This window comes from Megalobrama amblycephala, unplaced genomic scaffold (assembly GCF_018812025.1).
Source record: "Megalobrama amblycephala isolate DHTTF-2021 unplaced genomic scaffold, ASM1881202v1 scaffold479, whole genome shotgun sequence".
Classification (NCBI taxonomy): domain Eukaryota; kingdom Metazoa; phylum Chordata; class Actinopteri; order Cypriniformes; family Xenocyprididae; genus Megalobrama; species Megalobrama amblycephala.
In genome coordinates, this window is record NW_025953401.1 from 1 (window position 1) to 72,089 (window position 72,089).

The window sequence follows — 72,089 nt, forward strand, 5'->3', positions numbered from 1 at the left end:
ACGTAGGTCCACTGGAGGCAAGTTGAAGTGATGAACCCATGTGCAGTTTATTTCCAAACGTGAACAGATACAACATAAACGATGACTTGACTAGAACAGACTTGACCTGAAGCATGAACCGACCTGAAGCAGGAACCATGAACAGACGTGACTTGGAACAGACTTGTCAGAGAACTCACCAGCAGCGGTTACAGTAAACAATCACAATACTCGACAAGAGACTATGGAAACATGAGGAGTATTTATACATTCTAGTTCTATCTATTCATCTTCCTTTTCATTGATATGATTCTGTTGTGAATGTAGTATTTGATTGCAACCCAGTCTCTGTCTTTCAAAGCCACTGGTTCTGCAGAGCCACTGGTTATGAAATGAATCATGTGCCGCTCCACAGCCTTCACTTCATTACCTGTCCAATTGGTCCTCACCTTCCCAGCTGTCGAATGTAAACAAAACTCACACATACACGCCTATATTACTAACAGGGGACTATCACTCTGCTCTGGCCAAGAGGGGACCATTTTGAAGAAACAAAAATGACATACAAAATTTTCGTTTAAGGTCTTTTTTCATAATATAACTTCAAATAAGCATTTTTTTTATTTTTAAAAAAAACATGCCAAGAGAGGACCTGCAACTCTGATGATGTCTACCTATCCAACAGGGGACCTCCATAGCCTCCAATGGAGCTGTGTGTGAATCTAGACATGACGTAATAAAAGCATGCACCGCCATCTCCAGAGTCTTATCAGTGAGGAAATGTTTAATTTTTACAAGTATACAAAGCTGAGGAAAACTGGACCCGATCACGGTGGAAATTTGTTTATCAACTTTTAGTGAGTCATCTAAAACAACACCCAGATTACGTACCTGTGAAGACCTAAAATCCGATAGGGATCCAAGGTCAAAATTAAGTGCTTTAGTATTTTCTGAAGGGCCAAAAACAATTACTTCTGTTTTCTCCTCATTTAAGGATAAAGAAATTTTGAGATAGCCAGGATTTAACCTCCTCTAGACAGGATAAAAGAGCAGTCATGGCCAGCGGATCATTTTTGGATCCACTGCCTTTTGCTGCCTCAAGCAGCTCCTTCTTTTTTTGTTTTTTTTTTATCCTTTCTTTGCGAGGCATCTTTGCACTGCAGAACACACACACAAACACAAAAGGACATTTCATACCTTTTCCTGAAATCTACTAGGGTCACATCTCCTTCACACTGCACTTTGATGTCAGGTCAGGTATTAATCATTTTATATTGACATTGATATTTTTACATTTATTTCCAAAGAGATATTATTGAGTTTACAGGCTAAAGTGGTCTTGCTGTTGTAAACACTGTTGCTATTGTAGGAAAAAAAAAAAAGTGTCACATTTAAAATATAATTATATTTTAATTCATTTCTGAATTGTTTTTATTTTTGTAATGATAATTCAGAGAATGAGAAAATCTGAATAAGCCTTCCCAGTGTTGTGATAATTATTTTTAAGGCACCCTACGTTTTAAAAAAATAAATAAATACTGTAATATAATAATAGTTTAGTCAAATAACATAAAAAAGACCAGACCCCTCGATGCCTGTGAAACTTTTCTCCCTCAAACAGCACGCTAACATTACTTCTACACACAGCAATATAAACAACATATCTGCATGTTCTCACATCACATCGTTCTTGTAAAATAATAATAAGTAAGTAAACATCAAAAGCACTTCGCTGAGAATGAACCAGCTGCCGCGGTGTTGAAAATATCCCCTGGCAATTAAAAAATGCGCGTGCGGCGTGAGGAATCCCCCCGGTCGGATGAGGTTGTCGTCGACAGGTGAATGGTCATCATGTAAATTTTATTTACGACTAAATTATTATTCATAAATTTTACTAATATTTAGATTGGGCATGGGCAGGCATTCACAAAAGGTCATGTTATTACAAAAAAAATTAGAGGAAATTTTGCTTTGACAAAAGGGCACTTTGGCCACCAAGGGGCAAAGGGGCAGGTGCTCATTAAGGCCTCTTTTTCTGAAATCGGTACTTCCATTCAGTCAATGATTAACTTGTTTCTAAGTGCTGGGGTAGTCCCGAAATGTTTCAAGCATGCTGTAGTTCAACCTTTGCTTAAGAAACAGGGTTTAGAGGAAACTTGCCTTGATAATTATCAGCCTGTCTCTAAGCTTTCATTTTTATCAAAACATTTAGAAAAAGTCGTATATTCACAATTGATTTCCTTTTTGAATACAGCTAAATTAACAGAAACTCTCCAATCTGGTTTCTCTGCTCATCATAGCACTGAGTCTACTTTGCTTAAAGTATTCAATGACATTTTGCTTGCAGTTGATAGTGGTAAAAATTCAGTCCTGCTGCTTCTTGATCTTACAACTGCTTTTGATACAGTTGATCATGATATTCTCCTTTGCCGGTTAGAAAATCTGTTTGGTATTGGAGGTATTGCTTTGCAGTGGTTCAACTCATATCTTAGAGACAGGTCTTTTTCTGTTGAGTTAGGTAAGTTTTCTTCATCTGTTGCTCCTATTACCTGTGGAGTGCCTCAAGGATCCATTTTGGGGCCACTTCTTTGTAATTTATATATGCGACCTTTGAGGGACATTATTAGGAGACATAATGATTCATTTCATTTATATGCTGATGATACCCAGTTGTACATACCATTGAAAGCTGGCGATACCATTCAACCCTTATTGGCCTGCCTTGAGGACATCAAGAAATGGCTGTCCAATAGCTTTCTTCGACTAAATGAAAATAAAACTGAAGTAATCGTCTTTGGCCCCCCTAAGTTGAGAAATGGTCTCATAAATGAGCTTGGCAAGCATTTCCCCTCAGTCTCCTCCCAGGTTAGGAATCTTGGGGTCATTCTGGACTCTGAACTTTGCTTAGCTAAATTAATCAAATTAAAATCAAATTAATACAGTTGTCAAGAACAGTTTTTATCAGTTACGGATCATTGAAATGATCTGAAATCATTTTTAACTTTTAATGACCTGGAGAAAGTCATTCATGCTTTTATCACCTCCCGCCTTGACTATTGTAATTCATTATATTTGGGTCTTCCTCAGTCATCCATTGCACGCTTACAGATGGTACACAATGCAGCTGCAAGACCGTTGACCGGGGCAAAGAAAACAGATCACATTACACCAATTTTAGCCTCTCTTCATTGGCTTCCTGTCTATTTTAGAATTCAATTTAAAATGTTGTTGTTTGTTTTTAAAGCTCTTAATGGTCAAGTCCCATCTTATCTCTCAGTTCATCTTATTCCTTCTTCATCCTCCAGATCTCTAAGATCTTCTGATAGAGCTCTCTTGGTTGTCCCTCGTTCACACTTAAAAATGAAGGGTGATAGGGCTTTTTCTATTGCTGCCCCCCGTCTCTGGAACCAACTTCCACTGGACATTCGCCTTGCACCTTCCAATACAACTTTTAAAATGAAAAAGTTGAAAACATATCTTTATTTCCAGGCATTTTAATTGGATTTTGTCTATGTTCTATTGTTTTATTGTATCATCTGTTTTGTTTATTTTTTGTTTATCTTTTGACTTTGTTCAGCACTTTGGTCAGCTCTGCTGTGATAAATGTGCTTTATAAATAAACTTACTTACTTACTTACTTAAACTGTGCCCTAAGAACACAATCAATCCTATAAAAAACACTGAACCACCCCTTTAAAACATCTTAAAAATGCACATATGTACACCAGGGAAATCTAGATTTTCTAGGGGAGCATGCCCCTGTACCCCCCAAACAAACGTCATTTTCTGACCAGGGTAATCATGAAACCCTGCGTACGGCCCGGCTTATATTCTATGTAATGAAATCTGAAATGTGTATTTCTACAAATGTGCGCACTTTTGGACTAAAAGTTTGTATGTGTATGCGCTGTGATCATAAATAAATGGGCCAAACACGATTGAATGTAAAGGTTTGTGTTTTGTTATTCTATTAATAACTACTGAATGATTTTTACTGATTATTAGTGTAATAGTGTTGCATTTTGTTTTAAATATCTCGATTTCTATGCACGACTTTTATTTTGGAGTGACGACATGACGTCATAAGACTGCGCCGCGCTCCTGCATCTGCTGTGATTCTTGTGATTCTGCTGAAGAAAGGTTTGTTTTAAGAATTTAAGCTGTTTTAATCGATAGAAACAGTCTTGTATTTTTAATAGTTTTACCAGCGATGTGAAATGAGTTTATTTACTATTTAATGTAACATTGTGATTCTTTATCTAACTGTAATGAAGGATATTTGTGTGAGTAAAACTCATATCCACTGATGAGAAACAGTAAACCTGCGTCTCATTTCTCTCTATAAATCATAAATCAGTTTATCATGAACACGAGTTCAGTCTCTGGAGAGTAGTGATGGAGAAACTGAACTTTTCAACTCCGAGTCAATTGAATCAAACACTTTGAGAAATGATTCAGTGAATCACGACACGTGCTGCTCAAACAGTGAACATGAACGAGAACAACAAACACTAACTAACTAACTAATCATGTTTTCATCAGTGTAATCATTTAAATATAATCTATAATTCATTAAATACTAAAATGTATATCATAAATATCTATAAATGAAGTTTATTCATTTGCAGCGTTAGTTTTGAGTGTTTTTTTGTCCAACAGGTCATTGAAGACTTTTAATTATTCTCTTCTTAAAGATGGAGTTTATTAAAGATGAGACTGAAGACATGAAGATTGATTTTATTAAAGATGAGTCTGAAGACATGAAGATTGAGTTTAATAAAGAGGAGTTTGAAGAAATAAAGACTGAAGAAACATTCAGTGTGAAACATGAAGAAACTGAGGAACAAACAGGTTGGTTTTATTCTCACAGCTGAACTCAGTCATTTGATCATTATTAAAATGTCCAGCTCTACAGAAATAGAGAATATACAGAAGTATAATCTTACAGATGATATTACAGAATCCATTCATTCCAGCGTAATCATTCAGGTATAAATTCCTTTTTAATTGATCATGAAATTGTTTAATTAAGGTTTGCACATGCTGAATGAATTTCATCATGCAACGCAGTTCAAATTTCCCCTTTGGAAATTGATGCAAAAACTTGGGAAAAGAGATCCAGGCTGATGATAAGACCTTCCACCAGAGCCTCAGTTAGTGGGGATTGTGTGCTCCCGAAGTTTAGAACATCTTTTGGACAGTCTAGCTTCGTCTATAGAGGGGCTAAATTACAGAACAATATTAACATCTTCACCAGAGAGCTCAAAAAGTGGCTTAAATCGGGCCAAAGTTGTTCCCATGTGTAAATTGTGCTGGGTTTTGTTTAATAATGTGTTTTTTTTGTTTTTTCTTTCTGTTATAAAAGTCCCTATGGACTGGTGTTGAAAATTAGCACATGTGCTATAACACTTTAAACAATGCATCTGGTTTGTCCAATGTTATTGCTATGTCCATATTAAATAAATAAATAAATAACGTTGATGGAAAAATTATTTTTTCATTACAATTAAATTTAGCTTCACACGCAAACTTCAATCAATAATGGAAATATTTAATAAAACCAAAAGGTAAAATAACATTCTAAAATCTGAGTATTGTATCTAATAGATGAAGTTCAGAATATACAAAAAGGAAGAATAATAATTAAGACATTTGCAGATAAGAGAGAAGAAGCAGAAGCCCAGGAGAGCAAAGGAGAGAAAAAGCTCAATTATCAACAACTCAGTCCATATTATACTATAAGCATACAGGGAAGTTCCCAACCCACTCAAACTGATGTTTTTGTTAAAATAAAAGGTTATTTCACCCATTACGTCATCCACTAGTCCAGTGTCAAAAATAGTTGTTTTAACCCTTAGGGAATTTTGCAAATATTACAATTGTCAGCAGACATATTTTGATCAGATTCAAATGAGCACTAATATTGAAAAACATTACTTCCTGTTTTAGATACAGTATTGTCTGGAACATAAGAAAACATTGGAACACTGGGGCCATTACTTTAATTTAATAATTTGTACATGCTTCCACTTGGCAACATAATCAAAAAATACAAAATTTCTTTTCATTTCTATGCTGGTGATTCTCAGTTGTACCTTCCAGTGAAAACTAGAGATTCTCTGCAGCCTCTCATGGACTGTCTTGAGGATATTAAATGCTGGATGGCAAATAATTTCCTCCAGCTAACAATGAGAAAACTGAGGTGATTATTTTTGGACCCTCCAAAAACAGAAATTCGATAGCAAATTACTTAGACAGTCTTACTCCATATATTACGTCACATGCAAAAAATGTAGACGTTGTCTTTGATTCTGAGCTTTGTCTTGAAAAACTAATTAGCTCAGTTGTTAAAAACAGCTTCTATCAACTGAGAATCATTTCCAGACTTAAATCAACACTTTTTCTTTCAAGATTTGGAGAAAGTTATTAATGCATTTGTCACATCACGGCTGGACTGTTGTAATTCGCTGTACCTTGGCCTTCCTCAATCTTCATTGGCACGTTTGCAGATGGTCCAGAATGCAGCAGATAGACCGTTAACTAGTGCAAAAAACAAGATCATATCACTTGAATTTTATCACTTCACTGGCTTCCTGTCTTTTTCAGAATTCAATTTAAAGATGTTGCTGATTGTTTTTAAAGCTCTTAATGGACAAGTACCATCCTATATCTCTGAACTCAGCTCCTATAGGTCCCTCAGATCTGCCAATAACTAACTTACTATGTGCAAATCAGCTCCATTGCATATTCCAAGCAATCAAGAGCCTAGAGAGGTACATTTAAAGTAGCTAGACAGATTCTGCCAGTGTTGGTTCAGTGTAAACAATGATGTACTTCTGAGTCCTTAAGTTAGCAAGGGAAGGGCATAAAAATCTGAACTTGAGCGCAGCCCTGGAGTACCTCAACAGGACACTTTGTAGATTTATTTTAGAAATTAATTTCCGATCATGAGTCTCTAATAATGAGCTGATGAACCTAGAGCAGGTATGCCCAATCCTGTTCCTGGAGATCTTATTTTACTTCTTTAGGTGTGTTTGATCAGGGTTGGATCTGAACTCTGCATGTATGTAGATCTCCAGTAACAGGACATCTAGTGTTTTATTTCTATTCAACTGTGCTCCATCTGTTTGATGCACATGTTTGTACTGGTATTCATTCACTGAAGTCTGTGAAGTTAACCATAGTTACAGTATAACCAGTTTTGTGCTGAGAAAACACATCTCATAAGCACTCATTCTTTCCGTCTAATGTCACTAGTGTGATGGCTCTGTACCGGGCCCTGGCCCGGATCGCTAACCGTGCCGGAGTACAGAATGGCTACTACTATTGTGTGTGCTATGTCTGACATCATTACAACAACAAATATCTTCTATTAATTATTGAATAGTAAACACTTTTCAATTAATTTAAATAATTTGAGTATATTTAGGTTTATATCAGGTCCGGTGATGAACAGAAATTGTAGTTTGTAAATTCCTCCATCAATGTCAGCTCTCCTCTAACAAGCTGATGATCTTCACCAGATGTGAAAAATAAAGGATACATACAAAATGTGCAGTGGTGGGTCCCTTTGGACCAGGTTTGAAAACCACTGGTGTATAAGATCTATAGATGGGCAACTCTGGTCCTGAAGGGACACTATTATGCAGAGTCCATCCCTGATCAAAGACACCTGTAAAAAATTAACCCAACCCCAAAATGTAACAGTAAAGGCTGATTTTTATTTCTGTGTCGCACCTTCACCCGAGACGCTGCGCAGTAGTCTATGCTAGGGGTGTGCACAAATAGTCCAATATTTGAATATCCGATCTGTAATTTATATTCGAAAAAATAAAGACTATATGAATTTTACTATGTTGATTTGCTGGCCGTAATGCAGTGAATCCATGATAAATCCTAAGAACTAAAAATACAAAGTTCTGGCATGAAACTCTAGATGGCGCAGACTAATAGGTCCTTTAACACAACCTGCTAATTATCACATCATTATCTATAATGATGGTTCCTGCTGTATTAGTAGCCAATGAGCATGCGTGCTTAATCTTTAAATACATGAGTTAGTGTTGCTTAGTAATGCAACGTGCTTCAGAAATCATCTAAGATAAGTACATGGGTTCTTATACTATCACTGTGCATTTGTGTAGTCTGCTTTATCAATTCATGTCATATCAACAGTGTTTAATGCTTAGAGAGAATTACTAAGCATTTTAGCAGCTAGCGCATATGCATGTTTTATAATGATACAGAGACAAGCTTGCTGAACTTTAAATGGAAACGCGTTTCGCTTGTATCACATTCTAACGAAGCTACAGCAAGTATTTTGTACAGCAGCAGCAGTATGGATAACAAATTCAGATAGCCATGGAGCATGTACCAACAATATAGAACGCAGCAGACGTTGCGTGCGTGCCGCGTGCAGGGCTAAAGTAACCTGTTTGCTATTGAGTGAGATGAGTTTGTGACGGCTAATGAGTGATCATGCAATCTGAATATATCGTGATTAAAATCCAAACAATGTTTTCATCTTATTTACATACTAAGTACGTGAGCAGCTGTATTCGGATTTTATTGTGCATTTACTTTTCATACTACAGGACGAACAGCGATTTTGCAAGGTCGGTAAGTCATTTAATTAATGGATTTCACGTAGAATGATATTTATCATTTCTGCTTACCTTAGAGTGTGCAAAGGCAGTTCCATGTGTTCTTCAAATGAAGCAAGAGTGCCTCAGTTGATGCTTAATGTGTAATTTTGTGTTATAATCTGTATAGTATAATTCCTGTTGCGCTCTGGATAACTTTAGGTGTTTTCTATATGCGGTGTGTCGCAACGGCAGGCAGTGTGGCCGAATTATGGACAAGCTTTGTTGATCTGAGCGGTAGCTGCAGTGTGGTCATCAGCCATTGACGTAGCGAAACTTTGAGTTCGCTACTGAGATAAGTAAATGCGGCCGTACGTTTGATTTGTGTTTATCTGTGAGGACCGACAGTCAGTTGCACGCTGAGAAATTATGTTATGGGATTCACTGTCAAATTGCATCCACTGCCATAACCATTGCATATGGGACAAAGATGTAATAGAAATGCATTAGCATGCAACTCAGACAAGATAGTGAGTTCTGTTAATCTCATTGATATTATGATGTGTAAATATAAATGTGTCATAGTATTGCTCAACTTCAACAACTCTTCAGGGCTGATGTTTTATGTACCTACATGTTTCGGGCTGGGTCAGCTGATGCATGTTGAAGTCATGCTCATTAATTTTCCGTTCATCTGAATGAGATTACTTTTAGGAGTATATAGGGTTACAATGACATTATCAAATGATGCTACATCATTATACTATTATTTGCTCAGGTGGTCGTGGAGGGTTTCTTATCTCTATTAGCCTGCAATGTTTTACCATTTGTTAAAGCCACACATAATGTGTGTTCTAATTGGTATGTTTGAGCCTTTTGGCTCAGACACACATTTACATAGGCCACTAGAGCTAAGCCATTCGACGTGATAGCCCAGGCACATATAGTCTAATAGGCCACTAGAGCCAAGCCTTACAGCCCAGAATATTTGTTGTGGCAAAAATGAACCAGGCACACATAGATAGCATACACACGGTTCCTATGGCTCTTCGAAGCAGCAGCAGTACATTTGTTTTGGCGGTAGATCTGCTGGGGGGTGAGGGTGAATCATCATCTTGCCTTCTGCATTGATGGGGGATCTCTGACATAATAATAATAATATTGTTATAATAATGCTTGTATTGTCCAATATCATGTAACCTGCTCTGTTGGGGGGTTATTCATGTACGCTATATTGTACAGCAGCAGCATGTCTTACTTGCTCACAGCAGCGGGTCATGTATGTATTGGCAGTAGCAAGTCCCATACTTGCTCTGCAGCAGCAGTAATCAACAGCAGCAGCAGCAATAAAGCAGCAGCAGCGTAGCAGAAATATTCCACCAAGACCAAATATATCTACATTGTCATATCCATTACCATACCAAACACTCCGAGAGTTTTCATGACTTGCAGTTATAACTAAATGCACCGGGTGGTGCTGTGGAGCATGTTTAATAGGTTTATTTTATTTGATCGTCGCAAAATGTTGTTGCCTGCCTCGCGAAGTTTGGAATTACTTAGATGAAAATGATCTTACACAATCGAATTACTTTTGATCAAATGAATTACTGAAACTGAGTTATAATATCACCACCATAATGAGAAAACACATGAAATCTAAACACCCATCAAATGAGGAAAGAAAGCTGTTCATCACTGCATTCACAACAGGTAAGCGCAGCTGTAACCTGAGTGAGCCGATAAGATAACTTATCTAATAGCAAAATGATTTTGAGACATATGCTTCCTTTAAGTTTCATCGAGGGAGATATATTAACGAACAGAAAATACAAAGTGCTGCTGTTAGAAACTTAGCTTAGCACAGCGTTATGTATTATTGTTATCTTTGTGTCTCTGCAACGTCTGTCAGTGCAGCTTGTTTTCTCACCCGAGCATGTGGATATTATAGTTTTTTCTCAACATGTACATGTGAAACAATATAAACACGATAATCATATGCTGACTCGAGTGTATTATGTACATTACGTTTTGTACGATAACTGCCGCTGTCTGCTTTATTAGTGTTTTTCCCGTTGTGTTTTCTTTTGTTCCTTGTATGTGTAATGTATGGGACGCGACAACAGAGTTGGAGATCCACATGCAGACTTTATTAATAGGATGAGCGTAGTCATATAGGCAGAGGGTCAAACACCAGCAAACAGAAACGAGAAAAATAATCCAATCACAGGCAAAGGTCTAGGCAGGCAGCAAACAATCATAAACACGGAAACAGTCCAGGGTCAAAAACACGGAGACAAGGCCGGATACAAGGCTAAACAATAGCTGTGTCTCATTTCGAAGGCTGCATCCTCCAGAGGTTGCAGAGATGAACATTGTAGTCAATCACAGACATGTTGAGCGAATGAAAGCTGTGATCTCATCATTGCAACTAAATTTCTCTACACTAACAAATGCTTTCATCTTCACTAACTGCAAACGCGATATAAGAGATTCACTTAATAAAACGGGAGTTTTGCACGTCAGTCACTGATAAACTCACGCTGTTTGATTGACAGCTTCAGCGTGCTGCTCCAACGATTGCAAAGGGGACTTTCTTTGAGCTTTCTTTATATAATTCAGTCACCGTTAAATAACTGATTATTTTCATCCTACTAAGAGAAACAACGCAAGGTGAAGTTTAGTCACTGGTTTGATTTACTGACACATAGACAAAGATCATCTGACTGTACATGAATCATTAATATCAGATCAAGCATTAGATTTAACACAGTTAAATACTTAGGCTACCTATTCTATTGCATGTCATGCGTGATTCGGTGGGCGGGGCTAAACAGGCAGGGATGAAGTAGGCGTTGATCTTCTGCAGAGGCGGTGCTTGCTGCCCTTTGACCTCATAGATCCCCACTTTGTAAATCCTGTCTTTTTCTGGGTCTGGTGTCAATTAAAGCTTTTATTGGACTAATAAGGAAGTTTTCAACTCTAAAACTTACAGAATATTCTTTTAGTATGATGACCTCTTATGTGTCAAAAGGAAAATTTGATTTCTCAGTTCATCACCCATTTAAATATAAGTAGTTTCAAGCTTGTTTTTGTTTTAAACTTTGTTCTGCCTAATATCCTCCTCCTTTGTCTCTGTAACAGATATCTGTTGTACATTAGCCAGCTCAAGCATAACCCAAAATAAAACAAATACATTTTCTTGTCAAATTACATACAAATTTATTATTAATTTTCATTCATTGTCTGAGAGCGCAACAAGGCTGCCGTGAACATGTTGGCATAGCAACGATATACTTCCTGTTTTCTTTCCTGCCTGTGTGTCCTACAAAAGACGTCTCATTTAATTCTGGCTAAGGACACTCCATATACTGCATCCTTCACAGAATTCGTCATCTTGACGCAAAAGTAAAAATCAGCCTAAAGTCTTCAGGAATGCTTGAAAATTACTGGCAGGTGTATTTGATTAGGGATGAAACTTAACTCTGCAAAAGAGTGGTCCTCCAGTACCAAAGCTGCCCTTCCCTGTTCCATAGGATACAAACATGTTGTTGGTTTTGAAGCTTTTAAATGTCTAAATTGTTTTATGTCTATTTTTGCCCTAGACCTAATGGCACTGAAAGAGGCGAGTCATGAACTTAATGAAAGGCAAGAAGAGGAAGAACATTATTATAAACATCATTTCATGACTGGGGAAAGAGCAACACAGGGTTCCTCACAAAAAAGAGCTCAAAAGACTGGAACTAAGAGTTCTGGAGAGAAGCCTTTCACCTGCCAACACTGTAGAAAGAGTTTCAGACATAAAAGAAACCTTAAAGTCCACATGATAATTCACACCAGAGAGAAGCCTTATTGCCAACAGTGTGGAAAGAGTTTCACAAGTGAAGAAAACCTTAAAGACCACATAAGAATTCACACTGGAGAAAAGCCGTATACCTGCCGACAATGTGGAAAGAGTTTCAGTCAAAAGGGAAACCTTAAAGACCATATGAGAATTCACACTGGAGAAAAGCCGTATACCTGCCGACAATGTGGAAAGAGTTTCAGTCAAAAGGGAAACCTTAAAGACCATATGAGAATTCACACTGGAGAAAAGCCTTATACCTGCCAACAATGTGGACAGAGTTTCCGTCAAAAGGGAAGCCTTACAGCCCACATGACAATTCACACTGGAGAAAAGCCTCACACCTGCCAACAGTGTGGAAAGAGTTTTAATAGAAAAGGAAAACTTGAAAACCACATGAGAGTTCACACTGGAGAGAAACCTTTCACCTGCCAACAATGTGGACAGAGTTTCAGACATAAAGAAACCTTTAAATACCACATGAGAATTCACACTGGAGAGAAGCCCTTCACCTGCCAACAGTGTGGAAAGCGTTTCACACGTGAAAACCACCTTAAAGACCACATGAGAATTCACACTGGAGAGAAACCTTTCGCCTGCTACCAATGTGGACAGAATTTCAGTCATAAAAAAAGCCTTATAGACCATATGAGAATTCACACTGGAGAAAAGCCTTACACCTGCCAACAATGTGGAAAGAGTTTCAGTCAAAAAATAAGCCTTATAGGCCATATGAGAATTCACACTGGAGAGAAACCTTTCACCTGCCAACAATGTGGACAGAGTTTCAGTCATAAAATAAGCCTTATAGTCCACTTGAGAATTCACACTGGAGAGAAACCTTACACCTGCCAACAATGTGGAAAGAGTTTCACACGTGAAGAAAGCCTTAAAGTCCACATGAGAATTCATACTGGAGAAAAGCCTTTCACCTGCCAACAATGTGGAAAGAGTTTCAGTCATAAAAGAAGCCTTACAGTCCACATGAGAATTCACACTGGAGAAAAGCCATAAGGCAGGAACACACTAAGCCGACAGTAAGTTGTCGGGTAGTTTTTGTTCGGCCGACTAAGGCTACGTCCACATGAAGCCGGAGCTTACCCTATCCAATCTTTTTTTTTTTCTTCCTTGTTTCAAGAAATATCTGCGTCCACACGAAACCTCTGAAAAGAATCAAAACAATGTAGTATACATGCCAGACCAATATGTGGCTCTGTAATTCTGTCACAGAGATACACTTAAAGCAGCGAATAAGACTTGGAGCATGTGCATAAACCTTGCGCACTGTATAAAAACTATAGTAAAGATTAGAAATAATGCTTTATTTTGGCTCAGTAGCCTCTGCAGCATGAACACAAGCATATAGAGTCTGGTATTGATGTTGTTGTTCAGTCAGGACCACTTAATTCAAAAATTACAAGAGACAAAATTTAGTAAATTTTTTATTGGCATATTTTGCTAAAGTTAGAATTTTGCGGTATGGCTCAGTTCTAAATTCCCAGTCCTTTTCATGAGCTCCATGAAAAGCCAAGACCGGGAACAGCAGCAGCTTCTGGGGACAACCTCCCATTTTTTAACTGGGAGAGCAACAGAAAATCCCCCTATTGAGAACAGAGCCTGCATCAGTGACAACAGAATGACACTGATTAAGTTCAACACAAGTTTAAGGAGGAGGGTTACAAGCAGCGTGCAGTGGAAGCAGCCAAGCAAGCAGAGAGACGGAAGCTGCGTTTAAGTAATGCGCCTTATTTTAGAGTTGCCAATGGAGTCCATAGAAACCGGATCAGCTGATATGGGTGTGGCTGGAATTTGTGAATCAGCTGATAGCGGAGCTTGACTACGAGGCCTTCCTAAACTAACGCTGACGCTCAATTTTTGTGCTGTTAGCAGTGTCTGACTAGGGTTGACAAATGGGGTGATGACACCATAAATTCTCTAAATTTACGGATAGGCTGTACACACAAAAACGCAAAGACGCCGTTTTCAGATTTATCCACTCTGGGGGCCGGTTTCAAAAATAGCGGTTTTACCTTCCAAAATCGCCAGATCTGTGTGGACAAAACGCCTATCCAATACAAAATGTGTGTGTATTTACAAAAACGTGTCTCCATGTGGACGGGCCTAAGTTTTCTCAGTGTGTTCCGCAGCATCGGCTGAAGTTGGTCCTCATTGACTTTTTTTTTTTCTGCCCGATTCGACATGTTGAATCAGTATCGGAGCTCCTCGGTCCATCTGATCATTCTTATTGGCTGTTCAGATACTGCCACCTGCTGGCTTGGAAAGGCATTTCATCTTACCCAGGCGCAGAAGGGGCGTGCTGCTTGTCCATCAGCTGTCAAGCATCGGTTTGGTGTGTCAGGGCAACTCTGGACACAGACGCTGCCAACGTGAGCCCAACCCGCAGTCTGCTTTCAGCGCCACTAGTTCGTCGGTGTCGGCTTGGTGTGTTCTTGCCTTTACACCTGCACTCTGTGCAGGAATGGCGTCACATAGGAATGAAGCCTTAGGGAATACATGAATATTCACACTGAAGAGAAAGAGTTTCACTCGAAAGAGAGCTGTTTTAGAAGTCACTGTGGAAACTGCCTGAAAACAATTCTTGAATAAAAGTACACATACTTTACAATGAAAATGACTCTGTTACAAGTTAAAAGTGACCAATTCTAAAGCCCCAGGTATACTTCGGCCATCCGCGTTCGTGCACCGTCCGCATGACGTAATTTTTTTATCATGAGGAGGGCTCGCGGCCGGCCGCACACCCTGGCCGCGTGCAGGCCAAATTTCGAGACCGCGCGGACAGTCCGCGTGCAACAGCGCATGCGCAAGCAGTATAGAGGAGTCCACTAGGTGGCAATACGCACAGTATTGAGCACAGTGTTCAGCTGTCAAAAAAGAGTGTGAAAAGACTGGTTTAAAAAAAAGAGAAAAACACGACAATGGACAGCGAACTTGACCAGCGTTTGTGCGAAGAGATTAGAAAGTAACCACATTTGTACAATTCATGTTTGAAAGAGTACAAAGATGTCTTTAGGGTGACAAATTCATGGAGGGGGATAAGTAAAATATGGGAAAGGATGCACTTCTTTTCTTCTCCGATCATGCCCAGTGAATGTCACGTTGATGACACGACTCAGTGCTGCTCTCCGATGTCTGGTAGAGCATAGAAAAAAGGATGTAGTGCGCATGTGACAAACGCGGTCATCCGCGCGCATCCGTGGTGTAGTATACTTTGAAAGACGCGCGGACGGGACTGCGCGCGTGACGCGTCCGGGCGCGGAAAGTGAAGTATACCCGAGGCTTAAGACAACTTGAGTAAAAGTCTCGGAGTATCTGATTTTAACTGTACTTTATTTTACTCATGCTGAATTTAGGCTTGAAGATGCACTAGTCCTCGACACTAGTCCAGAAATGCCAGGGAAAATAAGAAAAAGTTGGCAAAGTGCATGATATTCTGGGGTAGTCCCTCCATGTAAGCATTAGGTACCTGGAAGACTTTAATAAGATTGTGTAGACATTAACACTATCCTGCAGACTATAGTTAACATGAACTAACAATACTTTAAAAGGCTTTTCAAATTTTGGCTTATGTAATTTTCAACAAATGCCAATTTTTATGCTATTAAAATAAAGTAATGTGGTATCATTAAGAACTAACATTAAAGGGTCTTGAAACCCCAGAACACATTTTTTGAGCTGTGAACAGATATATATATAGGCTGCACATCATTGAAAACACTAAAGGTACTCAGTAATTTTATTTAAAAGTTGAAATTAATTATTTTGCCGTTTTTTAGAGCGATTTCTGTCTTCCGGTTTGAAAAGCAAAGTCGGAGCAACGTCACAAAATCTGACGTCATCGGTATTCAGTGGTATTCAATATTCAGCATGAAGAAGCATCACTTCTCTTGCCTCGGTCTCTTGTCATTCAGAGACATATCATTGGTGTTTGTTTCCTCAGTGCTACAATACAAAAATATGTTTTCCTACGATGCAACCAGAGCAAAAGCTTGAGTGCATGTGGATTGTTTTGCTGTAATCTACCAGCACAATTTGTTTGCATGAGATCGCATTACAGCGGAAAATTCAAATGTCACTAAAGTGCTGTTCATTCACCTCTGCGTTCGGACACATGAGCCGTATGTATGTTTCCCTCAGCACAGCAGAACATGAGTGTAGGGTCTGCACAGTCTCAAGGATGAGCAGGTCCCACCATAAACTGTGTTTAAGCCTCAATTCACGGAACTTTGGTTTGTAAATCTTACATCGATTCCGGCCCGGCAGACACTAATGGATCACGAGACTCTTTTTATGACTGTTTCGATAAGTCCCCTAACCTCTCCTCCGCGACTTCAAAGGGGGTGCAACACCACGGATCGGGTTTCTAGGGACCAGGTCCAAATTCCAAACGGTCATAAAAGGAAAATACACGCACACACCCACAGACACACACACACACACGGCTCCCCTACATAGAGACTGTATGCACAAACATTATACCTACAAATATGAATGTATCTGCCATTGTAGTGCTCGCTGCATGTATGTGTTACTAGTGTAGAATTGTAGAATTGACTGTAGTAGGTTAGTTTTCATGTGAAACTGTAGTAATAGAGTGTAAAGGGTATCTTCTTTATATGACGAGGGACACCTGTCGAGTTTGATTTCTCCGTAAAGCTGTGAATCCGAGCTATTCACTGATGTACGTTACATGTCTGTCAAATGCATCGTTCAATGTTTAATAACACTATGAAGAAAATGCATTGATTCAACATACCATAAATTTATTCGGGAGACAGGACAAAGGAATGTGGAAACCCGCCAAATTGCAACGCTAGCATTGGAGGACGTTATCAAGAAGGCGTTCTGGTCTGTTGTCTTTAAAACACCATGACACGCGTCTTTTGGTGGCACAAGTTTTCTGCACGAGTTCCTGCCGTCAAGACGGACTCTCTTCTTTATTTTCCGGTCATATTACAACAGTTAAACCTTCGTTTGAAACTTCGCCGAAACAACCTCCGGACGAAGAAGCAACTATCAAACCGAGCGCTCCGAAACTCCAAGCACCCTGACTAACCTATGCAAGTATAACGTTTTTACGATTTTAAATACTGAGTTTCCTTGCTGGCTCTTACAGGTGAACGGTTGCAATTTGACCTGCTTTGATCATCTCTTTCGTTTCTGCCTTTCCTTCTACTTTGTATGTATTTGTATTTACTTGTGTCCATTTAGCCGTATAACCTGTGTATTACCCGTTTCGTATATTAAACTCATTATATCCATGCTTTTTGTTCACTTGCTCATTTTAGCAACAACCGAGTCACTTTAACGTTCTGATTCTAATATCCTTGCTCTATATTTGGAGTCTATGATAGAAAGTTAGTCTCCCGGCCCGAGAATAACATTTCTGTCGTGATAATCTGTGGATAATTTTCCGTTTCGGTGGACGAACTGATAGTTTTCCACATAATTATTAAACCAGAACTAATCATATATGTGATTGATTATAATTCGTTGTAGTTAATTCACCATATATGTTTAATTCCCCGTTGGGTCGATATATGAACGTCATAAAGCTTTCTGAATTATGATATTCATATTTCATCCATAAATTGATTAATAACTGTACATCGCTACATGAGTGTTGTTTATACTTTGCCTGTGATGCGGTCAGAACTGGAGTTTGAATACGAACACATCAAAATTACAATTGTTGTTATGATATACAGGCGGAGCGTGCATTTGATCGGTTTCAGCGCAGAGCTCCGCTTTGTGTTTAACAACACTATCATGTGAATCCTAGCTCATACAGAATAAAGTATCTGTGTTTAAAGTTTTATAGACATATTTCACATATTCTCCTGCACCAAACATGAACCAGCAAAGTGTATGCACACATATTTCATCAAGTCTTCTTCAAATAAATTATATGTGCAAACTGGATACAGTGGTGTAGCCTATCAAGATGACATGATTATTCTAATAGACAAAAGACTGGTTTAGATAGAAAATTCAAATAAAAATGGACAAAATGAATTGTCTTTATTTTTTCTGTGTTAAACTAAGTGTCGTTTATCAAGAGACTGCAGTGCTCGTAAACATAATCAAAGTAGCCTATTATTAGCCCTTTTAAATATTCTTTTGCCCTTGTGCTTGGGAGTTTGTTGTCATTTTCTCAGTGCTCATATTTTAATATTCATTATTCTGTATAATGGGTTTGTTGTATGTCTGTGCTCCATTGGTTGCATCTCCCCTCTTCCCCCCTCTACACTCCCACTTTTCCAGAGCTTTACACACCCATTTTCACAGAGATTTTGAGCTTTGAGGTGTGAACGACCAGGGGAAAATGGGGGTTTCATGAACCTTTAACAATGGACTATATATATATACATAATATATATTTTGCCCCCACTCTCTGACCTCCTGAAGACTTTGTAATTTGCACCCTGACTAAGACACATTGGGGGAAGCATTTCAATAACCCTATGAATGCATATAAAAATGCAGAATCGAATCTAATGAATTGAATCACATCGAATTATAATGTAAATCTTCTTGAATAGAATTTGTAACAATGTTTTTTGTAAAGGAGGGAAGACGGCAGGGTTGGCTTTGACTACTGGCTGCTTTTATTGGAAACTCAAAACAAGAGGTGTGCAGACAGGCACAAAAACAGTCAAAAATCAACATAAATTCACTCTAACAAAAATAACAACCAAAGTCCATGAGTGTGGCAGCCAGCAGTCCTTCTCTCTCTCACTCGCTCCTGTTTCTCCTGCCGTTTTATACTCACTCCACGCCAATTACTGCAACAAGAGACAGGTGTTTGTTATTTGCGGTTAACCCACTCACTCACCGCACATCTCCTGACGCTCTCCCCCGCTGCAGGGTTCGCTAAACCACGCCCCCCTTGCCACAGAATTGTTCTGAATTTGCAAAAATCGTTCATGAAACAAATTGAACACCTATGAATTGTGAATTGAATCGATTCGCTGTCTACCCCAAGATTCACAGCTCTAATATTCACCCTAAGACATTTTTAATAATATTTGAATAAAGATTTTGTGAGCATATTGCGTAGTTTATTTGCGTTTATTTGTGTGACATAATTTTAGGCCAGGCTCTCATTCAAAGAAATTATGAGCACATGCCAAAACGAGAGAGGACCAAAGAAATATTAATAACTGATTAACTGTTGCAATTCAATGTATTCTTGCCCCCCCCTCCCCCCCTCTTTCAGACAAACACAATCTGAGATATATTTAAAAATATCCTTAGTCCTCCAAGGTTTATAATGGTTGTGAATAGCTGCCCAAATTCTGAAGACAAAAAAATGAAACCATCCATAAAAAAATGAATCCATATGACTCCAGGCCATCTGAAGCATTTAAGACAAATATCCTTATTTAAAACATTCTAAAGTAAAATAACAAGCTTCTGGCAGGACAGCCATAGGCATTCAACGTATGTCCAAAAAACTGGACGTAAACATGACCTTTAAATGTGGCCCATATCAGATGCTCATCTTCCACAAGACTCCATCCTGGATTGTTCATCACAAGTGATTAGTCCATTCTCACTTGCTTTCTTTACCTATCTATTTTTCAGGCTTTTCATTTTCTTATTGTGTACATCCACACTTTCTCTTCTCACATTCCTCCTGTATTTTGTTTCTCAGCAGTCTCAGTAGTGTCTTGTTTAGTTCCTTGTTCATCCCTTTATATTTATGATATATGATGGCTCCAGCATGTTTGTTGGGATGTAAGTCAGGATTTGGAGTTTCCTTGTTTTATGGCAGTTTGTACCTGTTCAGCTCTGGACCTGCTCTTGGCGCTTTTCTTCCAAATGCTAACTCCATGTTGCGTTAGGATCATCAAACTCTTATTAGCACTGGATGTCTTTATTGATGTTGGGTCATCATGGTTTCACTTATCCTGCGTTTCTACTTTAGGTTCCTATGGAGCTACTTCGGCAAGGTTTTTTCCAGCAAGGAAAGAAAGATTGTTAGAAATGTGGAAAACGAGTGTTTTTATTAAATCTAAGGCCCTGTTTACACCTGGTATTAAGATGTATTCTGGTTAATCGGATCATTAGTAGACGAGGGAGACAGATAACTGTTTACACCTCTGGGGCCTGATGCATAGGCGCCGATCCTGTGAAATGGTCGAGCACCCACGGAAAATTACGAGATATTCTCCATGGATTTTAACAAGAAAAAAAATCGACTGCAGCTATCAAAAATGATCCTTTAATATATATATATATATATATATATATATATATATATATATATATAGTTTATTTAAGGCCGTTTCTGTGACGTTATTTTAATGGCAAAAGTCGAGAGCTCATCCAGTGTTGAGCGAGCACAAATCTCTTAACTCTCAGTCAGGATTTCCTTCACTCTCGCGCTCGCTCAGATTCAGAATCAGAACTCAAAACTGTCCTTGCCCTGTACCTTCTTTCCTGGATTTAAAGTTGCCAGAAGCTTTTAACCACCTGACTTTCATGACTGACTGACGAAATAACACAGTGTAGGCTACTGTTAGGTAACGTTACTGTCTGATCATCAGATTTCAGCGAGAGCACGACAACACTCATGAAAAGAATGTGCTTGTTTTGGGTCGAATTCAAATTAAACATCCAGCTGACGTTCATTTGAGTTAAATAATAAGCGATCTGACGTTGTTTTTGAAATGCTGTGTTGCCGCTGTTATAAGTGGAGGAACGGTCTCTAGTGACTCGTGTAGGCCTACAGTCAGTAAGCACATGCTTAGTAAGATGTTCACACACTTAAGCCAGAGAACAGAACTTCATTTCCTTTGTACATTCTGTCAGTCATATCTTGCAAGTCATAAAAAATATAATCAGAGGAAAAACTATGTGTGTTCATATTGTAACAAGACAAACAGTACCCAAGATCTGAAAAGCCAGAGTTACTTTGTAACTTTACCAGTGGATTTGCAGGTTAAGTCACTCCTTGAAAACAACAACTTAAGAAATTCACTAAATTTTAGATTTACAAGAGAAACATCAGAGAATGTACTTGGGGACATTTATGATGGTGATATGTACAAAGAGTTCTCGCACCCAGGGGGAATTCTGCACAATAAGGATAACCTTTCATATGTGTTTAATTCAAACGGAAGTCCATTGTACAAAGCCTCAGGTACATCAATCTGGCCAATACAGCTGGCTATAAATGAAATTCCACCTGCTGAACGTAGAAAAAACATGATACTTGCTGGTTTGTGGCATGGGAAAGGGGAACCAAGGATGGATATATTTCTTCACAAATTTGTAGAGCAAGCGAAAAAACTGATTGTTGATGGAGTAATGTGGTGGAACAAAATCACAAATTCATGGATAAAAAGTAAACTGGTAGGGTGGGTTATGCTGTTGTGTGGATTCTGTTGCTAGACCCATTATGCAAAACCTCACCCAGTTTAATGGCTACTATGGTTGTGGGTTTTGTTACCATCCAGGAGAATATATCTGTGGAGCTGTCACCCTGTTAGTGAAGAGGAACATGCTGACAGAAATGCATCAGAAATGATCCATGACATGGAGGAGGCAGTTAGCGGTGGGCAACCTATCAGAGGGGTTAAGGGCCTATCACCATTGGTCAATTTACCGTATTTTGATGTGGTTTATGGATTTGTGCCAGATTATATGCATTGTGTTTTACTTGGCGTGACTAAACAATTGTTAAAGTTGTGGCTGGAGGAATTTGGTAGAGATTTCTACGTTGGCTCTCCAGACAATCAACGTGTTGTCAGTGCACGCTTGTCTAAAATAAAACCCCCTCAGTATATTCGCAGACTTCCCAGGGATCTCAGTGAAAGAAAGCACTGGAAGGCTGCTGAGTGGAGAGATTGGCTTCTTTTTATGCGCTGCCCTGCCTGAAAGATATTCTCCCTTCAAAATATCTTTGCCATTTTGCGCTATTAGTGCAAGCTGTTTACCTACTTTTGAGTGACAGCATTTCAAAAGATGATGTAAACACAGCAGACCAACTACTCCTTGAGTTTGTTTTTCGCTTTCAGATGCTGTATGGAGGAAAGTGTATGACATTTAATGTCCATTTACTACAGCATTTGTCAGCGAGTGTGAAAAATTGGGGACCTCTTTGGGCGCATTCAGCATTTAATTTTGAAAATGGCAATGGAAAGCTTGTAAGACTTGTTAAAAATGCCAGGGGAGCACCACTTCAAATTGTTAACAAGTTCATTATGAGTAGAACTCTTCCATTGTTAGCAAGCACAGACACAATCAGTGAGAGGACACTGAAACAAACAGACTAAAGCATATTGACTCACTTGGTGAAGACTGTTTTCTTGGCTCAGCTGAAATGTTGTCACTCAGTTTTGAGGAGGAAGTTGCTGTGAGGCAAATTGTTCAAAACATGCCTAGAGGTACAGAGTTTAACATCTACTGCCGACTGATGGTGAACTCTGAGGTCATTCACTCCACTGATTACCAAAAACCGGTCAGGTCAAATGACACTGTTGTTGTTTTGAAGGATGGAACATTTGGCATTGTCAGTAAGATCGTAACTTTGAGAATTGAACAGTCAGAGAGATGCCTTGTGCTGATAAAAGAAATCTGTCCAGTTGATGCACCCCTTTTGGAGAATGGAAGATCAAGGGTTTTTCTTTCTCATATTTTACTATGCGCTTGTAATTTTGGTCAGTTAAGGGCAGTTCCACCAACGAAATATAAAAAAATGCTTGCACATTACCTTCACGAATGAAAAATACATTTGCATCTTTCCAAACACAATTGAAAATTGAAAAGTTAGGTTACATATGATATTGTGTCACGTGTTATGATATTCCACTTTATTACATGTAGCTAGGTGCAAAAACAATTATTTTGAATAATTATAGTATGTTTTATTATTTTGTATGTATTATTTTACCTATATGATATTTAAACCATTTAAAATGTGAATATGTACCTATTTGTATTTGTACACTGTATTTTTTTTCCAAAATATAAATTATATATTTTTTATAAATATCTTAAAAAAAATTATTTTGTATTATAAATTGCATGTGTATATAAGTGTGTATATTATATAAATATCTTTTAAAAAATTATATTTTAGAAATATTTGTTTAGCTTACATTTACATTAATATTTAAAATGGAATATTGTGCTGTATTCTGTGTTCTGTATTTTTATCTTGTGTATGAATTATAATCATTTTTAAATTTCTGCTTCATTATTTAATATCCATTTGCCTAACTTTATTTTTGTATTTAATTAGTGCAAATGTACCATAATTAGCACAAACCTCAACGCACTGCAACTGAAGAAAACATGCATATAGAAAAAAAACACCAGCAAATTAAGAAAACACCTTCATTTTACTGTGTTGCAAATACGCACATCACCGCATGCGTCAGACTTCAATTAACGAACTTTAAAGCAGCAACAAGGATGAAAACAGTTACTTATTTGCCATTTAGCTGTTGATGTTTTAGTCTTCTGTCTGACTGACTTTTTATCTGATTACCTATATGTAGGCTGTATACCTATTTATGAAAATGTAACATGGATCTTATTGGCTGAGAGTAAACTGCACCAGAAATTATTTCGACAATCGGATCTTTAATTTCAAATCAAATGTATCTTAGAAATGGCTTGAATGGGGCACTTGGATTTTTATATAAATAAGCTAGTCTTAACAGCTTCATGAAAAACCTGGGAATATGAGGTGATTTCAGAATTGTGATTTCCAAGTTTGGAAAAAGTCATGCAAAAATCATGGGATGTTTTTAATAGTCAATATAGCATATGCATACTATATCCATTTTAAAAGGGCCGTACAAATGTCATCTAAGTACAGTGACTGGTATGCAACACTAGGTGCAGCTGGTCCACCAGCTCAACCAGGTCTCGACCAGCTTGGACCAGCTAATGACCAGCTTGTACCAGCTAATGACCAGCTTGGACCAGCTACCAGCTTGAGCTGGTTTTAGCTGGATTTTCCACTAGGGAGAGCATTTCATATATTGAAGAATTGACCAATCACGAGTGAGAATGCAGCATAGTGCATTTTTTTCTGTAATTCGCACGCCATTAGTGCGTGCTTTTCTCTCTCTCTTGCTTCGGTGGAACAGAAGTGAGCGGAGGCGTTTCAGGTCTCTTCTATTAAAATCCCAGCAAACACAGTACGTTGTGACGACGTCGTCAGTTAGTCGTCATTTGGTCAGCGTGACATTACTTTATGACAACGTTGTGAGGACGTCGTGGTAATGTTCCATTTTTTAGAATCTTGGCTAACGTTCCAGAAACGTCGCGGGCACGTCCTCAAAAGACGTCGCTGGTTAATCCCACGGAGAATGTTGTAGCAACGTGGTCCATTGGTCTCCTGATAACTTTCCAGATGTTGCATTAAGCCAACATTATGTTTGTTAATATGGCATTTGGATATTATGAGTAAATTTAATTGATTCAAACTTTTTAAATGAATCGACAGTTTTATTTATATGTGAGATATACCTAATAGCCTACTACATATTCATATTTTTGCCAGCAAAACTACCTAACATTTTACTTAATAAATTGTGATTATTCATATATTTGTGAACAAAAGAGGTTTACTGAATGACAACGTTGTGAGGACGTCATGGTAAAGTTCCATTTTTTTTTTTTTTTTTAAGAATCTTGGCTAACGTTCCAGAAACGTCACGGGAACGTCCTCAAAAGACGTCGCTGGTTAATCCCACGGAGAACGTTGTAGCGACGTGGTCCATTCGAGGGCTTGGAACCAGAGGGGCGTAAGTGGCATTTGACAAACTTTACAGGAGAGCCAAAACAAAATTTTGACCACACTTCAATCAACTGTATTTATTAACCTTCAACCACAACATTGCAACCACATACATACTTATACGAGTAAGTTCTTAAGTGAACATATTATGGCATATTAACACAATTAACATATTATAAAACCTTGCAAAATCTTGAAAATATGGCAAGAACATCAAATACGCCTTTTTGGCACCAAACATTTCCAATTCTTCTAAAGAAAAATAGGGCGTATCTGCTGATCAATGCAGAAATGATTGGTAAAAACATTGGTTAAAAACACTCTAACTTCATAACTTTTCATTTTATTTAAAATACTGTATACATAGTCATTTAATTTCATCATTTCAAACTGTTTTACATTTCATTTCTAACCGTTTAATTTCAGTTCTCATTTATGAGTTCACATTCATGTCAAAGAGTTTAACATTTAATTTCAAACAGTTTAATTTCTCTTGTTTATTACACATTTCACTTTTTAGTTCACTTTAGTTGAACTAAAAAGTTCACTCACTGCCCACTGTCAGAGTGTTATAGAACTCTGCATAACAGTGGGGAATACTCCCATTGGTGCACAGGGTGAGTAGGTCTTTTTTCTTTAAGGCACTGATCCCTGGAGGACTTTCATACAATGAGCTGGGGTGTGTGGTTCTGGTGCCTCTGGTGCCTCTTGTTGCCTGTCGTGCCACCGTCAGTTTTCGGAAGTTTGGGGCGGTGAAATCATACTTGAAGAAGATTGTGTTTGGTTCATCTTTCATGTAGCGGAACCATTTAATCTTCTGCCAATGAACTGATTGTCCCTTCTCATCTTTTGTTCTGTTTTTGAGTATGTGGTTGGAGAGGGACTTGAAGTCCAGAAAGTCCTTGTGTTCAAGTTCATGTACACTGTATGGGTCGTTCCTTCTTGCCATTCTCACAAGTGTGTAGTAGCCATCAGGGGAGTAAATAGAAACTTTTCTTCTTGCAGTTTCCACTGCAGCATGCACACTATCACACTCCATCTGGCTGTGACCAGACTCCATGTATTTATGGTCAATAGTGGAGAGGGGCAGTGAGCTGACAGCACGCAGGCACATCGTGCTAAAGGCAGCATTCCTGTTCTGTCCACCACAAGTATCTGAATAAAGAACTGCATGTTTTACATGTGGACTAAGTTCTTTAAGGTACTTGTAAACACATGTGCTAATCTCTGAAGATCCACGGCCGCCTTCCCCCTCATGCCACATGTAACACTTGACATATTTACTGTCTAATTCATACACAGTGAGGTTGTACGTACTTAGCTTGCGTGAGTAGAACAGGCAACTTGCGTTGCTCCAGGGAGTGGTCAACACTTGTTCTAGGTCAAAAGTGACAGCCTTGTATGACTCATTCTCTTTTGCTTTCTTTTTATCATTTTTTTTTTTTGTTCTCTGGCCTGGGTCTTTCTTAACTGGTGAGCATCATACTCATTCTTGTGATTTGTCTTCTCACTGTCTTCTAAACGTTGGTACCACTCACAGTATTTACATGCATCTTTCTTCGGAGTGTGAAAGGCAAGATTGAACTCATTGTCAAACACTGTTCTATAAAGACTTTGTTTTTCTGGTATAATCTTCCACTCCTGTTCGCATTTCTCTTTATACAGTGCATACATTTTTGGCAGATTCAGAGATCCTTCCAAGTAGAGCTTGTTTGTATCTTTCCTGGAGTAGTGGGATTCAAGTTTTGGGAAAGAATCGATATGCTCTCGTATTTTATCTTTGCTACTCTCAGGGACTTTGTTTTGAGGTGCATGCCGCCCTTTCTTGCTTGAAGGGGTAATTCCCAATTCACTAGAGGTATGGCCGCCTGCAGACCGTGCAAATTTCTCTGACACATCAAGGGTCTTCAAAAAAAAGTCCTTGCATACCCTAATCTGTCTTCTCTCTGAGGTTAAATAATACTCAAATGTATGATTTCTTCTTGAGATTGTTTCCCTGTTTATTTTCTCTCTTTTGACAACATGATTGACAATGAAGTCTTTCTGCCTCACTGCATCTCCCATCTCCCAATAATATTCAAATACTTTTTCCCTCACTTCCTAGAGGGTAACCAAATGTCCTTTTTTCCCCAGGACATGTCCTGTTTTCATGTCCTATCCTGGCTGTCCTGGTTGTTTTTTATAAAGTGATGAAAATGTCCTGGTTTTCATTATTTTTCATTGGGCCATTAAATTGACCGGTGTTACGAGATTTTCGGTTTATAATGTTTTCATTAGTATGCACGATTTGTGCAGTTGATTGTAACTGAATAACAGATACTTTGTGTAACAGCAGAGCAACCTTCAGCTGTCATCTACAATGAGTTCAGCTTGTGCTCTTCCTTTGTACCTTGTGATGTAACAGCTGATAGGCCTATATACATTTCTTTGTAACTTTCATGCCTCTTTAATAAGAAACAAAAAAATGCAGGGAAAGATCAGCTCTACAGCAAAATATAGAAGGGCAAGCAAGAAGGATGAGAAAGAAAAACGGGATGAAGAGGAAAACGAGGATGAAGAAAACCAAAGATATAGACACTTTTTGTTAGTTAGTTTTTGTAAGTTTGTGAGAGCTATTTTTGTTAAATTTGGATCGCTAATATAGCAGAGGTATTTTTTAGTTATTTATTTTTCTAATACAGAAGAGACATTAACTTGTCATGATACAATATGTTGAGAAACCTCTGAGAAGCCTATCTGAATTTGTGTATTTGGTTATAGTGTTTTGTAATATAACAATTTTATATCCATACAGAGGAGGCATTTTTTAAATGTATTGAAATTATAAGGCATCTTTGAGTAAACTTTGAGGTATCGTTTGAGTATTGCCGGGCAGAGTGTCCTGGTTTTTGGTAATCAAAATATGGTCACCCTAACTTACACGATTTACACCTGACATTTCAACGTTTCTTTAGACATAAGTCTATTTTTTTGTGATTAGTATTCACTAAGTTACAGTTAATTTTCTGAGAACTATCAGATTGGACTTCGTTCAGAGGGAGACGAGAGATCACGCATCATGTTAGTTTTCTTTATTTTACAAAAAGCACAAAGCATTTTGTTTTTACTCTGAGTGTACACAAATAAAAGAAGATATTCAACAGATTAAAATGGTGTATAACTCTTAATTGTATGTGCAACATTAACGGAGTATTTTGAGTCTCTTTCACAGTGGTAAGAAAAAAACTGCGGTGATATCGCCGGCGATACCTCAGAGTGTTAAATAAAATTAATGAGTACCTTTAGTGTTTTCAATGATGTGCAGTCTATGTATATCTGTTCACAGCTCAAAAAAATGTGTTCTGGGGTTTCATGACCCTTTAAGTACTTATTAAAATCAGATACTCTAAGACCTTTACTTAGGTTGTATTAGAATTGGTGACTTGAAACTTGTAAGAGAGTCATTTTCGAGTGAATCTTCATGTGACCCTTAAGGTCACCTTTAAATCTGAAACTCTTTCCACACTGACCACATGTAAAAGGCTTCTCTCCAGTATGAATTCTCATGTGGGCTGTAAGATTTCCTTTTACAGTGAAACTCTGTCCACATTGTTGGCAGGTGTAAGGCTTTTCTCCAGTGTGAATTCTCATGTGGATTTCAAATGTTCCTTTTTGACTGAAACTCTTTCCACACTGTTGGCAGATGTAAGGCTTTTCTCCAGTGTGAATTCTCATGTGGATTTCAAGTTTTCCTTTTTGACTGAAACTCTTTCCACACTGTTGGCAGATGTAAGGCTTTTCTCCAGTGTGAGTTCTCATGTGTCCCTTAAGGTTACCTTTAAATCTGAAACTCTCTCCACATTGCTGGCAGGTGAAAGGTTTCTCTCCAGTGTGAATTCTTATGTGTTCATTAAGGTTTCCCTTTTGACTGAAACTCTGTCCACACTGGTTACAGGTAAATGAGCTCTCTCCAGTGTGAATTCTCATGTGGGCTGTAAGGCTTCCCTTTTGACTGAAACTCTTTCCACATTGTTGGCAGGTGAAAGGCTTTTCTCCAGTGTGAATTCTCATGTGGACTATAAGGCTTCTTTTATGTGTGAAACACTTTCCACATTGCTGGCAGGTGTAAGGCTTTTCTCCAGTGTGAATTCTCATGTGGGCTATAAGGTTTCCTTTTACAGTGAAACTCTGTCCACATTGCTGGCAGGTAAAAGGTTTCTCTCCAGTGTGAATTCTCATGTGTACTTGAAGGTTTACTTTCACAGCGAAACTCTTTCCACACTGTTGGCATGTGAAAGGCTTTTCTCCAGTATGAATTCTCAAGTGGACTAGAAGGTTTTCTTTAAGTGTGAAACTCTTTCCACACTGTTGGCAAGTGATGGGGCTCTCTCTAGTATGATCTTTCAAGTGAACCTGAAGGTTTCTGTGTTGATCAAAACTCTTTCCACACTGTTGGCAAATGAAATAACTGTTATTTCCAGTCTTTTGAGCTCTTTTTTGTAAGGAGGTCTTTTTAGCCTGTATCGATCTTTTCCCAGTCATGAAATCATGTTTATCATGTTTTTTCTCTTCTTCCATTTCATTAAGTTCATGACTCGCCTCTTTCAGTGTCATTAGGTCTAGGGCAAAAACAGACATAAAACAATTTAGACATTTAATACATCAAAACCAACAACATGTATGATCTATACCCTATCCTATCCTATGTATCAGGGATGGGCAACTTTGGTCCTGGAGGACCACTGTTTTGCAGAGTAAAGTTTCATCCCAAATCAACCTACCTATCTGTAATTTTCAAGCAGTCCTGAAGACTGAAGACAATTTTGCTGGTGTGTTTGATCAGGGATGGAGCTAAACTCTGCAGAATAGTGTCCCTCCAGGACCAGAGTTGCCCATCCTGTCTATAGATCATATACTCAATACACCAGTGGTTTTCAAAACTGGTCCAAAGGGACTCACCACTGCACATTTTATATGTCTCCTTTATTTATCACATATGGTTAAGAACATCATCTTGTTAGAAGAGAGCTGACACTGAATTTGCAGCTTTAACCGCAAACTAATGTTCATCTATTGGGATAGAACTGGATCCATTATAGACCTAAATGTACTGAAATTAATTCACTCAAAAGCTCTTCTGTACTCCGGTGTGGTTACCGATCTCAGTACTTCCATACCGCACCCAAGCATAATCCAACCGTGCCTCTTCACGTGTGCCAGGGCATGGTACGGAGCAATTACACTAGTAAAATGAACCAGACTTAAGGCCTGTACACATCGGGACGAATGTCGTGTGTGCGATTATCGCCAACTTTATTTCCTCGTGACTAAACAAAGGGCGCCAATGTGAGTGTGCACACCGACACGAAAAACGGCAGGTGTAAAAGCATCATTTTTTAAAAAACACCTCGTTTTTGTTTTTTGGGGGGGGGTTTGACACGTCACGTTAAACTGGCAACCAATGAGAGTGGTGCTTTTGTTCATGTGCCTGGAGATGCTGAAATTACAGTAAAACACGACTTGGTGGCTCTCAAGCACAAAACAGTCTTGCTGAGCTCACATTGATACCAAGACGACAAAGAGAAAGTAAGTAGACGAAGAAGACCCCTACAAACCATTCCTGGGTCTAAAACAGCTCCTTAGCTTCCTAGGTCGTGTATCAGTATATCGTGTAAATGAATGTGGCCGACTCCCTGATCAGTGCCCTGACTACTGAACAAGGGAGCTGATTGAGACACACGCTATGGGTGCTGTTTGTTTTGTTTTATCTTTTACATTCGAGAAATATAGTTCATAAATATGTTTATTTGCACTACCGTTCACCTGCACTACTGTCATTGTGACTTATTTGCACTACCGTTTCTGACTACCATCTCTCATGTTACATATAAGCCATTTTATATCTGCATTTTTATCTTCTTTAACTTTATTAAATCATACATATGTTTATTTGCACTACCGTTAAGCACCAGCGCCACATACTGTCAGGGAGTGAATTTGCACATTCACTCTGCAAATCACCAGTGAAAATCACTTGGGTATGAACACAAAAAAACGCCTCGTAAAAGGTGCGATATTCGTCCTGGTGTGTACAGGCCTTTAGGGGGTTCAAAAGTGCTCGGCACAGTTCGGATCGCCTAGTATGAATACACCCTTAATTTCTGTTTTATGACACATTTTAATAAAAAAAAAAAATTAACTATCAAAAATCTATATCAATGAGGAAAAGTGGTTAACTCTTTCCCTGCATTTCCCTGCATTTATGACACCATGCTTTCCCACCATTGATGGAATTTTCTGACAGTCCTTGTTTTCCGTGTATTTTTAAGCTTGCATTTTTATGGGCTGAAATTCAACATGGTCGTATATTTAAGCTGTGTATGTTTCAATTAAAAATATTTCACACACATTTTCATTATTAAAAATGCAATAATTTTTTCTGTGTGTACATTAATGAGGAAAAAAAATGAACAAATTTTAGCAAATAGCTGCAATATAACAAAGAGTGAAAAATTTAAGGGGGTCTGAATACTTTCCATACCCCCTGTATGTCATTTGAGTGCACTATATCTGCAAAGAGTTAACGAAATAAAGTGAGTGAATTCGGACACTGACATATCTGTGCATCGGAGAGCTGGAGCTGTCACAGAAACCGCTCAACACTTATATGTTACTTAATAAAATAATATTAATAACAATCTTAATGACTTTATTTTGTAATCATACATACCATACCTGCCAGCTTTGTAGTTTCATCGATTGTATGGTTTGTCATGCTTAATATGTGTTCATAATCATTAAATACTATAATAAACTGCAAACAAAAATAAACACATTAACAAGTGTACAATATTTCATATATTTATTAGTTTTAATAAAGTTTGTTAGAATCTCACGCTCACAGATGACGTGGTCGCTGAGTGCCCTCAGGCGACTGTTATGATTGCATTTGAATGAATAAACTACCTAGAGATGATTAACGAATCTTTTACGTCAAATTACTGTTTTCATACTTCTGTAATATTTTTCAGTCAATAATAAATTACAGAAAGAGCTGCAAGTGTGAATTTTCTGACAACAGGCTCTGTTAATCTTTGATGAACGAACGCCTGTGTGCACATTAGAGTTTCGGATGGCTCATGGTTCGGTTTGTATTGCAGTTTTAAGCTCATAGTTTCGGTGCGTCAAATAAAATGAAAGAAAATAAGAACATAATCAAACAGCACAAATAAAGGTTTTTCATGTTTCCAGTTTCAAGGTACATAAATTTAATAAAGAAGCTAATAAAATGCAAAACATTCCATGTAATCATCACTGTATAAATTAAATAAAGATCGATAATAGTATAGTAGCTCGCAGGCTATCAACACTTGGGTAATGACGGCGTAAATGACACTTCGAGGGCACTTGATAATTACAGGCAGGTGTGTTCGATCTGAATAAACAGTTCACACAGCTAATATAACCCTCAAAATGGATCTTTACAAGATGTTCGTCATGATAGAACTTTTTGGCCTTAATTCTAAGCGGTATGTGTGGAGAACACCAGGCACTGCTCATCACCTGTCCAATACAGTCCCAACAGTGAAGCATGGTGGTGGCAGCATCATGCTGTGGGGGTGTTTTTCAGCTGCAGGGACAGGACGACTGGTTGCAATGGAGGGAAAGATGAATGCGGCCAAGTACAGGGATATCCTGGACGAAAACCTTCTCCAGAGTGCTCAGGACCTCAGACTGGGCTGAAGGTTTACCTTCCAACAAGACAATGACCCTAAGCACACAGCTAAAATAACGAAGGAGTGGCTTCACAACAACTCCGTGACTGTTCTTGAATGGCCCAGCCAGAGCCCTGACTTAAACCCAATTGAGCATCTCTGGAGAGACCTAAAAATGGCTGTCCACCAACGTTTACCATCCAAACCTGACAGAACTGGAGAGGATCTGCAAGAAGGAATGGCAGAGGATCCCCAAATCCAGGTGTGAAAAACTTGTTGCATCTTTCCCAAAAAGACTCATGGCTGTATTAGATCAAAAGGGTGCTTCTACTAAATACTGAGCAAAGGGTCTGAATACTTAGGACCATGTGATATTTCAGTTTTTCTTTTTTAATAAATCTGCAAACAATGTCAACAATTCTGTGTTTTTCTGTCAATATGGGGTGCTGTGTGTACATTAATGAGGAAAAAAATTAACTTAAATGATTTTAGCAAATGGCTGCAATATAACAAAGAGTGAAAAATGTTAAGGGGGTCTGAATACTTTCCGTACCCACTGTATGTCATTTGAGTGCACTATATCTGCAAAGAGTGAACGAAATAAAGTGGAGTGAATTCGGACACTGATGTATCTGTGCGTCAGGAGAGCTGGAGCTGCCACAGAAACCGCTCAACACTTGATAAAACTACTTTTATCCTACATGTTACTTCATTAAAATAATATTAATAAACAATCTTAATGACTTTATTTTGTAATCATACATACCATACCTGCCAGCTTTGAAGTTTAATCGATTGTATGGTTTGTCATGCTTAATATGTGTTTATAATCATTAAATACTATTAAAAAAAACTGAAAACAAAAATAAACACATTAACAAGTGTACAATATTTCATATATTTATTAATTTTAATAAAGTTATTTTTAGTTTGTTAGAATCTCATGCTCACAGACGACGTGGTCGTTGAGCGCCCTCAGGCGACTGTTATGATTGCATTTGAATGAATAAGCTACCTATAGATGATTAACAAATATTTTTAAGTCAAGTTGTTGTTTTCATACTTCTTTCTGTAATTTAATATTGACTGAAAAATATTGCAGAACTATGAGTTTCAGTTTGTGGTGTATTTTTGTAAATTGTATTTAAGTAACTTGAATGTAAAGTAATTAACAATCTGATTACTTTTTACATGTAGTAATCAGTAATGTAATCAAATTACAATTTTAATGTAGTAATTTGTAATTTGTAGTGGATTACTTTTCTTGAGTAACTTACCCAACACTTTATACAGTAGGGCTGCTGTTACTAATCCGAATCAGTAACAAACCTCCGAATCCAAACACAGACGAAGAAGAAGCAGAAACAAACGATAAAAGCTTTGACCCCGCATTCTTCATAACGCTTACGCTGAGTGTCCTACGCCTTCCCTATTTAAGTTACGGAAAAAAATGAAACTGGCGCCGCATTCGTTCCGTAACTTGAATAGGGAAGGTGTAGGACATTCAGCGTAAGCGTTATGAAGAATGCGGAAGCAGGAAAGTACGTTCAATGCGATATTTTGTTTATAAAGCATAAACGGTTGTATTTTTTTCGAAAATGCCCAATCGATTCACTAGATAAGACCCTTATTACTCATATAACTCGGTATCGTTTAAAGCCCTTGAAGCTGCACTGAAACTGTAATTTTGACCTTCAATCTGTTGGTAGCCATTGAAATCCACTGTAAGGAGAATAATCCTGGAATGTTTTCCTCAAAAACCTTCATTTCTTTTTGACTGAAGAAAGAAAGACATGAACATCTTGGATGACATGGGGGTGAGTAAATTTATCAGGAAAAATGTAGTTAAAAGTGAACTAATCCTTTAAGTCATAATAGCATAATGACAAATAGCATAAAGCATAATTAAGTCATAACAGCTCGCAGGCTATCAACACTCGGGTAATGACGGCGTAAATGACACTTCAGAGGGCACTTGATAATTACAGGCAGGTGTGTTCGATCAGGATTGGATCTGAACTCTGCATGTATGTAGATCTCCAGGAACAGGATTGGGCATTCCTGCTCTATGTTCATCAGCTCATTATTAGAGACTCATGATCGGAAATGGATATTTCTAATAAATCTACAAAGTGTCCTGGGCTGCGTTCAAGTAGAGATTTTTAAGCCCTTCCCTTGCTCGATTCCCTCCATCTTGTCAACTCGGATGACACTATTTACATTGAACAAGTGCCCAATACTGGCAGAATCTGTCTAGCTACTTTAAATGTAACTCTCTAAGTTCATGATTGCTTAATCTGTATGGAGCTGACTTGTAGTCAGATGCAATTTATGTTCCAGAAAATACTGTAAAGGCTTGAATGTTTAAAGGCTTGAATATGTGTGTTGCCACCTTTTCTAAATAAAAGAAAGAACAGTGAGCAGATCTTTTTGGTATTATTCGATTATTTTTTTTTATCTTGCACCTGGCAAAGACGCTTTGAATGTGTTTGACTATGTGACTCTCTCACGCCACATAAAATGTACACATCAGGCGTTGTTATAGGAAACATGATCAAAGTTGCTGCAGAAACAAGGTTTTATTTGTTGCAAAGTGCCGGACCAGCAGAATATGACAATATAACGGAGAAAATGTTTTGAGACCAGTGAAGACGACAGCACAGAATAAAGCCGTCCATACCTACTGCCGCTGCCTCATAAGATGCAGGAGTCCAACGCGGCTGCACAGTGTCATGATGTAAATAAGACAACATCTGTACTGCAAACCTTTCTTGTTGCTTTTTTTTTTTTGGCTTATGCCTACCAATGCAATGCAATGAAACCAATGCAGATATTCCAGAAAATGAAAGAGTGGCATGAACACACAAATCGGATCTGAACAGCTGCGATACACAGTGTGGACGTCAAAAACTTTGGATTCGAATTTGGACTGAACATGTTTTTGAACTTATTTCAGTTTATATCAGTACTTTAACAAAAACATGTAATTGATAACCATGATAATTTTGTCACAATAATCACGGTATGTAATTTTCACATTTCACCTCTAGCCTCAATCTGCTCATTGATTTCTAACCTACACCTGAACCACGAATGACAAGGTAAATATTTTTCACTGGTTTCATCAAATATTATCAGTTCACTCGGTTCTACTTCAAAGTGTTTTACACGCCCTGCTGACTTTCCTCCATATGACACACACATGAAATGATTATTGATGTAAAATGTTTCAATCAGGACTTATTTATTGCTTGATTTAATGTTCAGTTTCTGCTATTTATGTTCAGGTATGTTAAATGTTAGTACAGCACTTTTGAGCATGAACAGAAAAAAATACTTTCATTGTTCTCTATTCAGAAGTAGATGTTGGGTTTAATGTTGCTCAAAATATTTTCTATTTATGTAGAGCTGGACATTTTAATAATGATCAAATGATTAGCTGTGAGAATAAAACCAACCTGTTTGTTCCTCAGTATCTTCATGTTTCACACTGAATGTTTCTTCAATCTTCATGTCTTCATTCTCCTCTTTAATCGTATTTTCTTCAGTTTCCTCTTTAATAAACTCCATCTTTAAGAAGAGATTAACAGAGTTTATGGTCTTAAATGGACCTGTTCAAACAAACAAACAAAAAAACACTCGAAACTAACGCTGCAAATGAATAAACTTAATATTTAGGCATTTATGACTGATGAAAACATGATTAGTTAGTTTGTTAGTGTTTGTTGTTTTCGTTCATGTTCACTGTTTGAGCAGCACGTGTCGTGATTCACTGAATCATTTCTCAAAGTGTTTGATTCAATTGACTCAGAGTTGAAAAGTTCAGTTTCTCCATCATTACTCTCCAGACACTGAACTCGTGTTCATGATAAACTGATTTATGATATATAGAGAGAGAAATGAGACGCAGATTTACTGTTTCTCATCAGTGGATATGAGCTTTACTCGCAAATATCCTTCATTACAGTTAGATAAATAAATCAACATTAAATGGTAAATAAACTAATATTTCACAAAGCTTGTAAAAAAAAAAACTATAAATCATTGAACTGTCTTCATCGATTAAAACCGATTAAATTCTTAAAACAAACCTTTATTCAGCAGAGTCACAGCAGATGCAGGAGCTCGGCGCAGTCTTATGACATCATGTCGTCACTCCAAAATAAAAGTCCTGTTCAGACGCTGCATTGTCTACAATCACAGAAGTGCATAGAAATGTAACAATTTTTATCAGATAATCTTTCTAGTAATACTCAAACAGTGACAAACATGATACAAACACAAATGTTAAAAACATTGTTTGAGTTCATAAAGCAGAGTTCATTCATGTGTCCAAATTGAAACACATTTAAACTCAGTGTGTTTCACCAATATGAAAATGTGGACAAGTTCATTTGATCCTAAACATGGGTATAAAAGGTGTAAAAAGTTATCTTTCAAGAATCAGTTTAAGTAAAAGATGCACCAAAATTAAATGCAATTCATTCAGTACTAAAGTATTGCTAAAAGGTTCAGTCAAATTAAAAATGTAATCTTTCACATATTTGTTATTAAATTAATAGCAACAAAAGTCTTCATTGTTAAAGGATTAGTTCACTTTTAAATATACTTTTCCTGATAAATTTACTCACCCCCATGTCATCCAAGATGTTCATGTCTTTCTTTTGTCAGTCGAAAAGAAATGAAGGTTTTTGATGAAAACATTCCAAGATTTTTCTCCATATAGTGGACTTCACTGGGGTTCAATGGTTTGAAGGTTTCAGTGCAGCCTTAAAGGGCTTTAAATGATACCAAACGAAGAATAAGGGTCTTATCTAGAGAAACGATCTGTCAAAAAAAAAAAAAATTTGTTTTAACCATAAATGTTCATCTTGAACTAGCTCTCTTGTTCTTCTTCTTCTCAATTTGAATTCCAGCAGTGTAGACACTGCTAAGTGTATTACTGCCCTCCACAGGTCAAAGTTTGAACTAAATTGTCATATACAATATGCTAGTTCAAGTAACAACTACTTCAAACTTTGACCTGTGGAGGGCAGTAATACACTTAGAATTCCAGCAGTGTAGACGCTGCTAACAGAGAAGAAGAAGAAGAGAGCTAGTTCAAGATGAACATTTATTGCTGAAACATTTTTTTTTTTAAATATATATATTTCTCTAGATAAGACCCTTATTCCTCGTCTGGTATCATTTAAAGCCCTTTGAAGCTCCACTGAAACTGTAATTTTGACCTTCAACTGTCTGGAGGCCATTGAAGTCCACTATAAGGAGAATAATCCAGGAATGATTTCATCAAAAACCTTAATTTCTTTTCAACTGAAGAAAGAAAGACATAAACATCAAGGATGACATGATGGTGAGTAAATTATCAGGAACATTTTATTTGAAAGTGAACTAATCCTTTAACAGCCCGTTTTGGCATAAGAAATAAGCTAATCTACATCTTGGATTGCCTGAGGGTGAGTACATTTTCAGCAAATTTTTTTTTGGGGTGAAACTTTCCTTTAAAATAGAGGTCCTTGGAAATGTGTCAGTAGAGCACAAACAGTCCACATCTGGTTGACTGAACCACATAGTTAAAGGGGTAGGACACCATCAAAAATGTGATATTCTTTGATGCGTCTGATAGCCCTCTCTACATGTATCCTCAAGCGGGCAATCTCTTGGGTGTGTGCAATTTCATCTTTACTGAATTGTCCGCTTGACCCTGTGAAAGTTGGGGTTACAAGACTGAAATCTCTGTCAGCAGGGAGGTCTCTGATAAGAGAGCCCTTATCCGCCATTACTTCATCACCTGGCTCAAGGAGTTTTAGAATGCCTGACTCTTTGGTGATTTCCTTGTCAGAGATGGAGCCGGTGTATAGGTTGCTTACAAAGCTAACTGACCCAAAGGGGGTGATGCCAATCAGGGATTTCAAAGTTGTGGTGCCTTTGTAATGAGAGTATGTCACCGTGTTAAAAACATTTGAGCTTGCTGTTTGAATATGGATCTCTGTACAATCTAGCACAACACGTGTTTTGGGAAATTAGCATTAGCTCATCTACAGCCTCTCTACTTGGCCATACTGGTAGTGTGCCAAGCATAAAATAAAGATAGTTAGCCCAAGTTATACATATCCGACTGACTGTGGCCTTTGACAGATTAAACCTTACAGCTAAATCTGCGGAAAGAAGCCCCTGCCTCACACGGCAGAGAAACGAGAAAAACTGGTCAAAGAGACAAATGTTGTGAGCATGAAAGCCAGCTGTTACAGTCTGTTCTGTTTTATTAAGTCTTTTCATTTGACTCCATCTCACCAGAGACTGTGCTGTAGGTTGAAGAGACAGGTAGAGTGCTTTGAGGGTCTCATAATCATTAAATCCTGTGTAAAACACGATCATCTTGGGCTCACATTGGAATCGCTGTAGACAAAACTGCTGACTTCTTAAATTTTCATTTTCCTCTGTCAGAAGAGCAACTTCCTTCTGTGCTGCAGTCAGCTGCTCTTCCATGGTAGGAGACGTTTCCAGGTAATCATGGTCTTGCAATTCCCCAAAACAATTGTTAGATCTGTGTATTAAGAAAGAAGAGAAAATTACATGAAAAACAAAAATAACCATCAAGGAGGTCATAAGATATGTTTACATGCTCTAATTTTCATCAGTGAATTACATGCTTAATTTATTTTCTTTAACTTTTTCCCCCTGCCCTTAGGTCTGATATAATGACTCACTCTTCTCTTGTGTTCTGGTCAGGAAACGAATCGTGGTCTTCTTCTTCCTCGAGTGTTTCAGTATCACAGACACTGGAAATGAACATAATCATGATTTCAGTCTTGGCAGTTCATATTGTACTGTTTTGTACAGTTGTCACATCATAGACATTTTACATAAACTGACCATGAAACAACCTGTAATAGCTATCAAATATCTATTGCCGCCAATTGAAAAATATATACATTGTAAATTATAGGGGGAAAAAAGTGCAACTTTAAAAAATGACAGCAATCAGCATCTATCTATCCACCCATCTATCTATCCATCTATCTATCTATCGGTTTGACAAATCTCAGTTTGCTTAGGCAACATAAGTGTATTTGTAATATGATAAAACATTACAGTACCATCACATTCAGAGAAGTTTAAATGATTCAATGAAAATATAGTTATAGTATACATTTTGGTTATTAAAACAAATGTTCTCATAACAAAACAAACAAACAATCTTTTTAAGATTATTCATATTATTTCATCAAACAAGTTAACTCACCCTCCGAGGCTTGAGTTCACAGCACCATGTAAACAAAGTCGGCACGCTTCCCCGTTTCAGTCTATGCAACCCCGTGAGCGAACGAACAATGCAGTCCTGAGTGAAATGTTTGGAGCACACTCTCGTGTTGTCTGTAATCTAATGAGAAAATCGGTAAATTATTTTGATAACGGCCATCCAAAACATGTGCACCTTGGATTAGCTAGCATTAGCTAACTGTTTGCTAAGTTATTTCACTTACCTGAAAATGAGGTCCAATATCCCGTTTTACTTTAACAATCCACTCACGACAGGCTTTTGGGTCACTCGGAAAGCGATGAAAAAACATATTTTTTTGATAGGATAGGATAGGAAAGGACATATATTTTTATCACTTTCTTTCCGTTGATATGATGTACAACCTGGTACACAACAGTACGCCATCGCATTCGTAACTCTCCTGTGATTCAATACGATACTTCCCGGTTTCTTCCCACCGGAGCCTCGTTTTCGATTTCAAAATGGCGGCTGCGTGAAATCAGCTTATAGAGGGCACCCTAAGCATTACACTAGGCTGAGGATTGGTCACTGCCCTTACGAAAAAGAAGTTTATTCAAGTGTGCTATTGGTATACTTCTTTTAAACTAAAATTAAGAGAGTTTACTTTCAGTCTACTTTGTATGTACTATTCAGATGTACTTCTCAGAAATATACTTCAAATTGCACTTAAGTATACTTGACTTACAGATACTGACAGACAAGTCTAAGTATATTTGGCCTGCTTGCTATTCGAGATATACTTAAAAGTATAATTAAGTATTCTAAGTATTCTTGGCTTGTAATTGTGTTTACTATTTTGATTGAGTAGCTTATTACTTTTATACTTATTACTTTATTACTTAATACTTTTTAACATAATATTACACACTTTCTTATAGACTAACATGTTCAAGTTTATATAGTAACAAGCTTTCGGGTGGAATAGCATAGAGTAAATAAAATAAACATGTAACTGAACATGATATTGACACAGTGATACTAACCCACATAGAAACAGATACATTTTAATGATTTTATTGGCAATTCTTCCCAGGTGTAAGAATTGGAACAGAATTAATTCATACTGGCTTCTATAATAACATAGATCGCTATACAAGCAGATACAATTTTAAATCTCATTACAAATCATCAAGCCAAATAGGAAAAGAAGCAAGTCTTTTTATGAAACATAAATTATTGGCAATACAACACTATAGTACTATGTATAATATCACTAATGACTGCTTTTTTAGTCTCTTTCAAATGGATTTGGCAAAGGTGCAATGTACAAATTGTCAACTGTTTCAACAACAACACATTTCATTTTTATCATATCAGGCCAGATGGCACTGATCTTTCCATTCTTCCTAACCTCATGTACAAAAGTACTCTCTACATTTATTTGTGAATCTTTACATAAAGACCTGCTAGATTTAACAAATACCTCAACTAAAGCACATCAATGTTTGGTACATGCACAATATGCAATATGCTTTGATGGGCGCACATTTGTTTAAAAATGACTAAGTCATTAATTAAACAGAATGTACCATCTTTCAAGTATGCAGCACTGTTATATCTTTTCTTCAGTCGATCATATTTTTGAGTGTGATACAGAACTCCATTAACCAAGAAACGGCTGTAAGACCAGAAGCAGTTACTTAGATTTCCACATAACTTAGAAATCGCAAGCCTGGAAGAAGTTGTGATGTTTTCCTGAAATGGGGGATGCCCAAAAACCTGGACACTATCATTTAATTTTTCACATTTATCTGTTCTTCGCTTATTAAAATAAAGTTCTTTATCAAATGACTGGACCTTTGCACTCATATGTTTAGCCTTTTCTGGGAATTCTTTCCACAACATAAATTTTCTAACTATTTGTGAAGGGACATTCTGTGTTCCATTAAAATACTTTAATAGAGTACCCATATTGGATTCAAATGGAGCCCATAATGGTCCCCACTGTTTCACACTTTGTGCGATATGTGTGAGCAAGTGTATGTTAAAAGCCATGTGGTCTTTCCCATATATTCTTTGAAATTGTATTAAAAAAATTTTAAGAGCCAGTTCTGACAACAATACGCTTCTAGTCTTGATCTTATCCTGGAGTAATGTATATATACCAAACACCAATAAAAACAAATGATTCCAAAATCTGGCAGGGAGTATTCCTTTCAGTACAGGGAGAGCATAGAATAGGAGAAATGCTCGCCATTCTGAAGCTTTCCAGAACTTCCTTTCATTCACTGATCTTGGTGTCCTAGTTATCTCAACAGGAGGTTTTATTTTTAAAAGTCGCATATCAACCTCTTCCGTCTGTTTGCCAATGTACCAGGGGGCTTCACTGTTTGCTGTATCAAACCACAATGTGGACAGTTGCCGAGTGACTCCAAGGCACATGTTGTGTTGATATTCAGGAATGAAACCATTTATCATTTGGAAATGACTAAGCTTCATTAAAGGAGATGGCCCTTTGACTCCAAATACTGGCTCATTATCTGAAGCTGACATTGCATGACTGAAATGATCTCTTTCATTTCGAAGTGCGGGTTCAGGTTGATCGTATGGATAGGATTTACCACCTTTGTGATAACAGAAGTCACAACCATAAAAACCATTAAACTGCTTTGTGTTACGAAGCATTGGACGAGCCATTGAATCAGAGCTACAAACCACCACAAACACTTTAGAAACATGCTGGTTTCCCTGTGTGTCTTGCCAGTCAATACCTTCAGTCTCTAATGATAAGGCTTCTTTAACAAATGGTGTTAGTAATGTTAGCATGGATGGTTTACTTGGCCCAAACCATAACGCTGACATCAAAATGTGACTTTTTCTCAATTCTGGTTCCAGTTCAATTACCTGACACTGAATTGGCCAAATGCTGCATTTAGAACTTTTGAACACTGGTGCGCCATCACAATTCCAAATTAGCGTCAAATCATCTTTTCCAAGAACTCCACTGTCACATAACATTTGATACTCTTCACCAGACTGTATGTCACAGGTTCTAGTTTTTTTCATTAAGATTGACACCATATTCTTGCAAAAGCTGCTGAATCTGTGCATACAGGGGCAACACAAGAAAATAGAATCCATTCTTAAGGTTTGCATTGGCATCAAATTCTGTATTGCAAGTGTCACACTGAGAGGGACAGTCTCCTCTGACGCCTAGGTATTTTAAACAACTTTCACAATAAAAGTGAACTTCAAATTTAGATGAACTTCCAAAATCTTTGTGGAAAAGGTAATGTGAAGATGGGATCAGACCTGGAAACATTGTGTTAAACATTTCCAGTAAGTGAGTAAGTGCTTTGCCTGTTAAATTGTGCCGTAACAGATAGGACATCAGCATTAATACACTTTCTCCTTTTGAAATAGGTGCACCAGGATACAAGGGCTTGTCACCAGTAACGGCTACATCTTCATTTACCTACAGGGAGAGAGAGACAAAATATTTAAAAATGTGAGCATCAGAATGATCAGGAATATCAGTCCAGCTTATTTTCTTTCCTTTTCTTGGGTATATTTCCTAGAAATATTTACCCTGGATAATCACAAAATGGCTTCACTTTTTCACTTTAAATCACTTTAACATATCCTAGCTGCAAACCAAAAATAACAGGGTATAAAAAATAAAAAACAACTGTCACGATCACGTCTGTTCCTGTCACTTCCCGGACTACATTACCCATAATCCTCTCTGCCTATCACCTGCACTCACTCCACCAATCACTATCACTAATCACCACACCCAGTTGCAGCTCATTACCAGGACTATAAAGGACTTTCACACACACCACCTCACTGCGAAGTCTTGTTTAACACTGTTACAATTCCGAGCGTTATATCCTGTTTGGCTGTCTGTTACCAATCCTGCCTGTTTCCTGTTTATTGACCCGTTACGGCCTGTCCTGACCTTTGCCTTGTATACCGACCTGTGAGTGTTATCTGCCTGCCTCTATCTACTGCCTGTACCCTGACTACGACTCTGCCTGTCCCTTGCTGTTCCTGTTTGCTCCTGATTGACCCTGCCTGTACGACCACGCTTACTTTTGTAATAAAAGCTTGCATATGGATCTTGCCATGAGTCCCGCCTCGTTACAATAACAGGGTTTGTTACATTCTTGAATTTTAGAATTGCCCAGGAATGATATGTCGTAATGGTGTCAATATTCTCATTAGTTTTTATTTGTGCTTTCATGGGTTGGTAATGCAGAATACTTTATTTGTGTCTGTCAATTCACTTCCGTATTTTGGCAAAACAGGTGTACGTGAACTATTTCACTAACAAAAACACTGTGTCACAGAACCATTTACTACATAGCACTGATAATTCAGATGTGTTTTCTCCACTAGTACTGCCCTCCATCAAGTCTTCTCTGTCCACATAATTTTCATCTTCAGAATCAAGCATGTTCCCTTCAGAATCTGACAGGTCTTCCTCATTCTACAGGTTATAAATGAAAATATGATGTGAAATATTATCAATGAATGAAAAGGGTATTTAACCAAAGGTAAGACATGTGTGATATGTGTATTTACTTCTTGAATGTCAGCACAAAATAAACTGGTCCTGATGGATCTGTCTTTGTCCACTTCATCTGGTCCACTGTTGGACGTATTACTCAGGATGTCTTTTGTGTTTGTTTGGTCATTCCCATTGTCTTCATCCTTCATCCTCATCATCATCCTCATCCTTCAAAAAAAAAATGGGAATGATGACGTCAAGGAAATTCCTTATACCTTTAATAATATATTGATAGTTTTAGCAATTTATAAAGTAGCATAAAATAAATTAAAAAGTAAAAAAGTGCCATAAATTCAGCCAAATACAAGACCAAAGAGGATAGATAAAAGTCCTCAAATTAAATGAATTATACATTATAATTGTTACTAAATAATTATTAGAATCAGTGTTGTTGCACATATGGACATTCGTTTGAAATAGTCACCTCCTACAGGAATATTGGCTTATTTTGATTGTAACAGACATTCATTTCATGCATTTTTAGAAGTTGTTGTCATTTATAAAGTACAATAAATCAAAAAGTATTTTTTTGTGTGTAAATAGATGTGATGGTGTGCTGAATGTCATTAGATGACATAGCCTAGGTGCAGGCAAATAAATTTTATAGTATGTTTGTGTTGCCCTTTCATTTTTATTTCATTTTATTTTTGTGTAGTTTTTGCATCCTTATGTGGATAAACATAATTTGATGAGAACATACTCAATTTATTTGTATTTTTGAAATTCAATAAAAAAATTATGAATAAAATAAGAAAGAAACAATTCCCCGTAGTAGGGAGCAATAGGCTGTCGGGTCCGTGTGTTTTTGTGTCCATTCGTTTTTCCTTTTTTAACCCGTAATTGAAAAATGAAAAATGAACGGTCCCAGCTAGAATTTTGTTGTTCTAAAAATGTTCTGAGAACATTATCTTGAAATGTTCTAATAATGTTTTAAGCGGGTAGTTTTATTTTAGTTCCCAGAATGTTCTCCTAAAAGGTAGGAAAACATTCTCTAAAAACATTCTAAAAATGTTTAATGATAACATTGTTGGAACATTATTTATAAAAAATTTTTATAACACTGAAATTAAATTTTGAAAGAAATTCAAAATATTAAATATTGTAAGATATTAGCCTATTACAATTCAAAATAATATATTTTAATGTATTTTAGATGTAATTTATTCCTGTGATGTCAAAGTTGAATTTTCAGCATCATTACTCCAGTCTTCAGTGTCACATGATCCTTCAGAAATCATTCTAATAAGATGATTGAATATTATCAGTTGAACAGTTGTGCAGCTTATTTGTTTTTGAAATTGTGATAAATGTGTCTTTCGTGATTGTACTTCTTATTATTTTTTAAAGAAAGGTAATGCTACAACTGTCACTTATAATCAATTAATGTATCAAAATTATTTTAATGTGTGTGGGTAGGCATAGGACTATATATATATATATATATAACATTTCACAAGAAATAGCAACTAGTCTATTGTCTATCTATCTATTGTCAGCAATAAAATGTTAATTTAAGTTAATTTAACCTAATCGTTGAAGGCTAACAATAGCCAAAGACCTATTACTGAACATGGCATAGCTACACCCAATGATCCTGCTATGTACAGCCAAATAATAGATTACAAGACCCATACCATATTGCTCATAGGCCTACCCTTGAGGTTTATCAAAAAATGTGAAGACTTAACGTTCAATGTTTTCGTGGTGTAACTTGGGTGGGAAAGATTGTGTAACAAAAAAGGTTTAAAGAGTAAAAATATCTGAACTTTATTTATTTTATTCGTATATTTTTTTATTGAATTTCAAAAATACAATTCAGTTCTCAAGACATTTAGCGAACAATGTTTATGAACATAAGGATGGAAGGATCCTCGTCTCCATCTCTGCTCATAGCCCGTTTTCAACCCAAGCCGTCAAACTGACGTTATCAGAAAAGGAACGCCATTCCAGACCGGAAATAACTTCTCAGATTTTGATTAAAGATTACCACGGCAAACATTTTTTTTGTGTGTGTGTGTACTTGTTCGAATTAATTTTTCACCACAAGATTATAACATGCGCTACAAAAATACAATTTCATGTCGACTTTAAAAATAAAAATGTCTTACCATATTGTCATTTTCAATCCATCTGAACCTGGTTCTCCTTGGAATTATTTCTGAGTCATCTTTCAAGCAGGTCCGGTTCTAGGATTGTGTGATTGGGGGGGCATTTCGAAAACTTGGTGGGGCAGCATAATATGCTCCCCCCTTTTAACTACTAAACAGTTTCCTCCATTTTTCAGATTTTTTCAGATTAATAACAGCCTCAGATTTAATATTAATCACAAAAGTACTTTCTGTGATTCTGAAATTGAAACAACAGTACATTTGTTTTTTGAATGTTTAGTTAGTACAACTGTTTAATTAGACTGTTTAGAGACTTTTGGTCTAATATAGCCTATACGAATAGCTTAAAATTACAATTAATACAAAAATGTTCTAAAAATGACATAACTTTTGGTATAATAATGGAAGATGTACACATTCAATTTCTACTGAACAATATTTTCATTTTGGGAAAATGTTATATTCATATTATATTAATTTACTGTAAGTTCCTTAAAACAAAGCCATTGTTTTCTGTTTTTTCAGAAAGAATTTTGGATTTACTCTAAATCTTTAAGAATGGTAAAATTTAAAAATGGAAGAAGAACTTGTTTCATTGAAGAAATTTAAACCATTAAACCCCCCCCCCCCCCCCCCTATATTTTTGGTTCATTACTATATTGTGCTCAGTTATTTTGGCTATATAAAAATAAAAACCACAAGACATAATAATAACTGAATTTACACAAAAGATCCAGTTCAAAAGTTTATATGCTTGATTCTTAATAGTGTGTGTTGTTACCTGTGTGATCAAAAGTTCTGACTGGAATAAGACTGGAAGTTCTTATTTTATTTAAAGATCTACTTTTTTTTAAGTTCTATCCAAAGCTTCGTAAAACATTTTCCAGAAGACAAAATAAAAACAATTTACCCCCCCCCAATTTTAAATTATTGATATTTTGCAGATTCTGAAAGGTTACTATTCAACAAATAGCGCAATATGCTGATAGAATATTCTAGAGCTGAACATAACTGAGCAAAACTATTTTATATTTTAGTAGAATAGTTACATCTATATATTTTTTTTAGTTTTTAATTTATTCATTTTCGAGATTTTTCTTGACTTGGAAATCACAATTTTAAAATTCCAAGCTAAATTCTCAAGTGTTCCATGATCGTGTAGCAATATATTAACGGTGTGTGCACGTTTAAATAGAGACTAGAGCGCATTTATGAAGGAGCTGCATGTCATCTGCTCAAGTGATTGTCAATGGCCGTCTTGAGAAGTGATCAGATAAGGTGTGCAAAAGTCTTGGAAAACTTCTTAGAAAAAGGATGTGGATGAGGACATGAATGCTTTTTACAAGTTGAAATCTTGTAATTATGGCAAGAGCTGAGCACGTCTGTGAGGGAGAACTGTAAAAGGATGCGCGCCGTGAGGCGCACCCGAAAAATACAACCGCACAATGTTTCTAGTAATTCGCGTATGTAACTAATTTAGTGTTGATATATTTTTTACATTTTGTGCGCTATCACAAAAAAAAAACGAGTATCCTGGGGATGTTGGAGGGGCACAAGAGAAATCTGGAGGGGCACAAGAAAAATCTGGGGGGGCATTGCCCCTCCTAGCCCCCCCCTAGACCCGGCCCTGCTTCCAAGTACCTTTTGTAAGGTCCTGCACGCTTTGCCATTATTTATCTTGCAAACACCTGCATCAACAAAAATGCATCTCCGAATTTTTTTAAAAGTAATTTGTAACCGTCTGTCGTGATATTTAGTCATGTGATCCGTTCGCGCACATCCAAATCTTAGCTCTTGCCTAATTAACAACACAACCTATTGTTAGCAACAAACACTGCAAAGCAAAAAGAAAATAAATAATAAAAGCGTCAGTCACAACACTTAAACAATGGCATTTGCCATTTATTATTTCAAGGACAAGAGTGTGGAAGTGGGTAAAATTGACTGGATGAGTACTGAAGACCAGCAAAATTGTTAAAAAAAATATAACACAATGTCCCACACTCGAGGATGAAGATGATGGATGGATGAGTGTGAAGTGGGAAAAGGCAGAAAAAAGAAAAATTGTCCAGCCCTTTTTCCTTTTTAACTTTTAATTAAGGTTTGCATCACTAATCTTGACGGATTAGACATAAGTAAACAAGCAAAAAAATATCACAGACTGTCTTTTAGGAACAGCGGAGAACCCAGTTTTTCACAATGTACACACAACTTTTTTTGACAGACAACTATAGTGATCTCTGCCAGAAAAGGGAACAGTTCATTAAGGGTGAAGACATCTGGAAACAAACACTGAGGAGGAAGACAAAGCCAAACAGTTGGTTGATGGAGGATGAAGAAGAAGAGGAGAATGAACAGCCAAAAAAAAAAAATGTAATTAGATGGATAAATACATCTGTATTTGAATCTAGGACAAATACAAATGTCCATTGCTATAATGAAGCAATATATTACTCTGCTTTTGTATTGTAACACAAACATGCATTTCTGTAAAGCTGCTTTGGAATTATATTTTGAAAATCACTATACAAATCAATTTGAATTGAATCCCTGGTATTGAACTTCAAATTGTCATTTTGATAGCAAAAGTGTAAAAACACAACATGTACCCCAAAAGAGGCAGCAGACCAAATGATTGAAAACCTGAAGAAGGAGCTGATGGCAAAGCAAACTTCTTTACAGGTAAATTATTTTAAGATTTGCAAATTTTAGGGGAAACCTTTTTTTCTTTTTCTTTTCTTTTTGCTCTTTGTGTTCCAGTCAGCTATCGAAAATGAGTTCTCATCAGATGAGGACATACTTGCCAGAAACTGGAGTAAGGTACAACAGCAAATGAAGGAACTTAAAAGAGAGAACAGGAGGCTAAAAGAAGACAACATTAAAGAGATACTTGATGCCATGAGAGGTAATTATATGAATTAAAAAATAATAATAATCTGCCCTTTGAACGCAAACACACAACTTGACGTTGCAACTGTGTGTTTACATTTTGTGCTCTACAGTCATGGCTGACAGAGCAAAACTACAGAAAGTGTGGGCTCACTTTACTAAACTTAATGAAAATGCAGCTAAAAGCAATACATTTAAAAGGTAGTTGTGTGTAGGGTTAAACACCTGCAACCTCATAAAATAGTTACAAATACCACATTCTATAAATCTGAAGCATTGCAGCATGTTTGACTGCTATAGCAAAGTGACTGCTGCAACTAACAGTGTTCCTTACCAGACGTAACTCAAATTAAACCATTTTAATATTATACAAAGCACAAACAAGTGTGGTGAATGGCAATGATTTAATCAGTATTTATTTTGAATAATATTTAAATGTTTAAAAAAAAACATTTTGTTGTGAGTAGTGATTTATTTTTGGCATTTGTGTCAACATGCAGTTATGAGGCCTTTTCACAATTTTCTTATAATCATTTATATCTCCATTCTTTTAACAGAGCTTCCCACAGTAGTGACGAAGTTGAAAGAAGTGATTGGACAAATAACACTTCAGACCTCACCTACTGCATCCACTTCTGCAACACCTTCAACATCAGTAGACTCTGCATGTGTTTCTCCTCAAGTGTTGTCTGATGATATGGTAAGTACCGCACATGCATATAAGTGTTACGGTCCATGTGGGAAGGTGATTATACAATGTCCCAGTAAATCAACTTGGCAGTAATTATAAACATTACCTGAAAAATCTGCATATTCAATTGCATGGTGAATGTGCGTGATAAGTGGTTATTATGAATATTGCCTGACCACAGGAAATATAGGAAGCATTCCCATATTACCAAATGAAATGTTTAATGCTGTGGAAAAGCAGTGTGGACAGGATTTAGACAGGATCTTACATTGCACAGGAGCATTTCGCACCCTTGTTCATTTCATTGGGAAATGTGGTAATGTATCTCAGATTTCCTATTTGGTTGGGGAATAATAACTTGGTTTATTTGCATTAATGCACAGATGATGAATAGATATATATCCCAGGGAATGTGTTTAATTATCATTTCATTAGTTTAGTGTCTAACAACAATGTATAACCAATTGCAAACTGACAATTATTTTTCAGGTGTTTCTCATGCCAGGCTGTGATGTCAAGGTCCCCAAGCGAAAGCTTAACTCGCTGCGGACGGCAAATCTGTCAGTATACATCGGGGACCTTGCCGTGCTTGTCTATGGAAGGGAAACCCTGTCTCATTCAAGCTTGACAGGAAGACAGTCAGGGGCACACAAAGATGTGGAATCAAAGCCACAGCTTGATAGCACAAAACTTGATGCTATATTTGGTAAGTGTATTTAATTTAAGGGAAATTTCATTTTTAAAATGAAATAAATTCCTACACATTTCTCATACATTTCTACTTTTCAAAATGATGTTCGACGTTGGAGGTGACAGTGATTGTGTTAAATTACTGTCACCTCCAACGTGGATCAAAAAGGAACATTCCAAACATTTTGTGAAAAGTTCTAATCTATAAAAGTTTAATTTGGGATCATCAGTTTGGATTTGTGAATGTCACAAAAGAAAAAAAGAAAATAATCACACAATGGAGGAAACAAAAGAACCAAGACCCCTTTGATGATGCCCCAAAAATAATCTTATTTTATGTAAAGTTAGACATTTAAAGGTCATTTTCAGCTGTCTGTTGGTAAATATAGAAATTATTGCATTAGTTTTCAGAAACTTGAATTGCATATCACTACATGCTACTTTGACTGTTTTATTGTGTTAATTCTGGATGATGTATTTGGGGTGACAGAAAAAAAAAAATATAAGCTATGTTTTATTTTGTTCTGTTTGTGTGTGTTTGTGTGTGTGTGTGTGTGTGTGTGTGTGTGTGTGTGTGTGTGTGTGTTTTTTAACTCACAGACCATGCTCTGTCAAAGTTCCCTGACATCACCATGCAAGATGTGAGACGCATCATAAGAAAAAAAATGCAACAACGAAAACTACATCAAGCAAGCTACTGCAAAGAAGCCCATTTGAATAGAACATTTTTGTTGTCATATATTTGAACAATTATTGTTTGGATTTGTAGTTTCTTTAGGAACTGATATCTTGTATGACACTACCGTAAACATTGTGTTTACTGTTTTATTTTGAACTGGAGTATAAATGTGAGTGTCATTGTTATTTTAAGTTTATGTGGAATCCTATACAATAGATTTGTTTGAAATTATTGATTTATAAAGATAACTTATGTTCATAATTCTGAGTATGTGAATTTTTGTGTAGTCCACTGATAGTGTACATAAGAACTTACTTATAATTGTAATAAAGTGCAATTAAAGGTATATTTAAAGTATAATAATTAATACCTAAATATCGTAGTGTACTTAAGGTGCAAAACTAAAAGAATTAGTAAACTGTGATGTTAAGTCGACTTAAAGAATACTTGTAGTATAAAACTACTAAACTAGTAGTTTACTGAGAGTACACTAAAAGAGCAAAAATAATATATAATTAGTAAACTACAAGTATGATGGTGAGTTCACTTAAAGAAAACTTGCAGTATAAAACTACTAAACTAGTAGTTTATTCAGAGTACACTAAAAGAAAACGTGTAAGTGTACTTGCAGTGTAAAACTACTAAACTAGTAGTTTACTGAGAGTATACGTCAAAGTGAACTTTCATAAACTAAAAAATTGCTACAAGTAATAAAATAATAAACTACTAGTACACTCATAAGTTCACTTGCAGTACAAATGAGAAACATAATTATGAACTAGTTGTGCACTTAAAGTTTACTACTGTTACACTTATAGTACACTTAAACATATACTTTTATATACTTCAAGTGGGCCAATTTAGTCCCAAGCGGTATTAAAATAGTACACTTACAAGTTTACTACTAGTAAATATTGACATTAGTATACTTACTACATAAAGTATACTTATAAATATACTTGAACATTACTCAAGTATACTTCATAAAATGAACTTGAAGTATACTTTTTTTTCGTAAGGGTGTTTCCATGTACATACATGTCAGGTAAGTACCTTGTGTTTCCACTGTTTTACCTGTATGTACAACATAATTACTATATATGTTCCAGGAAAGTACACAAACTGTAAAATAAAGTGCTACCAAAAAGTTATTTTACCCTTTTTTCTTTTGTTGGGGTTTGAATTGGCAGTCCGTGGCTGAAATCTCCAATAGGATACTTATCAGTAGCATCTGAGATGGTCTCAATTGCCTGTATAATGCTTTGCTGCTGCTGATGGCTCAGATTGATTCTGGGTTGCTCCACAACTACAGCTGGAAAATGATCTTCGCCATCATCAGTTACAGGGAAGTTGTCTATGCCGTGTTGTGCCAAAAGCTGTTCTAGAGTTTGTGTGCTGTATGGATTTTCACCAAAAACATTGCTGATGGCTCTGCTGTTTGTCTCCATGTTGGCAAGCATTCCTGCAGTCCAGATTTGAACAGGTGTTTTATTGTTCTCCGTTCTTATTTTGTGGTTATTCCATCCATTCCTAAACAGATCCAGTCTCTTTTGTATCTCTGGCAGGAAGACAATTTGCAGGGACATCTTGTGGACATCATCATCTGGATCAAGGACCTCAGAATCCTCTAGAGTGTAGAATAAGTTGTAGAAGTACTGGAGCACATGCAGGAAAACATCTCTCCAAAGACGCTCTATGCGCTGATTGTGAACAGATTCTCCTGTTATGTGACTCCTCCGTTCCACCCCTTGAACAAGATTCATGAAGAGGGCAATTTGTGAATTTTCTCCCCCATGGTCAGATCGCACTCGAGAAGGAAGGCCATAAAGACATGTTGCCTTCACAAACTGGGTCAGCACAGTGGAGGCACGGTTATTTGTGTTGCAGCTCAGGTAGGTTATAAGGCGAGATTTCCCATCAATGGCTCCATGTACAACAAAACCCCACCTTGTACAAAATAAAGCATACAAACAACACAAGGTTAATTAATAAAAAAAGTGCATCCATAATATCTTAAATAGCATTAGTAGCTAGTTGAAACCTTTAAAGGATTACTTTTAAATAAACTTTTCCTGATAATTTACTCACCATCATGTCATCCAAGATGTTCATGTCTTTCATCAGTCGAAAGGAAATTAAGGTTTTTGAGGAAATCATTCCAGGATTATTCTCCTTATAGTGGACTTCACTTGCCTCCAAACGGTTGAAGGTCAAAAGGTCAGTTTCAGTGCAGCTTCAAAGAGCTTTAAACGATACCAGACGAGGAATAAGGGTCTTATCTAGAGAAACCATCTGCCATTTTTGGAAAAAATTTAAATGTATATGCTTTGTAAACAAATGATCGCCTTTGTAAGGGCTTCAGAAAATAAATGCATTTCCGTATTCTTCAAAAGCTTGTGCTGTATGTCTTACGCCTTCAACCATTGACCTTCAACTATTTGGAGGCCATTGAAGTCCACTATAGAGAAAAATCCTGGAATGTTTTCATGAAAAACCTTCATTTCTTTTCGACTGAAGAAAGAAAGACATGAACATCTTGGATAACATGGGGGTGAGTAAATTATCAGGAAATTTTGACTTAAATTATACTTTAATAATCCTTAATAATCATTTAATAATATCAGCTAAAAGACTCCATGTATGTGTACAGGTTTAGTTGAGAATTTCTTTTCCTTGAGAAAAATTAACATGTAGCTACTGTACCTGATATTTATCCAACTGAATCAATATTGAATTAGGATCGGAATCAAATCGCAAGCTTATGAATTGAAATCATGACATGTGTCAAGCAGTAAAAAATAAATTAAAAAAAAAAAGTAGCCTACCCATAATGTAAACCTTGTAACATGTTGTAACTAAACTTAATGAAATTCTGTTTAGTTACCAAATGTTTTGGCAATCACAACAATACACTTATTGTGATTCCAGATTTAACCCCCTCCCCCCAATTCCCCTATTATTGCAGTACAGATGTTGTCTGATTTACAACATGACAATTTGTAGCTGCCACGCTGGACTAGCCTACTTCTTCTGAGGCAGTGGCAGAAACATCGCAGGCTGGTATGAGTGGCTTTATACTGTGTTGTCATCTCTGCCGGTTTCAAAGCACTTTTCTGCTCAACCTGAACTTAGCAACAACACAACCTTGTTTTTGCAGGAAGCTGACAGAGAGACTGACTAAGGACTCGTGCTGTGACTGCTGTCGTGGACTGTGATAATGCTGAAAGAGAGATTGTCGTCAATTTAATCAGAAGTTTAGTTATTAGATTTGTATATTATTATTTGTATATCATTTGTAGACATAATAAAAAGCACAAGCCTCGGTAAGCTGACCCTTTCTCTTCCTTCTTCACTCTGAACTTCATCACATTCAGATTTTATGTAGCATGAGAAATAATCTAAACCACGCAAAATCTAATTAGAGAGGTCAGACTGAAACTGATTTCCAGAAATGCAATTTGATTAGGATTTCAAACTACATATTAGCATAGCTGAGCTGTAACGTGGTTTCAAAAAAATGACATTTCATGGCATTTTTTTGCCGTTCACACTTGCTAAGCATTGACGGATTCAAATTAGATATGCAGAAAAATTGGGCTTGGACTGACAGTCTGAATAAGGCTTATTTGAGGTCTAATGGCAGAAGTATTTCCTGATGCAACCCCAGCACTAGTGCCCTGTTTACACCTGGTGTTAAGATGTGTTTTGGTTGATTGGATCACAAGTATTAGATATGTGAGACATATACCCATTTACACCCGGTGTTTTGTCTGTCTCTTTTGTCCACTTCTGACCATTTCTGTCCTGATTTCTTCGAGGGAAGGGTCTAAGAGCAGGTAAATGTATGTTTTTTTTTGATCTTTCAATATTTTCAATATTTCAATTTACATATGAATGACGGCATAAAGGAGACAATGGAAAAACATACAGAGAGCATCAGCTTTCGTTTCTGCTCTGACATCCGCAAGATCACACCGAACGCTGTGAGTGTGTGTTAGAAATCAGGAATGGTGAGAGAACATTGTGCTTTTTTCCTCTTCAAACTAAACTTGGGTCTTCAGCTGACAAAGTTTAAATCTCTTTTGGCTAGCATTAGCGCACATATTCCCATAATGTTTATGCATTAGGTCAGTAGGAGGAGAGTAGGCGCTCTTTTGTGGCTGTTCGAACACATTTGATCACATGAGAGTTTACTATGGAAGCAATTCAGCCGAATACATTTTTGGGCAATTTCGTATGTCCAGTACCCCTAACCTGTGTGTCTTTGTGTAGTGTGTGTTTGTGTGTGCGTGTGGGGGTGCTTGTTTTTGTGACATATCAGGACACAAATGTGTATAATGACATGGGTATGACATAGGTATTACAAGGAGTGGAATGACCCCACAATTCAGGGTGTAGGGTTGGGTGAATAACATATTACCTTATCAACCGCATATTTCCATCTATGTGCCATAAACTGTTTGGATGAGGAACATGGTAGACTCTTCGCGCAATAGAACTACTCCACCTGCGTGCAGTCGCAGTTGGATCGATTTGGGTGAGGGCTTCTCGGACCCTACACCGCTGGACAAACAGCCCTTGTCCACGTAGCAGTCCCTCATGATCTAAGAATAATAAAAACACATTACATTTTTTTGACACTAAGGATGCAGAATAATGATTTAAATTTCCCTTGTCGAACACACCTCACTTCCTGTGTTGGGATAGAGACTGTGAAGTCTTCTGACATGCTGAATGAGCTCTTCCTCAGTCACTTGTGTTTGCAGTTTTCGTATAGGAATTCCAAGCAGTTTAGTTTTCCTATAAAGAAATGAAGATGAGCAGCCCAGAATCTTGGCCATCTGCTTAATGGTGTGTCCCTGTTTCATTAGAAACTCAATTTGCTCCTTTGAAACATTAATGGAAGGTCTTCCACGTACTCCTAAGACAAAAGGAAAACAACAAAAAAACAACGATTAACAGACACTGCTACGGTCGCATGGGCATTCATAACAATACGTGTCCAATATCAAATGTACAAATCACAATTTAAATTGTTAAATATAATTAAATATAAAATATCTGTATTTCTTTATTAATTTTAGGGCTTGTTTTGCAATCAGGTTCAGTAATTATGTTTTAATTATGTAGGGCAGCAAAATTCAGGGGATTTTCAAATAATATTTCCAGTGTAATTAATGATACATTAACTGGAAATAATGGAAATAAACTGGAAATTTGCAAAATTGCAGATTTGCCTATAGGCAACGTCAATGTAGCAGAAAAAAAATCTGGCAGCATAATCTTGTTTAAAACAACCTTTTATGTTTAAAACAAACACAAAACGTTTGACAACATATTGTTTACTTGGAATAGACAATAAAATATCCCATAATGTGTAACGCATATAAACACAATGGTGTAGATACGGAGCCCCGGACATGACAAAAAAAAACAAATGGTAGGCTAAATCGTGCGCACGGTTTAATTTTTTCTTGTATGTCATGTGCAGGGCTCCGTACAGAGGCATACTACAAATAATGATACTTAAAAGTGCTAAAGAGGATGTTTTGTTTTATACATTTTTGCAATATTACTTGAAACTGTCTTTACTAACTGATAAAAGACTATTTATTAGGTGCACTGAAAGTAATAATATTAATATACATCATCTGTGCACGAGGTTGGGCCTTAAAAACATCAGCCAATCGTTTACGCGATCATCGCATAAACGATTGGCCCTCTGGCTTGTCAATCACTGACGTTCCTTGTGAGAGACGAGCACGGCTGCGCTCTCCAGTATCTTTCCACACTCCACAGGCGCTGCATGCAATGTTTTTGTCAGGAGACAGGAGTAACAACTGCAGATTATGAGTTACCTGCGGTGAGTCCGACATAATGAATCCACTAACACAATACAGCGAATGCCGGTGGTAAACACTCGTGTTCAAATACTCGTGCATGAGTTTTGGGAGGCGTTCCTTTGAAATGAGCTGTGAAGGAGGGAGGCTGTTCTTACGCATGCGCTCATTTCAAAAACTCAGTAACAGTCTTTGGATTCTCAGTCGACGAAAAAATCCTCTTTATCACCTTTAAGAGTGACATTCTTAATGGCATCCAAGAGGCCAGTCCGGGGTATTTTTGGATTGTCTGAACCAGAGACATATGCACGTGTTCAAGAAAGGAGTCGGCGTCGTAGCGACCAGAATATGGTTTAAATCATGCAAATGTTCTCAATTAACAGATCTCATATTTTAATAACTTAGAGAGAACAACACTTTTACTCACCTAAATATACACTTTCGGCAGAGTAGGCCCGGTCTTGCTCTACATTTTGCACCAGCAAAATCCTTTTAAGGTCGATGAGCGTTTCTGTAAGTTCATCCGCTGTCTCTGTTCTTAACAGACAATTCTTGATACATTTCTGAGACATGCCTCAATGGCACGAAGATGTCGTTGACCACAAACGCCATAGTGGTACGTCCTTTCAATGGCATAGCAATGCCTTTCAATTTGCCTCAATACCTCCGCCATTGACTGTTTGCAGTTCTGAGCACGTAAAAACATCACGCTCTTATTTGAATATTTAAAAACAGTCGTCATTACTATGCACATATCCTAAAAGGAATTCATGATATCTGCAATAAGAATTTTTACTAGTGAAAATAAAATTTTAACATGTAAGAATTAAGTTACAGATAACAAGAAGTTTGTTTTTTACTAGTTGTGATTTCATTTTTGATATCATAAATGCATTTCTGTGAGTGATGACGTCATTGTTGATATCAAGAAGCGTAATTCCTGATATCAACAATCAGCATTTCCACTAGTGAAAATTGCATTTCTGATATCAAGAATTGAATTGTTGATATCAACAATTCATGTTTTTAAATGAAGAGTTTCGTTGCAAAACGAGATAACTCCGTTTTTAACATTTTTGTCAAAACATGTTTATTATTATGTTATCATGTTATTATTTTGTTTTATGGTGCTACTTAGCTGTATTTTTTAAGTTATGAAGGTTTAAATCAAAACAAACCAACTGCAGTTGAATTGATATTAATTGGAATGCACAACCAAAAAACAAGATTTTTGAAAAATTAAAAAAAAGAGTTATCTCGTTTTCCAACGAAACTCTTCAAATGTTAAAAGGGCGCCAAAACCATTATAGATATCAATAATTGAGTTCTTACTAGTTGAAATTCCAATTTCACATATCAGAAATAAATTCTTACTAGTAAAAATGCAAATTTTTGATATCATTAATTACTTTGTTACTAGTGCAAATGTCTATTCTTGATATCAACAATTGAATTGCTACTAGTAACAATGTTCATTTTTGATATCAATAATTTGATTGTCACTAGTGACAATGTTAGTTTCTGATATCATGAATGTGATTGTTACTAGTAAGAAAGCCATTTTACATATCTGAAATTATGTTGATATAAGAAATACATTTTCAGATATCAAAAATGAACATTTTTACTAGTAGCAATTCAATTGTTGATATCAAGAACTGACGTTTCAACTAGTGACAATTGAATTCTTGATATCAAAAATTTGCATTTTTACTAGTAGCAATGTAATTATTGATATCAAAAATGACTATTTTTACTAGTAAGAACTGCATTTCTGATATGTGAAATGGGGATTTCAACTAGTAAGAACTCAATTCTTGATATCAACAAATGAATTTGAATGGCAGCCTATGGTGACATTTCACTAGTGAAAATACAATTACAGATATCAAGAATTCTAGTTTTTACTAGTGGAAATTCAAATGTTGATATCAAGAATGAACATTGTTACTAGTGGAAATGTAATTCCTGATATCAACAACTGAATTGTTGATATCAAGAATTCATATCCTGAGATGTGAATAAAAGTCAAAACGGCTTGCCATATCTGTTCATCAAAGACTCCTGAAAATAAAATCTATCACAGTTTCCACAAAAATATGAACTGTTTTCAACATTGATAATAATCATAAATGTTTCTTGAGCAGAAAATCATCATATCAGAATGATTTCTGAAGGATCATGTGTCTGAAGACTGGAGTAACGATGCTGAAAATGATCACAGAAATAAATTACACTTTACTATATATTCACATGTTTGGTCATTGACGAATAAGGTTTTTAAAAGTGTAAAAAAACATAATGGAGATACAATTCATTTTGAAGTTTTCTTAAGTGTTAACAATGAGATTATGTGGTTTTTATAATCAATTAACACTGATTTTGTCATTTTTTTTTTTTTTTTTACTTTTTATTTTTGCATTTTTTAATTTTCACAATGAACAAGATAACAACTGGTAGGGTGCTACAAGTACAGATCTTCCATTTGTTTCATATATTTGAGTGGGTTACATAGCTGGTCCATTTCCACCATCGTAATTTACATTTATGTGCATCCAATCTCAGGTCGTGGGTCATTTTTTCCATTGCAAATATTTCCGCCATGATATTCTTCCATTGGTCCAGACTCAAAGGCTCACTTTTCAACCAATTCCTTGTTATAACTTTCTTACTTGATATCAGCATCACTTTGATTAGATGAATGTCTTCCCCTCTAACAACATCTTTAGTTAACAGGCCTAAATACAGAGTCTGTGGGTCATTCGATATTTTGTAACCCAAAATCTTTTCCATTTCTGTTACAATAGATTCCCAGTAGGGGCGGATTTTTATACATGACCAAAATATATGAGAATGATTGACATTGACATCCCCGCAGAGTCTCCAACACTGTTGGGTTTTTTTTAACTGTTTGCTTTTAATTAGGGGTGTAATAAAGTATCTCACCAAGTTCTTCCAGCCAAATTCTCTCCATTGTCTGGAGCTAGTAGAAGTTTGTTGTAAAAGACAGATTGAATGCCAATCTTTCTCTGACAGTTTAAGCTGCAGTTCTGCTTCCCATTTCTGTTTTATGTATAGTGAGTCAAACCTATTGCAATTTTGTAAACATTTATACAGCCTGGATACAATTTTCGAAGGTAAATGTCTGTATGCCCCTGTGACCATATCAATTAATTCACTGCCCTCTTGAGAAAGGTGGTTTTCAATGTCTGTATTATAAAGATGTCTTAGTTGGAAATACCTAAATAAATCAGAGTTTTCCAAGTCAAATTCCCTTTTCAAGTTTTCAAAAGATTTAAACTTTTTTCCGTCTGTTAATGTACACACTGCAGTGATTCCCTTGTCAATCCATCTTGTAAATGTGCTATCCATCTGACCACATTTGAATTTTGGAGAGTACAATGGCCAGATCAACAATTTACAATCCTCCTCCATTTTGTATTTATTCATTACATCCCACCAGATCTTAATTGTTGTATCTACTATAGGATTTGGTTCTATAAGTTGGTTAAATGTTTTCTCACCCAACCTTGCTTGTGGCTGACATGATCCGTAGTTAAGCTCAATGTGTTTCCATTTGGAGTAATATTCTGATGAGCACCAGAAAATTATATATCTCAGCTGGGCAGCTAGGAAATATTCTTTAAAATTTGGAAGAGCAAGTCCTCCTCTTTTTTTTTCTAGTTGTAGAGTTTTGAGCTTAACCCTTGGTCTTGCCCCCTTCCAAATAAATCTACTCACTTGTTTATCCCATTTATCAAATTGAGTATTTGGTATACAAACTGGCAGTGAAATGAATAAATAAAGCAGTCTAGGTAACACATTCATTTTTATCACCTCTATCCTTGAGCTTAAATCCATGACTAGTGTTGCCCATTTTGTCAAATCTTTTTGTATAGTTTCATTAATCTTATTATAATTAGCCTCATATAATGTATTTAGTTCTCTAGTAAGGTAGACACCTAAATATTTTATTTTTCCTGAATCCCATTTTAGTTTATAAGCTCGTCTGATTGAGTCAGCTGGTCTATATTTTATACAAAGAACTTGGGTTTTTGATATGTTTAACTTATACCCAGATTTCCCACCAAAGTCTTTTAGTAAAGTTAAAAGTTTAGGAAATGTATAATCCGGATTGTTGAGGTATATAATAATATCATCTGCAAAGAGACCTAACTTATGATCATCCTTAGCGACTGTGATTCCTTTAAGTTCATTACTTTGTCTTATACATTGAGCCAAAGGCTCTATAAACAAGGCAAATAGGGAGGGGCTCAGACAGCATCCCTGCCTTGTCCCTCTAAAGAGCTCAAATCTGTCTGTTAAGTCGCCATTTATTTTAATTCTAGCCACTGGTTTATCGTACAGGGCCTGTATACATTTAATGATAGTTTTATCAAAACCCATTCTTTTCAAAACCGCAAAAAGAAAATTCCAACTGACTCTATCAAAAGCCTTTTCCGCGTCAAGACTTACTAAGGCTGTAGGGGTGCTCTGTTTATTGACTTCATTAATTATGTGTAGTGTGCGCCGGATATTATCTTGCGTTTGGCGACCTTTTATAAAACCTGTCTGGTCCTCATCTATCAGGTCTGGGAGGAAGTTTTCTAATCTTCTAGCGATTATAGACGTGAATAATTTATAATCAACATTCAAAATGGAAATTGGACGATAAGACTCACATAACTCTTTATTTTTACCTTCCTTTGGTATGACTGTTATCATAGCTTCTTTCCATGAGGGAGGACATTTTGCATGTTTGAGTGTCCAATTAAAGGATTCCAACAATAGAGGGGCAAGGTCTTCTTTATAAACTTTGTACCATTCGTTAGGATAGCCATCCGTCCCTGGGCTTTTTTTGCTTTTCAATCTACTGATAGCCTTATCAAGCTCTTTTTTAGTAATGGGTGAATTTAATAATACATTTTGAGAGGTTCCTATGGAGGGGAGATCTAATTCAGCTAGATAATTTTCAATTTCTTTTTTATCAACTTGTTCTGATTGATTATACAGAGATTTATAATATTTATAAAATATTTTTTTGATTTCCTCAGGTTCATATTTTATGTCCTTACTTTCTGGGTCTCTGATTTTAATAACTGAGTTCCTTATTTGCTGTGATCTTAATCTTTTTGCTAATATTTTGGTAGCTTTGGGACCTGATTCATAAAAGATTTGTTTTGTGAATCTCAATTTCTTTTCTATCTCCTCATTTGCCATGTCTGATAATTGTTTTCTGATTCCTTTTATCATTCCAGCCAAATTATCACTCTTATCTGTATGCTGTTGTTTTTCTAGTTTTCTCATATTTTGTTCTAATTCAGCTTGTAGTTGCTTTTTCTTTTTTTTAATATGGGCTAGCCTTGATATCAGATTTCCCCTCATCACTGCTTTGACAGTGTCCCATATTATTGTTGGCTCTATTTGTTCATCCTTATTTTTGGCTATACAGTCCTGAATCTCTTTTTTGATTTCTTGCATCACGATTTCATTATTAAGAATATTAACATTCAATTTCCATAATGTTGTTTTGTTTGGACAATCAAGATGTATGGTTAAGTATATAGCATTGTGATCTGACACATCTGCTATTCCGGTTTCACAGTCTATTACCCGGTGTCTATCTATAGTATTCATCAGAAAGTAGTCAATCCTAGAATGTACCTTATGAGCAGCAGAATAATGCGTATAATCTCTCTCTGATGGATGAAGATCTCTCCAGATATCACAGAGACCTGCATCTTTAATTAGGATGTTAAGATTCTTGGATTTAATGTTTGTATATCTTTTAGTACTTGTTGTGTCTTTAGTATAATTCAAAATTGTGTTCCAATCGCCTCCACATATCAAAATCCCCTCACTCATTATTGTTATTTTGTCAAACAATGATTTAAAGAATGTTTTATCTTCCTCAGGGGGTGCATACACATTAACTAATGTAACAATAGTATTATCAATCCTCCCTTTAACAATCACATATCTGCCATATTTATCGGAACATTCCTCAGTCAATTCAAAATTAACAGTGTTTGAAATAAGGGTAATAACTCCTCTCCTTCTGCTATTCTTGTGAGAGCTATAAAAGGAATTTATGTAACCAAACTTTTTAAATTTCTCATGCTCTTCATTTGACAAATGAGTTCCCATTCAGTCGGTCACGTTCGACGTACGTCGGACAGACCGACGAATAGGAATCTCGCTAGAGAGGCCAATCTACTTCGAGTGTAACTAAAACGAGCCAATGCACATTGGCATGCAATCATATGCATCAGCTGCTCGCCTCGCAGCGCGGGTATATAATGAGCAGCAGGTGCGTTGCATCTTCAGCTTTTCGCTTCGGAGCCGAACGGTGTTTGTTCCTGTTCTCTGCAAGCGAGTGTCTGCTAGAAGACGAGTCAAGCTTTTTGGTTGAACTTCTCTTTTTTTTCCGAGTGCAGGCGAACAGCACAGCAGCGGGGTTGAAGTCCTCTCTTTTTCTGTTTTTGTTTCGTTTGCCGTTTTTGAGCAAATAGCTGTTTTGACAGCGTCGGAAGGCTGTTCTCACGGCCGGTACGGTGCGCTTTTGAGCGCTGAAAAGCCGTTTTTACGGCTGGTAAGAGTGAGCGCCTTCAAAGAGAGAGAGAGAGCACACGACAGGCTGCACACAATCCCTGTCTGTGTTGCGGCGGCCGTTCCCCTGCGTGCTTCAGCACTTTTAAAAGAGTAAAGTCCCTGAAAGAGCTTACACAAGTAGATTCGCGTCTTTTTAAAGATGACATCCTACTTGTGTTCTGGATGCGGTCGTTCCTGTCCTCACTGACGGCCACGATCACTGTTTCACATGTCTGGGCGCGTGTTGAAATGATGTTCGTGGGTGTTTCATGTTTTCATATGAGAACATGATCACGTCGACACGCCGGTCGTGACTCCTCTTTCTCCGGGAAGCTTGAGTCCCCTCTGTTGTTGGCCAGCTGCCGCTTGTGTGTAAAAGTACAGCCGCGGGTCTGCCCGACACTCTGGGAAGACCGTGGAGATCAGCGAGAGCAAACCTCTCGCTCCTCTGCGTGTCGTGTGCCGTCGAGCTGCCGGGCTGCAGCGCGGGTTGTCACGGCAACCCAGCGCTCGCTCGGCGCTCTAGATGCGCGGTTCCCTTGCATAATCTCCATTGTAGCGCCCTCTCTGGTGCACCAGAAGAGGTCTACTTTGCTGATATGGCTTGGGTGACATGAGGTTGAGGGGTTCCTTCGGGGAACCAACCCCCTAGGGCCCCTCCCTCTCTAGCGCATTGCAAGCTGTGCAGTTTCTGGATTGGATTGCTGGTCCTACTCATAGGGGAACCTAGCATTTCATTCAGAGCTCCAGCTGAGGGACAGATGTCGATTGCAGCATCGGAGAGAGTGCTGTTATGCTCTGGAAATGAGGGTGACGCTGCCCACTGTAATGGTGTGTGCTTATGCTGACTCAGATTCGGAGTTTACAGCCATGCTTTCCTGGGTCTTCCAGATGTGCATGGAAAACTTGGCAGTATGGGGGTGTGTTGGTGCCATAAATATGGAATGCCAAAAGTGCCAAAATCTGCATAAGTTTTTCCTCTCTCACTACCCTCTTGGTTGGGGTGGCTGTACACAGACCACACCCACCCTGCATGTGAGGCCAAGGCACTCTTTTTGCATGAGGGTAGTTCTGTGCTGGGGTTGAGCTGCGCTTGTTGACTAACCGTGATCAAAGTCACGGCGCAGGCCCTCAGCCAGACGATGTCCACCTCAGTGGTCCAGAAGTGCCCCCTGGCTTACCTTGTGAGGTGCGAGAGGTTGTCAAGCTAAATGCTTTCTCAATGCTCCCATCTTACGAGGTGGCCTTTTCGGTGACACTGTCGAGGACTGAGCCCAGCGGTTCTCCTCAGTTAGTAGCGGATCGGGGAGCTTCCCATGACAAACCATTGAGTTCCTCTTGGGCCGCCCCTCGGTCTGCTCGTCGCCAAGGGTGTCGTCCCCTGCAAGAAACTCTGGCCCAGCAGGCTCTGCTGTGTCCATTGCGGGGAGATGACGCCTCCCGTCTCTGCAGCTGTTAAGTGGTTGGTGAGAATCACCCCTGAGACGGGCGACCCAGAAATGGGTGGGGCTGCTCTTCCACCCCTGGAGGAGGGCCGGGTGGTAAATCCTTTTATTGGGTTTGTTTCTGTTCCGCCACTGACCCAAGAGGCAGTGGTACCCAAAATTAAAAGAGCAGTTCCTCCATTTCCAGGTCTGAAGAGGGTTTGGAGAGCAGTGGGAGGAGAAAAACCTCACCACTCTCATCCCCCTCTTCTGTCGCCAGCGGACAGCAGCGAGCAGCGGGCAGCCAAAGCCTCGACTGCTCCCTCTGTCCATCCGTGGAACCAGGTAAGTGTTGCCTAGCACACTGTGACGCCGCTTCGGGCCGCCTCACAAAGAGAGCCCCCCGAGCCGCGTCCCTGTGTTCCACCTCGCTGCCCCGCTGCGGGTACGCCGGTGGTCTCTTTGGTCCCGCTTGTACGGTCTCTGCGAGCCCGGTTAGCGCTCCCCAGTCCGTTTCGCTGGCTCATTCGGACCATCAGGCTCGGCTATGCGATTCAGTTCGCCCGGCATCCCCCCAAGTTCAGGGACGTCCTCTTCACTACAGTGAAAGATGTCGTTGCCCCTGTCTTGCGTGCGGAGATCGCAGTCCTACTGGCGGAGGACGCGATGGGGCCGGCCCCTCCAGCCGATATGAGGTCAGGGTTCTACAGTCCCTACTTCATTGTACCCAAAAAGAGCAGTGGGTTATGACCGATCTTGGACCTGCGAGTTTTGAATCGGAGCCTGTACAAGCTACCGTTCAAAATGCTGACGCAGAAGCGCATTTTTGAGTGCATCCGTCCCCGAGATTGGTTTGCAGCGATCGACCTGAAGGACGCGTACTTCCATGTCTCGTTTCTTCCGCAACACAGGCCATTCCTGCGCTTTGCGTTCGAAGGTCGAGCATATCAGTACAGAGTCCTACCCTTCGGGCTGGCCCTGTCTCCCCGCGTCTTTACGAAAGTCATAGGGGGAGCCCTTGTTCCCATGAGAGAACAGGGTGTTCGCATTCTCAACTACCTCGACTGGCTCATTCTAGCACAGTCCCGGGGTTAGTTGTGCGAACACAAGGATTTGGTGCTCCGACACCTCAGCCAGTTGGGTCTTCAGGTCAACTGGGAAAAGAGCAAACTCTCCCCTGTGCAGAGGATCTCTTTTCTCGGTATGGAGCTGGATTCGGTCGAACAGATAGCACGCCTCACAGAGGAACGTGCTCAGTCGGTGTTGAACTGCCTGAATACGTTCAATGGCAGGACAGCGGTCCCACTGAAATTCTTTCAGAGGCTCCTGGGGCATATGGCGGCCGCGGCGGCAGTAACCCCGCTTGGTCTGCTTCATATGAGACTGCTTCAACACTGGCTTCACGGCCGAGTCCCGAGATGGGCGTGGCAACGCGGCACGTTCCGGGTGCTAATCACTCAGGAGTGCCGCCAAGCCTTCAGTCCGTGGTCGGACCCTTTGTTCTCCGGGCAGGAGTGCCCCTAGAACAAGTGTCCCGGCATGCTGTGGTATTCACAGATGCTCCTGCCACCGGCTGGGGTGCCACGTACAACGGGCATGCAGTGTCAGGGGTTTGGACGGGACCCCATCTGCATTGGCACATCAATTGCCTCGAGTTGCTAGCAGTACGTCTTGCTCTGAGCCGCCTCAAAGGGCCGCTACGGGGCAAGCATGTACTGGTCCGTACGGACAACACTGCGACCGTTGCGTACATCAACCATCAAGGTGGTCTACGCTCCCGTCGCATGTCGCAACTCGCCCGCCATCTCCTCCTCTGGAGTCAGAAGCGTCTGAGGTCGCTTCATGCCATTCTTGTCCCTGGTGTGCTCAGCCATGTGGCCGACGAGCTATCACGAGCTGAGCTGCCAGGAGAGTGGCGACTCCACCCCCAGGTGGTCCAGCTGATCTGGAGAGAGTTTGGAGAGGCTCAGGTAGACCTGTTTGCCTCACCGGAAACCTCCCTCTGCCAGTTTTACCCCCTGTCCGAGGGAACACTCGGGACAGACGCACTGGCACTCAGCTGGCCCCGGGGCCTTCGCAAATATGCGTTTCCCCCAGTGAGCCTACTTGCACAGACCCTGTGCAAAGTCAGGGAGGACGAGGAGCAGGTCCTCTTAGTTGCGCCCTATTGGCCCGACCAGACCTGGTTCCCAGAACTTTCACTCCTTGCGACAGCCCTCCCTGGCCCATTCCTCTGAGGAAGGACCTTCTTCTCAGAGACGGGGCACTCTTTGGCACCCGCATCCAGACCTCTGGAAACTCCATGTCTGGTCCCTGGACGGGACGCGGAGGTTCTAGGTGACTTACCCCCTGAGGTACTTAACACCATCACTTCGGCACTTGCACTGTCTACGAAGACGTGCTTACGCCTCGAAGTGGAACCTGTTCGTCGAGTGGTGCTCTTCTCGCCGAGAAGACCCCCGAGGATGCTCGATCGGAGTCGTGCTTTCCTTCTTGCAGCAAGGGTTGGAGCGTAGGCTGTCCCCCTCCACCCTCAAAGTCCATACTGCTGCTATCTCCGCTTACCACGACCACATAGATGGCAAATCTGTTGGTCAGCACGACCTGGTCGTCAGGTTCCTTAGGGGGGCGAGACGGTTAAATCCTCCTCGTCCCCCCTCCATACCCTCTTGGGACCTCACTCTGGTGCTAAGAGCACTTCAGATTGCTCCCTTTGAGCCTTTGCAATCGGCAGACTTAAAGATTCTGTCTATGAAGACTTTGCTGCTGGTTGCATTGGCCTCCATCAAGAGGGTAGGGGACCTGCAGTCATTTTCGGTCGACGTATCGTGCCTGGAGTTCGGGCCGGGTGATAGCCACGTGGTACTAAGACCCCGGCCTGGCTATGTGCCCAAGGTTCCTACCATTCCCTTCAGGGACCAGGTGGTGAGCCTGCAAGCGCTGCCCTCGGAGGAGGCAGACCCAGCCCTGGCTTTGCTCTGTCCAGTTCGCGCTTTGCGACAGTACATAGACAGAACCAAAGCCTCAGGACCTCAGACCAGCTCTTTGTCTGTTATGGAGGCCAGCAGAAGGGAAAGGCTGTCTCCAAGCAGAGGATGGCCCACTGGATAGTGGATGCCATCGCCCTGGCTTACCAAGCTCAGGGCGTGCCCTGCCCGCTCAGGTTGCATGCTCACTCCACGAGAGGTGTCGCATCCTCCTGGGTGCTGGCTCGTGGCGCCTCACTGACAGACATTTGTAGAGCTGCGGGCTGGGCGACACCTACACGTTCGCTAGATACTATAGCCTTCGTGTCCAGCCGGTCTCCTCCCGTGTTCTTGCCACAGGTCAGAGGCACGGAGAGGCCCCGGCTTAGTGTCGGCTTGCTGCGCTACATGCGCTTCTTTTCTCCAGAGAGTCCCTACAAGGCAGACCCTGTCGAGTCCTCCGATATCCCTTCGGCAGCCGACGTGGCGGAGCGTCTGGCGCCAGGCCTATACTCCGTTGTATCCTTGAGAACCGGGTTTAGGCTGGGTTCCATATGTGTGACCCTACGGGGATCCCATATGGTTGGTTCCACGGTTGCTCCTAAACGAAGCCCGTGTCTTTCCCTCTGGGAGAACCTACCCTTCATCGGGTTGGAGTCACCCCAGCTCTTCCATATGTAGCACAGCCCTACAGGGTTAGTCCATATGTACTTCTCCACATAACTCCTTCGGGGAAGGATGTGGCTTCCGCAGCGTTCCTTTCCCAGCGAAAGGGTACGCTTTCCCAGCGTTATCCAAAAGTCTCACTGAATGGGTTTTGGGGAACAGCAGTGATCGACTCTCTCTGTGTTAGCCCTGTCCCACCATCCTCAGGCAAGGGGGTTCAGGTGGCTTACTACAGAGCGCTGGAAGGGGGCAGCTCCTGTGGCGCTTTGGTAGGGATTCCTATTCGTCGGTCTGTCCGACGTACGTCGAACGTGACCGACTGAATGGGAACGTCTCGGTTACAAAGGTAACCCTCGTTCCCTGAAGGAGGGAACGGAGACGTACGTCCCGTCGCCACAGTCGCTGTACCCCGCTGATGCTGCTGCCTATCCGGTTCGGCTCCTCAGCGAAAACCTGAAGATGCAACGCACCTGCTGCTCATTATATACCCGCGCTGCGAGGCGAGCAGCTGATGCATATGATTGCATGCCAATGTGCATTGGCTCGTTTTAGTTACACTCGAAGTAGATTGGCCTCTCTAGCGAGATTCCTATTCGTCGGTCTGTCCGACGTACGTCTCCGTTCCCTCCTTCAGGGAACGAGGGTTACCTTTGTAACCGAGACGTTTCTTGTATGAATATCACTTGCATTTTATCCCTTTTTAATTTCGCTATCACCCTACTCCTCTTTATCGGGTTACCCAGACCGTTTACATTAATTGTCCCAATTTTCAGTTTACATGACCCACTCATACCCTGAGTATATTATTGCTGTAGACCCCACAAGTGAACAAGAACTAATAACGAGAACAAAAAACATTAAGAAATAAAATAAACAAGAACAATGATACAGGGGATACCTGTGACTCCAACTCAAAGGGAAAAATGTCTCTCCCAACTGGGCCCCGTCGGTAGGCCTAGGGTAATGTCTCCCGTAAGGGGAGGGCCCTATGTAAGGTTTGGAAACTACTTCCATCCTAAATGTCCAACGTCCTAACTCCTTCACTGGTGCCTCTCCTTCAGTACTATGAATTACAGAGGCCTCCCTGTGTCAATGATGTAAACGCTACACATCAGTCATTTTTTCCCGCTTCTCTGAAACTCCATCAATTTCTCTTTTGCCCTCTGCGCAGTAGGGACTCTGTGCTCTCGCCGGGGGCGCGCCTCCCGCTGCCATCCCAAGGATTTCTGAAGTCGAGTCTCCATAGCGACTTCTTCAGTAACCGCTGTCGGCACCTCCACTTCCAAGCCCCGCTTCCGCAACTCCATCCCAGCTTCGTGTGCGCTGCTGTATGTTCCAACGCCGCTCTCCCAGTGGATTCGTATGCTCGTGTAGGGTGTTTGGAAACGTACACCCTTTTCCTTCAGCACTTTCTTAATCTCTTGATATGCCATGCGTTTTTGGACGATCTCAGTTGCATAGTCGTGGTCAAAATAAATGTTTCTTCCATTTGACTGAATGCGTCCTTTTTTCCACGCTTCTTTGAGGATCAGCTCTTTAGTAGTATATTCTTGAAAATTTACTATAATTTGTCTCGGGTTATTATTGGGTCGGGGCTTGGCTGCGAAGATTCTGTGGGCTCGCTGAATTTTAAGATCCAAGTCGGCTGGCAGAGGTAACTCACGCTTGAGGAAATCTGTCACGAACTGCGTCACCGACTTCCCTTCCTCTCCTTCTCCTATCCCGAAAAGGCGAATGTTGTTCCTACGCGATCTGGATTCGAGATCAGTCAATTTGTTTTGAATACTCCTCTGTCGCTTAATGCTTTCAGTCAGCGCTTCAGTCAGTTCCACTGTCATGTCCTCAACATGCCCAACGCGATTCTCCGCTTCTTCCATTCTTTCCGTCAGGCCTCTCATTTCCTCCGTCAGGCCGTCAAGTTTATTACCCATCTCCTGTCGCAGGGTATTGATGTCCTTCCTTAGTTTGTCATTGTCCTCCTTCAATTCGGATTTAAGCGTTTCTATTGCTTCCAATATAGCGCTCGAGGTTTTGCTAGTTCCACCCGGGCTGGTGTTTGTTTGCTCGGTTGCGTTGCTAGCTTTTGTCGCGGTTATTGCTTTGTCTCCTTTAGGCATTTTGCGTCTTTTGGGCCTTTAATATTTCGAACCCCACTCAAATGCTTAACTTACTTTATTAATGGATAATATATCATCGAGTTTAGGTGGGTATTTTCCATCAATCTCGGAGAGCGGTCACCAAACACGTCTGACTCGTTACGCCATCACCGGAAGTCCCCGATTTTGTCATTTTTAACTAGATGGACAAAATTTGTCACCAAAGTTTAACCAAACATTCAGTTTTACCGAATGATGATATTTTCAAACAATGCTAACAGGCTGATATCTAGCAAAAGGACAATTAATCCTTTTATATTTAGTACAAGTTTTTAAAATATTACAACATTTCCATGTTTTATAGCGGTTGTACTAAATGACCTGATGTTGCGGGACATGTGTATAAACAAGTGAAAACATGAATTTGTCAAAATACCCACACTTGCGGCTGCACTTGAGCACTTGTCTACTTACATGACGTCTCTGTTGGATAATTTAAACGTATATTACATGTATATTTAAATTTATATGAATATTTAATTTATATAGGTATAATTGTTTTATTCTTAGATGGACAAAAACTGTAATTTTTAAACAGCAAATCCCAATGACAGTCAGTTAATAATTAATAAATGCATCTTGTGTTTGGTGAATTTAGGCAGCAGCACCAAGATATGCAGTGATAAATACTGCCATGCCTGTTATTCAGCTCTATCTAGATGAACATGCTGATATGCATTACAACTTTCGTCTTTCTCGGTCGGCAATGAACAGTTC

The 72,089-nt window shown here is 38.6% G+C and overlaps 2 protein-coding genes and 2 long non-coding RNA genes across 6 annotated transcripts; 2 read left to right on the top strand and 2 right to left on the bottom strand.

The window, feature by feature from the left end:
• The first annotated feature begins 25 nt into the window (after positions 1 to 25).
• Positions 26 to 17,683, top strand: LOC125261750 (gastrula zinc finger protein XlCGF57.1-like). 2 transcript variants are annotated; one of them, XM_048180314.1, is made up of 3 exons: positions 26 to 4,119; positions 4,639 to 4,830; positions 12,164 to 17,683. In XM_048180314.1, the coding sequence occupies exons 2-3, from the start codon at positions 4,674 to 4,676 to the stop codon at positions 13,414 to 13,416; spliced, it is 1,410 nt and encodes a 469-aa protein (XP_048036271.1). In that variant the 5' UTR covers positions 26 to 4,119; positions 4,639 to 4,673; the 3' UTR covers positions 13,417 to 17,683. The 2 variants fall into 2 exon arrangements, with proteins under 2 accessions (XP_048036271.1, XP_048036272.1); XM_048180315.1 differs by lacking the exon at positions 26 to 4,119 and having other exon boundaries at positions 4,485 to 4,830.
• A 10,773-nt stretch (positions 17,684 to 28,456) lies between these two features.
• Positions 28,457 to 37,026, bottom strand: LOC125261751 (gastrula zinc finger protein XlCGF57.1-like). 2 transcript variants are annotated; one of them, XM_048180317.1, is made up of 3 exons: positions 36,966 to 37,026; positions 36,333 to 36,444; positions 28,457 to 29,778 (listed from the first exon to the last, which is right to left on the bottom strand). In XM_048180317.1, exons 2-3 carry the CDS (start codon positions 36,442 to 36,444, stop codon positions 28,589 to 28,591), a joined length of 1,302 nt encoding a protein of 433 aa, XP_048036274.1. In that variant the 5' UTR covers positions 36,966 to 37,026; the 3' UTR covers positions 28,457 to 28,588. The 2 variants fall into 2 exon arrangements, with proteins under 2 accessions (XP_048036274.1, XP_048036275.1); XM_048180318.1 differs by lacking the exon at positions 36,966 to 37,026 and having other exon boundaries at positions 36,333 to 36,959.
• Positions 37,027 to 38,232: 1,206 nt separating this feature from the next.
• On the bottom strand, positions 38,233 to 40,566 carry LOC125261753. Its single transcript, XR_007183426.1, has 4 exons — positions 40,362 to 40,566; positions 40,121 to 40,258; positions 39,585 to 39,656; positions 38,233 to 39,421 (listed from the first exon to the last, which is right to left on the bottom strand). It is a non-coding gene; the product is annotated as an uncharacterized LOC125261753 (long non-coding RNA).
• A 9,632-nt stretch (positions 40,567 to 50,198) lies between these two features.
• On the top strand, positions 50,199 to 51,958 carry LOC125261752. Its single transcript, XR_007183425.1, has 3 exons — positions 50,199 to 50,369; positions 50,850 to 51,066; positions 51,651 to 51,958. It is a non-coding gene; the product is annotated as an uncharacterized LOC125261752 (long non-coding RNA).
• The last annotated feature ends 20,131 nt before the right edge of the window (positions 51,959 to 72,089 follow it).

What these genes read in the sequence shown, in the direction of transcription:
- LOC125261750 (XM_048180314.1), top strand. Translation starts at nt 4,674, where the DNA reads ATGGAGTTTATTAAAGATGAGACTGAAGACATGAAGATTGATTTTATT. An exon ending in AGAAACTGAGGAACAAACAG is followed by an intron (nt 4,831 to 12,163) that starts GTTGGTTTTATT and finishes TTTTTGCCCTAG; the next exon opens with ACCTAATGGCACTGAAAGAG.
- LOC125261751 (XM_048180317.1), bottom strand. Translation starts at nt 36,444, where the DNA reads ATGGAGTTTATTAAAGAGGAAACTGAAGAAAATACGATTAAAGAGGAG. An exon ending in AGATACTGAGGAACAAACAG is followed by an intron (nt 29,779 to 36,332) that starts GTTGGTTTTATT and finishes TTTTTGCCCTAG; the next exon opens with ACCTAATGACACTGAAAGAG.